Below are 71,934 nucleotides of genomic sequence, written 5' to 3' on the forward strand. Positions count from 1 at the left end.
TTGCGTCATTTTTTTTCTATTTTTAGAAATTGCGTCATGTTTTTCTATTTTTAGAAATTGCGTCATTTATCTATTTTTAGAAATTGCGTCATTTTTTCTATTTTTAGAAATTGCTTCATTTTTTTTCTATTTTTAGAAATTGCGTCATGTTTTTCTATTTTAGAAATTGCGTCATTTTTTTCTATTTTTAGAAATTGCGTCATTGTTGCTATTTTTAGATTTTTTTGTCATTTTTTTCTATTTTTAGAAATTGCGTCATTGTTGCTATTTTTAGAAATTGCGTCATTTTTATCTATTTTTAGAAATTGCGTCATTTTTTCTATTTTTAGAAATTGCGTCATTGTTGCTATTTTTAGTAATTGCGTCATTTTTTTTCTATTTTTAGCAATTGCGTCATTGTTTCTATTTCTTGAAATTGCGTCATTTTTTTTTTTTTTTTTTTAGAAATTGCGTCATTTTTTCTATTTTTAGAAATTGCATCATTTTTTTCTATTTTTAGAAATTGCGTCATTTTTTCTATTTTTAGAAATTGCGTCATTGTTGCTATTTTTAGAAATTGCGTCATTGTTGCTATTTTTAGAAATTGCGTACTGTTGCTATTTTTAGAAATATGCTTAATGTTTCTATTCATATATATACAAAATATATAAACAAAACTAATGTGACAAGACAGACCAACTAAATTTATAAAAAGGAAACATCAATATATGTTCAAACCTTTCTATGTTTGCGTTTAGAAAAAGTAAAAAGTCGAGCGTTGCCCCCGCCCGGCGGTGGCTCTTGTTAAATGAAATGGTCCCCAAATTATGATACAATTATCAATAATTATTTTTATTAATGTAACTTGTGTCTTAAACATACAAATTAAGATATTTCAATTAACTGATTTATGAAACAGACAGGTTTTTTTAAAATGTCAACTCGCTTATGTTAAATGATTTAGTAAACTATCAAACTCTGGATTACATGTTTGTAGATACTCTTTAAAAACGCTGTTGTGACATGATATGCTTTTTAATTTACCATAACTGTTAAGAAATATGTAAGACTTGTTGTGAATTTCTCATCACTCATCCTTTCATATGGCAAATGTATCTTTAACCGGATTCTGGTTGATAATATGTACAAATTGGTTATTTTTGTTTTTCTTTAAGTCGTTCTAAGATGTTTTCAGCATCAGCGACACTGCAGCTACAGCAAAATATATGCTCATGATAGCATTGAACGTTGTCCCACTTGAGCAACTTTCGTGGTTGAGTTCTTCAAGAAAATAGAAAGGGATAGCTTACGTTACGTTCATTCTTCGAAATTTATAATCTTTATTCAATACTTTATTACTAAAACGAATATATATTTAATTAAACCATAAACTTCTTGCTTTACCTTTACTATGCCGGAACCGGAAGCAATAAGGATAAAAAATATTCTATGATATAGGGAATCCCGAAAAGGCATTGAAAACAGATAGAAATAAGTAACAATCGTCGATTAGACTTGAAGGGTTTTTTTTTTTAGAAATGTACACATCTTCAAAAACCCCTATCACAGGACTTTGCATTGTTCAATCGTCAGAACTAAAAATATTGGAACTAAATATTTCATAAGATATTAAACAAGAACAAAGACTTATCTGTGTGACAAGAGCATTGCGGCATGTACTGTATGGCATAAATAAATAGATACCCTTGCTTTCCAAAACCATACGAACAGTAGTCTCAGTCTTTGTAGAACCATACTGTTTACTTGGATCAACATCTACTTCTTGTGCCTAAACAGTAAACATATATGATACAAGTTACCTATGCTACATTGATTGTAGTACACGAGATAGTTAATTTTATACAACATGTGACAATAATAACAATCGGGAGAAAGAGTGACGCCACCTAGCACCGGCTTCAGCTGTATTCAATTTTCAACACAATCAATGATCCCGAAGGACCAGAAAAAAGTTAACAACGCTTAATTATATAACGAAGGTAAAAGTGCATGTATTGCAAACAATAAAGTTTATATTATATTAGAAACGGATCAGTAACGGGCAGTCAACTTTCGAAACGTACAGAAACACATAGGTATATACACTGACTAAGTGGGCTTAAAATATTTCTTTACTAAATATTCCCATTACAAGCATCAAATTGTCTCAAAAAGTATCTCTCGTTATTTTTGTACTAACTACATGTATTTGTGTGTTATTGATCACGAGATAGCAATATACCTTACAGAATGATAAAGATTATAAGTGTTAAGTTTTTTTATATATTTAAAGGTACTCCACTGAGGTTTTTTGACATGAAGGAACAGAAAATATTTTTTCAAGAATTTTTTATAACTAGATGTATGTCTAGACCAATAACTTCTGTACAAAATTTCAGATCATTCGCTCACTCCGTGTACCAGAACAATTAATCAATTTTATTGTGCCAATTGGCCAAAAACAATGAAAAGCGTTGAAACACTTTTCACTCAAATCGGTCAAATTCGCATAAAAATTGATTTTCAATTTAATACCGTTTATATTTATATATCATCTATTGCTTGGTTTTCAAATTTAAATGTATCAGTGGATTTAGGAAAGAATTTCAAAATTTATTTAGGCTATTTGACCTCAGTGGAGTTTCTTTAGATATACTATCTACCACGAAATTATATACTTTAGACCTACTGAAGATCAGTAAAACCTGAACAGTGACAGGAATATATTTGTTTCTTATCTTTTGAAACATTCATAATTGATTGTAGTATCAAATAGTTGACAAATGTGTACAATATCTTTCTTCCAATTGAAGAATGCTCTTACCGAAACAGTAAGTACACAAGACGGTTCAAACGCCTGAGTATTGTCGCCAATTGGTTTTGTCGTGCGAATATCCCCTTGTTTGTCTATGCTAAACAGTTCCGAGCATGGGCCTAAAAGATCAGCAACTTATTGTGATTGAGACAAAAAGAGCATCAGGTGTTTTTGACGTTAAAGAATTACAAAGTTATATTTTACATGTTCTTCTCAAAGTGTCATGCGTTGTACAAAGTATTTTTTAGGCGTATGCTATAGTTTTACATAGACATAGAGGCATAATAAATACTTTAATAATAGAATTTATTTAAACTTTGCACGATTTTAGAATAATTATGATAACATAAACATCTTATGCAAAAGAAAATAAGACAGGGTGGCAGAAATACTGTTCAAATTATCTGCCCTTGAATTTGATAATTTTGCTTATTCAAAGACAAGAACCTTCCAAAACCTAGCGTAAAATTAAATCGCAACCTTGTAAAATTGAATAATCCACATCATTTAAAGGGCTGTAACCGGTATCGCCATCCAAAGCATTGACTGTTATTACCAAAGAATTCTGCAACACAAATCATATAAGATACAAAACTTTAATCATTAAGTTTATACCAATTTATTTTTAGTTTGATTGTGTTTGAAGCTTTATGCTTATTGAAACACTTTCGTTCATGGAACCTACTAGTACTAAGCAATGAATTTTAAGTTTCTTGTTCAAGGAAACAACGGCTTCTCCCTAACAGGGTTTGAGCAATGCTCAGGTTACTAGTACGACGCGGTTTAACCACTTGGCCACGCCACCTCGTCGCCTTTAACCATTTAGCAAACTAAACTTAGATTCTACCTTGCAGTCATGATGCAAACAAATGTACATACATATTAATAAACCCTAGCCACAGATATGTAAAAAAACGAATTACACTTATGTCTAGAAAAGTTCATAATAATCTCAGAAAAATATACACTCATATGTATTTTGAACCTGAATTAACCATGATCAGGCTAAGTATATGTATTTGACAAAGTAATAGAATAAGTACTTAAATGTTGTGCTGTTTAAACTTTTCGAACACACACAAAAATGTATCATAGAAACAATTTCAAAAGCATACATTTTGTTATAAAATGCGATATGATTATAATAAGGTAGATAATTCATTATTAACATGACAAGATAATGTAAAATAGCTTAATCTCCCTCTAACAGTTACTTCCCGCTATCTTAAGATGCTTTGAGAAAAAATAACAATATTTTGGTCAGAAAGATTCGACCTGATGTAAAGCAAATTCAGATCTTCCTCAAATAATATTCGAGCTACTATCTAAATAGAAAGGGTAGACGAAACCGTATTAATTTTAGTTGAATTTTCAATAGTTACGATGTTTTATTTGCAAAATTTGCAATATGTTTAGTGAAGTCTACATCAATAAAATTCACATATTTTTCAGATGTAGTACAAAATTGAAATCAAAATGCTCACCACTTCAAAATTGTTGTGTAATACAGCCGTGTAGGAACCACTAGTAAAGATTGGAGGGGTGTCCTGGACGTCTAGTACTCTAATGGTAAGTACAGCATATTCACTTGTTTTCCCATTGCCGTTTTCATCCTTATAAATCATTGAAAAAATAGCAAATGATTATATTAATATATATCAGTTATTCTTATATTATACTCTTTAACACAAAACAGTTTGCATTCTTATGTCATTATTTCATGTAAAAGGTGTTATTTATTGCTATTGTTGTTTGTTGTTTTGCTTTTTCTTTCTATTTTTGGAGGGGGGGTGTTTATTTATTTATTTATTTATTATATTTAAGTGTATTTATTTATTTTGCTTGCTTGCTTCTAGTTGGCTTCCAATTACATTCCCTGTAAGATTTGTTTACTCGACTTACACGTTTGGTTCACAATTGTAGGTGTTTTGTAAGATATATATCAATATTAATTTACTATTTACCGTAGCTGTTATGTTAAAGTGGTAGATGTTATGCTTCTCGTAATCCAAGTTACGTTCCAGTTTGACCACACCTGTAACTGTGTCCATGGTAAAAGTTGCTCTATACTCCGTCGCCATGGATTCCGACTGATTTGATCAAATAAGAACAGAGTGTTATTATCATACATGTACATATCGTTGAATATTATGACTGAAGTTCATTAATTCTCTATCATTTCTTACTTTTATCGCTATTATATATTAATAATTATATATTTAAAGCTGATGACATTAACAAAAAGTAATATAAACAGTACTTTTAAATAGGAAAGGTAGCAATACATTTGTATATATAGAATAGAGGCAAGTCCCCCTTTGACTAAAGCTACCCTCAATGAAAATGCAAAGCAAAATGAAATTATCGGTTCTATATCAATTGCTGAATCTTACTTTGTGTTACAATGTATTATATATTTCACCAGTTTTGGGTATACTGATTATCAGTATTATACAAAATTGAAAAAGGAATCGCTTTTGTGGCTTATATTTCATTCCGAATTCGTCTGTGAAAAAATGGGAAGGATGCTCTTGTATGTCCGAGTTGCATAACCTTATCAGTCAGTAAAACTCCTCCGAAAGATATGATCATTTATTTTAGCAGCAACACCTTAATTTTCTCCATTATGTTCTCATTGGCATCCCGTGCATCAAAACAGTAGCATCACAAAAGCTTGCACACATATTATGTATCATTCAGTGAATAAACTGAATTTAAAATTTATTGGTCACCTTTTGGTAGATTATAACAGTTTAAGGACATGAAAACAAAGTGGCTTGTTTAGGGACCGTACTCACAGTGCCTGAAAAGGCAGATGGACCCTCATTAAGTCATAAAAACAATCATACATTCAATAATTTTGTAAATCTTTTCTGGCCTAAACTACAGATGCTAATTTTATTCATACTTTGAAAAAAAACATCGTTGAATTTATATAAGATATACTTACCTTTGTAATCGGCTAGAATGTAACCAAAATAAATTTCAAAATTATTACAGTTTAAACAACAACAATGCAATAAGAAGATAATACAACGCAAATTGATCGAAGTTTCAGTATTCGTCTTTTTTGTTTTACATAAGTTTTTCGTTTTGCAGTCAGTTATTTTCTTGATAGAATTTGGAAAACAATTAAGTTACCATTACAAATATATAAATTGTTGGTTATTTTGTTCTAATTTATTAAGACACAGAAGAAATGTAAGTTTAGACATATCCTTTAAAGCATATTACCTCCATTCTGTATCTTAACATCCCATTTATTCCGGCATCGAAATCGTTCGCAGAAACTTTGTCATATGATTCGTTACCAAAATGAAAATGCTAAAAATAACCACGTAACAGACTATATCCGTATTTCATCTTCAGTTGATAAAATAATACTTTTACAACGCATTAGATCATAACCGTTATTGATTCGTTTACATTTCTTAGATATATTTATAGTTTATTTGAAAAATGAATTACACATTTCTTACATGCAATACTTGATTTTGATTGTTTCTCATATTTATCATTTAAAGTTGTTCCATATTCAATTGTATCTAATACTTGAAGAGAAACTTTCCGTAAAAATAATATTACCTCACTGATACTCCAATGGTATGGTAGATTCTGTAGTTACGGAGCATTGTCATTCACGTCAGTTAAGTATAGGACAGTCCAAATGGATATCTACAAAGTGCACAAAAATAATGGTAGCAGTTGTCTTGAGTTTTGAGATTCGTATCCGAATTGATTCACATAGAGATAAATGATACATTAGAGATACATTACATAATTATGCAATAAACTCTGAGAAAACATTTGTAAGTTACTTATTAATCATAAACCTATTTACTGGATTCATCCAACAGAGACAACATCTTAATATAATATCCTCCGTTAGGTAAAGGAAATATTTGTGATAGGATGAAGCCGTTGTAAAGTCACATGAGAACACTTATCATTAAATCGGCTGATAAATCGATGCAATCTGTTATCAACAGTAATGGAGTCAACGGTTCAAATCTTGAAAGTAACCAACAACATCAGAATGTTTCTTCTACAATCAGGGATTCTTGTGAAAATATAAATTGCTTTGAACGTAAAGGCCTTCATTTTATTCATTTTAATATGTGCTCTCTTTTACCAAAAATGTCGGAACTAAGGCAAATAGCAACAAAGTTTAAATTTTCTGCAATAGCTATAACAGAGTCATGGCTTGATAACAGTGTAACAGACAACGAAGTGTTAATACAAGGCTACAATGTGATAAGGAAGGATAGGAATCGTTCTGGAGGAGGAGAGTGTCTCTACATACATGAAGATTTGGCATTCACCGAGAGACAAGACCTCGAAACTGAACACTTAGAAATTGTATGGGCTGACTTATTACTTCCTAAAACTAAACCAATTTTAATAAATTCATGTTATAGACCTCCAAAACAATCTTATGTTGACTTTTTAGATATGTTTGAAACAGTTTTGTCTAAAATAAGATCGGACACTGAATGTTTTTTCTTGGGTGATCTAAATATTGATTGGTTGGACAAAACATCTTCTGTATTTATGAAATATGAATGTGTTCTTAAAATCTTTAATTTAACACAGATTATAAAAGAACCTACTAGAATTACATTAAATACAAAAACGTTAATAGATCATATATATATTAAGTAGTCATTCTGATAAGGTTTTTCAGTCAGGTACTTTACCTTAGCGACCACCTGCCTCTATATTGTACAAGAAAATTACAAAAAGGCACTTTTAATAAACACAAAAATATTATTATTAGATCAATGAAAAACTACTCTGCTGAAATTTTTATACATAATCTTAAACTTTGTGACTGGTCGAGTATGTATACGGCCGAATCTGTCGATGAGTCTTGGCCAGTTTTTAAAGATATGTTTTTATCAGTTTTAAATGTAGTGGCTCCTGTAAAAGAAGTAAGTCTTAAACAAAGGAGTGAACCTTGGTTAGACTCTAACATATTAGAATTAATTAATAAGAGAGATTATTTTTTACAAGAATTTAGAAAACATAATCAGAAAGATATGTATAATAAATACTGTCTTTATAGAAATTTAATACAGAGACATATAAAAAAGCTAAGTCTGGATACATCTCACATCAATTACAAGAAAATAAATATAATCCAAAGAAATTGTGGTCTCAATTAAACGACCTTGGTTACAGTAAAAAAACCAAATCTTCACCAAATATTGTACTTAACATAGATGATGAAAATTGTTTTGAACCAACAAAAATTGCTTGTCATTTTTAATCAGTTTTTTACTACTGTTGCTTCTGTTTTGGTGGATAAATTGCCAAATCCATTTAACCTTTTTTCTGTAGAATCAGACATCTTTAAAGAATTCTATAAGAACAGAAATCCAGATAGAAATAAATTTCAATTACATACTGTTAGTGAAGAATATATATATAAAGAGCTTTGTAAATTAAATTGTTCTAAAAGCACAGGATTAGATGAAATTCCAGCAAAATTTCTTAAAGATGCTGCACCATTTTTAAAGATACATATTACCTTTTTAGTGAATAATTCTATTACATCTAAATCAGTTCCAAATGAACTGAAATGTGCTAAAGTCAAACCATTATTCAAAAAGAATAACAGATCTGATGTTTCCAACTATAGACCTGTCAGTATTTTATCTATTGTTTCAAAAATCTTAGAAAGAACTGTATATAATCAGTTAGAAATTTTTTTAGTTAAGCAGGGACTATTATATGAATTACAAAGTGGTTTTAGATGTAATTATTCTACTGACTCCTGCCTAATCCATCTCACTGACCATGTAAAAAGTCAAACTTCCAAAGGACTGCTCACCGGTATGATTATGTTAGATTTGCAAAAGGCGTTTGACACTGTGGACCATGGCATCTTGTGTAGAAAGTTACAAAAAATGGGTGTGGAGTCAGTAGAATGGTTTCAATCTTATTTAACTGGTCGTAGTCAAATTGTAAATGTAAATAATACTATGTCTGAAGCTATGAATATTACATGTGGTGTTCCTCAGGGAAGTATATTGGGTCCTCTATTGTTTCTATGTTATGTCAATGATATGAGTATTAGTATTAGCAAAAAATGTAAGCTTATTCTTTATGCAGATGATAGTGCAATTTTATATTCACATAAAGATCCAAATGTTATTTGTAATGTTTTGGGTAAGGAACTAGAAAATTGTAGTAAATGGCTTGTTGATAATAAGCTATCATTACATCTTGGTAAAACAGAATGTATTGTTTTTAGTTCTAAGAGGAAATTGTCAAAACTTAAGCAGTTTAAAATACACTGTAATAATCACACCATACAATCTCAGCCATCAGTAAAGTATCTCGGTTCTATCTTGGATAATGATCTCTCAGCCACTTCTATTGTTGATAATATAGTACAAAAAGTAAACTCTCGATTAATATTTTTATATAGACAAGGCAACAGTTTGAATATGGAGCTAAAAAAACTATTATGTAACTCTTTAATACAGTGTCACTTCGATTATGTCAGCTCATCTTGGTATAGTGGCCTTACTAAACAACTTAAACATAAACTTCAAGTAGTACAAAACAAAGTTGTTCGTTATATTCATGGTTATTCCTCTAGAAAATCATTGAAAGTTATTGATTTTAGCAGTATTGGGTGGCTTAATATAGAAAATAGAGTCATACAGTTAAGACTCAATCATGTACACAAAATATTTAATAAAAAGTGTCCATCTTATATGTATGATAACTTTTCTTTAAAGTCTGATGTTCATTGTTATAATAGTAGAAACAGTGTAGGGAACTTTCATATACCCCATGTTAATAGTTTTACAAAAAGTACATTTTTTTACCAGGGTATTAGGGATTGGAACATGCTCCCACTTGATATTAAAAAGGAAAGTAACTTTTTTAACTTTAAAAAGAAAGTAAAAGCTGAACTAAACAAAAATATGAAACAATTTGAACAAGCTGATTTTATTTTTTATTAGTTTTAGAGATAATTGTTTTAATCAATATAGTATGTTTTATATAAATGTATCTTGTGTTTGGTTTTGTGATATATATAAATAGATATCTTTCATTGGTGGATAACTAGTCATATTCATAGTATTATTCCTGCAAATATGTGATATATGTAATTAACATAATGTGCAATAGAAATTAATATTATTTGAACTTATAAATTTAACATCAGTCCAGGATATCATCTCTAAGTATGGACCTGAATGCCAGTTCTCAATGAAATATATTTTTAACCATCAAAGGACCCCATTGGAAATAAGTTCTCTATTTTATATTGAACTTTCATGGGTTATCCTGTGTTGTATATATTGTCTTGAAGTCAACAAGATCTTTGATTTAATTATGAATGTAAAGTTATTATTTTTCAATTAATTACTGTGTTAAAAACAATGTGATAGATATATCTGTGATAAATTGTCTTAATTTGTTTTGTAATATGACATAAATATCTACACAAATAAATCAATCAATAATCAATCAATCAATCAATCTGGTTCTGATAGAAATTTCGGGAAAATTGAAGCCAAATATAAAGCGTGATTTGTTGGGTGTATGATAGACGGTTGGTTAATTCATTGAGGGTACAATGTATGCATTCAAGCTGAAACAGTCGTTACTCGGTGGTTTGATGGGGGTTTGGAATGAAATTCGGTGTATTCCGGTTAAAATAACGTGTACTTCTCCTGATAAATCGGCTGCAACCTTGTGATTACTTCAGACAATGGCGGCTTTATAATTATTAAAGACATAAATAATGACTGAATACTTTCCTTAAAACCAATGTGTTATTCCTAAGATATATTTCATTATTAAGTTCAAAGTACAGATTTTTTCTTTGTACAATTTCTACAGCGATAGTGCTAATAAACATTAGTACAAGAAATTAAACTTAATATATGCAACTTATATCGTCATAGACATTTTACCCATTAGAATAATCTAAGTTCCATGTATGAAAAAGGATAAAGAAGAATAACATACTGTTAATTACCATATTTGCCCTCAAGTCCACAGCTTGAAATTCAAGCTCAACTCGGCTTTTTCCAGGCTGAAACAGATTTAAGAAAGTTATTATTTTTCTACTCAACATATATTCTTAGGGCATGGTGTATTTAATTATTATGTTGTCAATGAACGCTCTTATAAAAATGAAGCACTGATTGCTGAGATGTACTTATGCTATGAAATAGAACTTCATTAAAGTACATGCATTTGTTTAAATCAATCTTATACTTTGATATTGAAGACATATATCTATAAACTAACAATTCCGTAACCATCTCTGTCGAGTTCAGTCTTGGTAATTACTTGCACAAATATATCATTTCCTCGAGTTTGGTTAACAAACACTATGTTAGCTGTATCTGGCCCATAAGTATGAATTACAATTTCTTCATCAAGAACTGCTACAGTTGCATTAAAAGTAAACAATATGCTGCCTGGAAAAAAATTAAAAACATATTCAGTGAACCACTTACTAAAAATGTTTTATTTATTGGTTAACAATAAATAAAACTTTACTTTTCAGATGGTCTGACTGGATAGTTAAAGACATTGAAGTTTAATACAATATGCATTTCTATAAATGTGTTACTAAAAGAGAAGGGACTTTCTTTCGCTTACTTTCGCAGTCGTCGATTATGTATCAATTGTTTACAGGTGGCTAGGGTTCATACGTGGGCATGAAAGTTTGACTGAGTTAACTGTAAGCAGTTGGACATGTGGCAACGTGCATCCGACAAGGTCGTTAAACTGACAAATTAACAAACCACATACATTTTACCTAATTCTTCTAGACCTGAAACTAATTTGGTGAACTAGTTATAGCGTAAATGTTTGCTTTGTTCATTCTGATATGAAAAAATATTATTAAGTACTAAAACGTATATCTATAAAGAAATATTTTGTTCCATCCTTTTACCAATAGAGATATTTTCCGACGCTGTAACGTAACTAGGTAATCCAATTATACTAGGAACTTCACAATCACATTCACCTTAAAAAAAAAGAAACAACAACATTAAGTCGCTTGATGTCAGAAGATAAACAAAGTTAGCAAATGAAAGTCAGAAAAATCTTTTTTCTTCTGCTTTAATCATTTTTTTCGTTGTTGCGTCATTGGCGTCCGCGCTGAAGCGCGGCGCCCCTTTATGGAATGAAATCAGATTTTGTGAAAGGGCGACAGCAACTTCTCGAGCCTTTAAGTCGGTCATAATAAAAGCCGATCATTCCGAACGGTATGAAGGTGCTTGATTATTAATTAATCCGTGGTACAATGAATAGCGAACTTGCAAAAATTTTCAAATGAAATAACCTTTTCCGTCAATAAATCGCGCTCTTCGGTTTTTTTTATTTACACAGTGGGTTATTATGGAATGTTATTGTTGAACATTTATCCGAAAGCTGTAAATACAATGATGAGTTGATGACCTAAATATTCCGAAAATCTATTTATAGAGGGATGTGCTCCTATCGGTAATTCCCGGTCTCTCCCGGTCTATTTTGACCGGGATTTACTAGTGACCGTTTATTGTCCGGTCTCTCCCGGTTTTGGAGTAGATGTTTGATATAGTTACAGAACAAAACAAATATTTTACAGATAAATAAGCTTTTTTCCAAAATGAATGTTTGTCAGTTAATTTGGTTACAATAATTCATGAACACAGATCAACTCTCAAATTTATTGATTTTTTTATACATAAACATACAATTCGAAAAAAACAACAAGAACAACAACAATACATGTTTCATTTTATCTATATGAGATAAAAACAATAAATATGTACAATAATTGAGAAAAGGGTACATTTTTATGGTAATAATACGACACTATCAACTTTGAAACATTTTATTTAATTTGTTATTCGTGGTTAGTAAAGATGCCGAGGAATTATTCAAAGTTACAAATTAGATTTTATGAATTATTCAATTGGTTGATAATTAAAATATGATAAAGAAAAAAACAAATGTACATGGTTTAAGAATATAAGAATAAACAATATTATATATTGAAAGATTAACCATTATTTACTGACTTTTTCCAGTTAATTTTTGACTTATAATCGTCGGTCAATATGACAATTGAATTCTTAAAATTTATTTTACAATTTAAATTAAAAAAGTAAGTAAACATAAAAAAGCGCATAAAACACAAAAAAGAAAAGAAAACAATATTCATAAAATCTGTAATTTTTTATCAAAATTAATATATATTACATTTATTGTATAATAAACAATTATGCTTAACATGATCAACATGGTAATATAACCAGTGTCATATTTTTACTAAGTGTGAATAGATACTTTAAGTGGGGGTCTTCGCTAATAGCGATAACATAATAAGGGACAATTACACAAGTGTGGTGTTGATCATGCGTTACACATATGGATTGTAAATGATTGTTTACATGTATATCCGTTGCTCGCCCATATGGTCTCTTTCCAGTGGCGAGGGTAAACAAACGCAAACACACAAAATCCGTTGCTATTAATAACCACGGTCATATTCACAAGAAATAACAAGTAATATTCTAATCTCTAGCATGCCAATCAAAGTTCATAATGAACAATGTCTTTCGTCCGCTCATTCATAAGTGATATACAATTCTGGTAAAAACCATTGAAAAGATTATAAGAATATCTTGTCATCATATGTCTACTAGTTCATCTTCACTTGCTGCATTTCTTGCTTGGACGCCCTTTGATGCTTTGCATCAATGCTTTTCTTGTTTCTATTGATGAGAGGTCAAACATAGTTTGATCGTTAACCTAATTGAAAGTATAGAGTATACCTAATTCTTTAAAGTATAACATGTCACATGTATTCTATTAATTTTAAGATTTAGTTCCTTAAAATAATTAAAGTAACCTTTAAATAAATCAACTTACCAAGTACCTGTACAAATAGTATAAAACCGAATATGATCTTCACATTCGTTTTTTCCATTTTCTGAAAGCAGAATTGAAAGAATTGAACGTTTAATTTTTGTAGCATGTTAAATAAATGCTTTCGTTAGCGAGTGATTAGGGAAATGTGCATTAAAATGAGCCGCATCACGACAAAACCAACGTAATGCGTTTGCGACCAGCATGGATCCAGACCAGCCTGCGCATCCGCGCAGTCTGATCAGGATCCATATTGTTCGCTTACAAACCTTATTACAAGTAGAGAAACTGATAGCGAACAACATGGATCCTGATCAGACTGCGCGGATGCTCAGACTGGTCTTGATCCATGCTGGTCGCAAACGCATTACGTTGGTTTTGTCGTGACGCAGCTCAAATAGTTTGACCTCGCTGTTGTGGGTTCAAGTCTCTCGACAAACGTCTGATTAATTTACTAGCTAGTTTCACCAAACACTTGCTTGTTCCAAATCCTGAAAGCGTCAGGATGTTTTCAAATGCACTAACAAACATGCAAGCGCTGCCAAATTTAAGATATATAACAAAGTATTTTCAGTTATACAGGAAGTCGTATAGCTTCAAAGGTGGCAGAATAGTCCCTTTATTGAAATACTCATGTTTTTATAAAAGAAGGACGCACTTATCTGAAAGGCATATAATATGACAACAGATGTATGATTAAATAAAACTGTTACATTTCTTAACATTGATATCAGTGTACAGCATTTTGAAGCAGTGAAAATATACATGTATTTCATTTTGTACCGGGTTATTCCATAAAACTTTCATTCAACAATAGACAACTTAAACTTGGAATAGTCATTGGCTGTTACGTATAGTAGTTAACCATGTGTATGAAAAGATAGAATATTACCTCACTGGCGATATAAAACTTAATTTGTTTTAGTCATATATATGTAATTTTAAATTTGAAAATTATTGTCAATGATGAAATCAATTTTAATTTTATTTATACCTGTATGTTCTTGAATGAAATTAAGTCAATTGAAATAATACATAAATTGATTTTTCCATATCCCCCACTGTGTATTTCTCGATTTGTAACAATGAAAATTAACACTGACGATTTATTCATATATATATTCCTTAGTCAAACTAATTTCTTCGGTTTCGTTCACATTTTCTTTACACATTTTGCAAGATGTATAAAATTAAAGGCGATTTCGAAAATGTGCTATTCTTGCAGATTAGGATTATCGTAGCTTTGCGACATCATTTGTTTAAAATAAAAGTTTGTACGACACAGATCTTTGCACGACACAACCCATCAGAACTATGTTCCCTATTATGTTCTCAAGTTCAGTGCTCAACTAAATTAATCATTTTTTACCAGTAGGAATCAATTAAAAGATGTAAATTACAAAAAAGCGATATAATATTATTGAGAAAATTTATGCTTGTAAAATATTAGGTCAGTAAAACTTTAAGCTCCATCAGGCAGTATGAATACATGTACGTTTGATGCAATTCTAACTTTATTTCAAAGGTTCACCGCCTGTTACTGATCCGTTTCTAAATTAATATAAACTTTATAATTTGCAGTACATGTAATTTTACCTTCTATGTATCTCTCTTGTTATATTATCATTGTTACATGTTCTATAAAGTTATCTGTGTCGTGTGCTTCAATCTATGCACTTTAAAGTATTAACTTGTATCATATATGTTTACTGTTTAGGCACAAGAAGTCGATGTTGATCCAAGTAAACAGTATGGTTCTACAAAGACTGAGACTACTGTTCGTATGGTTTTGGAAAGCAAGGGTAGCTATTTAGTTATGCCAGAAAAATATAGTTTACATACCTGCCAAATGCTTTTGTCACATAGATAAAATTATGTTGTTGTTCTTGTTTGATATCTAGTACTGTGGTATTTAACTGTAGTTGAAAACTTATTCTAAGATAAATCCAAAGCGTTAAACGTACAAACCTTTGTTTGATGATCGTATATAAATATGACATATTTATTTCAAACACTTAATAGTTTAACACAATTTATTTCTAACATAAAACAGGTGTATATCATGGATACATATAAACCTATATAGACAATAAAAACGATTCTTTGGTACCTATAAATATTTTAAGTACCGCTGTTTATTCAAAACACACATTATAAGTGGTGTGTTATCTAATATTCTAGTACTACTTGTGATTTTGTCACTAAATACTCAAATAAATAAACCGATGTTAAACTGCCATTACGGACTACATGTATATGTGACTGTTTTTTTCTCCCTCGATAAAATAGTTTACAAAGCCTTTGTAAAGCAACAATAATAACGCATTTTATTGATATTTTCTATTCTTATAATGTTTTCTTTTTTTATGCTAAAATAACATCTAAGGTAGACTGACGCCAAAGATTTGATCCACATTAGTCGATATATCTTTTATAAATCGGCGCCAATTCATAAGCAACGTACTGACGTCATCCTAAGTATATAACTCATTCATAAAGGCGCCATAATTACGTAATTTTAAACTGACATGGGCGGAGTTTGAAGAATGATTAATCGAGAAAAATATAAACAAAATACATAGAGGATATTTGTTTGTTTGTGTGTCAGATGAAATTTTATTTCAACGAGTAGGCTTTAAAAACAGTATTCTTACGAGTGGCGTAGCCACGGGTGAGATTACTGTTCTTAAAGTTCACGAGATGAAATAAAATTACATCTTACACAACAAACAAACAAATTTTCTTTTTATTTTTATGCAAGTTAAAACGAAATTTCCTTAATATTAACGTTAATATTAAAATCTGTTTTCCCAATTTCGAGCGCTTGTTTTAATATGAAAAAGGCAAAGCCTCGAAGCGAGCTCGATTTTCTTTTACCGTAAGAAAGGTTAAAATAATCGTTCATTTTTATTTTAAATTTTCCGTTTTAAAATTGTCATTCGGTATTTTATACACTGCTTCCGTTTATTCTGGTTCTCCCTTTCTATTATGGTTCCTATATAAGTGCGCAGGACACCAGTCTACGCTTCCGTTTTCAATCAGAGTACATCAGCTTTTATCGTTATCTTGTAATTCGAAAAGTTGCGATGTGTCCAATTCGGTACTTTAAACCATCACTTAGCAGGTACTCGCGTTACCGTAAAGCTCGCTTTGCGAGCAGGCTCTTCGGGCCAGCTCGTCGAGCTCACTAATAATAAAAACAAACAATTCTAGTAGGAGAAAAAGTCCAACCATCCATCCATATTTCTGTTACTTACTGCGAATTTATATTAGACCTGACTTTGTTAAATGTAAGCGGCCGCCATTTTTAAAAGTTGTGTATTTCACGGGAAGAAAATATTTGTGTTTGATTCAGAGGGATATCATTTGGATTTATTAGCCATACACCTTTTTAAAAGAAAGAAAACGTATTTGAGGATTGTAACAGACAATAAATAAGTGTTGACAGAAGTGTAAACATTCAAAAAGCGGCTAGGAAATTGGAAAACTTGGAAAGTTGAAAGGCTGTCTAACGAACGCTGGGTTGTTTACTTATTCTTCGGGCTGATGGCTGTCATTGCTTTTCAAGTTTTCATAAAACATACTGCAGTTATTGACCGTAGGATACTTAAATATGCCCATATGTCATCAAAAGCAGTGGAAGGAATGTCTTTTTCAGACTGTAAAAATGTTTTCTTCTTTTCATTACCTTTGACATTAAAGATATTCATCAATTTCAGCTTTGCTTATATCTGAACAGCCTGACATTATCAGAATTGTCAGCAAAAATAAAATTGAGGTACCACACGGGAAAAATCTTAAGAAAGTCGTAAACTGTAAAATTATCAAATATAATTTTCATGGATAAATCAGTAATCCACTAAAAAGCATAAAATAAAATTCAGTATCATAATTCATGAGTTTAAATTGTTGAAAACTTGCTAAAATAATACTGGATTAATAGGTGAAATATTTCTTCTTATTTTATTTCTTTTGTTTAATATTTTTTACACTACAGCGACAGTACTGAAGGGTGCGAAACAAAACAACGTTATATACGAAAATTAACAGTGGCAGTAATTTCCCTTATTTTGTCTTGTCAAAATAATATAGATTTCAATATTTAACACCGGTTAGATGTTGTTTTGATGCGAAAAAATTAACCACTCAGGCCTCTTTGTGTGTTTTTTATATATATGCAAGTTGATGTATGTGATACTATTGTATGTGTTTATGTATATTCCCTGAATAAATCGATTCGATGGTCTTCGTGGTCAATTCCTTCGCATCAAAACTCCAAACGGGGTTTTAACAGTCGATAAAGACCGTTAATATCAATACTGTTTCTTAATAAAGATACCCCATATATTATTAATCTGTAACTTTCCATTTTATATCTTCGCAAAAGTTTACCACCACCGACTAACAAGGTAAACAGATCATTAAAGAATTGAATAATATTGCAGTAAGCTTGCAAATTAATGGTCTGGATGATGAACTTGTACAATATGAAAACGCTTAATTAACATCGTAGTAGAGGACATGTACCACCTCGTCATTACATAAGCATCCTAATTTAGCAGTAACTTGAGCATATTTGTGGTTAATAACAATATAGTAAATTATAAAATAATGTAAAAAATAAACAAAAATACTACTAATATGCTTACCAGACTAGATTGAAAACATGAGTACATTTTTGGGAGAAAGAAGAATGCTATGCAACAAAACGAACATTTAATTCATTTATTTTTTATTGATTTATTTATCATTCTGTCACAACACTTCCAGAAGTGTATTAAGCTTATCTGAACAAAGGTACAATATGGGTGAATAAATGAACATTACAGCAAATTGTGAAATCAGTTATTTCAAGAAACAACTGAAGTTTCCAGATAGTTAATCAATCACAAAACGTGACAAAGGGTTTCATGACAAAATTTAAATTTTCAGATAGTTCATGAATCATAAAAAATTGGCAAAGGGTTTCATACCTGGAATACAGATATTATTACATTATGGATGAAATGCAAAAGATCATAGAAAGTCTATCAAGTCACTATTGGTAAACGTAATACATACTACAATATCATTTTGCATTGGACATAATCTTAGCTTTGAATCGCTGGTTTAAAAGCACTTCTGGTTACAGCAATTTCTTATAGTGAAACATTGTCTCCTGACTGAGATTCATACTTACTGGCCACAACCTTGCGCAAGGCGGTCAACTTTTCTGTTTACACGCCATTCTATTGAAGTAGCCATTGAGGGCATCTATCAAACCATTTTTTTGTTTACCTGCCCTCAGTATCTACTATTTAATATTGCAATGGTATACATGTCATTCAATATGTCCCTGTCAGTATCAACTCCAATGGTGCTTTTTGGACTTTTACGACTAACATCTACCATTGTGTTTACCGGCTTTATTGATATCTGACTACTTTGTACCATGTGGTCAGCCTGTGCCTGTTGACTACCCTTTGTTTCTCATAGTATGTTGTGTTATTTTATTTTCAGTATTATCAATATCTGTCACAAGCTGCTAAAGCCCTTTGTTTCTCATAGTATGTTGTGTTATTTCATTACATGTATTATTAATATCTGTCACTAGCTGCTGAAGCCCTATCTTTTTCAGATGCGTGTTGTGTTATTCCATTTTCAGTACATATATTATCAATATCTGTCACAAGCTGCTGAAGCCCTATCTTTTTCAGATGTGTGTTGTGTTATTTCATTTTCAGTATTATCAATATATGTCACAAGCTACTGAAGCCTTTTGTTTCTCATAGTATGTTGTGTTATTTCATTTTCAGTACATATATTATCAATATCTGTTACAAGCTGCTGAAGCCCTTTGTTTCTCATAGTATGTTGTGTTATTTCATTTTCAGTACATATATTATCAATATCTGTTACAAGCTGCTGAAGCCCTTTGTTTCTCATAGTATGATTTGTTATTTCATTTTCAGTATTATCAATATATGTCACAAGCTGTTGAAGCCTTTTGTTTCTCATAGTGTGTTGTGTTATTTCATTTTCAGTACATATATAATCAATATCTGTTACAAGCTGCTGAAGCCATATCGTTCTCATAGTATGTTGTGTTATTTCATTTTCAGTATTATCAATATCTGTCACAAGCTGCTGAAGCCTTTTGTTTCTCATAGTATGTTGTGTTATTTCATTTTCAGTACATATATTATCAATATCTGTTACAAGCTTCTTAAGCCCTATCGTTCTAATAGTACTAGTATGTTGTGTTATTTCATTTTCAGTATTATCAATATCTGATACAAGCTGCTGAAGCCTTTTGTTTCTCATAGTATGTTGTGTTATTTCATTTTCAGTATTATCAATATATGTCAAAAGCTGCTGAAGCCTTTTGTTTCTCATAGTATGTTGTGTTATTTCATTTTCAGTACATATATTATCAATATCTGTTACAAGCCGCTGAAGCCTTTTGTTTCTCATAGTATGTTGTGTTATTTAATTTTCAGTACATATATTATCAATATCTGTCACAAGCTGCTTAAGCCCTTTGTTTCTCATAGTATGTTTTGTTATTTCATTTTCAGTATTATCAATATCTGTCACAAGCTACTGAGGCCTTTTGTTTCTCATAGTATGTTGTGTTATTTCATTTTCAGTATTATCAATATCTGTCACAAGCTGCTGAAGCCCTTTGTTTCTCATAGTATGTTGTGTTATTTCATTTTCAGTACATATATTATCAATATCTGTTACAAGCTGCTGAAGCCTTTTGTTTCTCATATTTCATTTTCAGTACATATATTATCAATATCTGTCACAAGCTGCTTAAGCCCTATCGTTCTCATAGTATGTTGTGTTATTTCATTTTCAGTATTATCAATATCTGTCACAAGCTGCTGAAGCCTTTTGTTTCTCATAGTATGTTGTGTTATTTCATTTTCAGTATTATCAATATCTGTTACAAGCTGCTGAAGCCTTTTGTTTCTCATAGTATGTTGTGTTATTTCATTTTCAGTATTATCAATTTCTGTCACAAGCTGCTGTTCAAAGCCCTTTGTTTCTCATAGTATGTTGTGTTATTTCATTTTCAGTATTATCAATATCTGTCACAAGCTGTTGAAGCCTTTTGTTTCTCATAGTATGTTGTGTTATTTCATTTTCAGTACATATATTATCAATATCTGTTACAAGCTGCTTAAGCCCTATTGTTCTCATAGTATGTTGTGTTATTTCATTTTCAGTATTATCAATATCTGTCACAAGCTACTGAAGCCTTTTGTTTCTCATAGTATGTTGTGTTATTTCATTTTCAGTACATATATTATCAATATCTGTTACAAGCTGCTGGAGCCCTTTGTTTCTCATAGTATGTTTTGTTATTTCATTTTCAGTATTATCAATATCTGTCACAATCTGGGTAATACTATTAAGCAATATAGCCGCTCTTTCCTAGTAATTTTTCTTTAGGCTTTTATAAGAAATACATATAAGTTAGTTTGTCATTCTAATTATACAGTGTTTCCGGTTTTCATAATGGGTAATTTCTACACTCTTCTATCAATTTGAATGTGTTGTTATTTAATTAAACTACTAGAAATATGCCTAAAAGTACTTCAAACAGAATATCATATTTTGAACATTTTCAGGTTCATTATTATAGTTATGTTATTGGATCATATCAGATTCGAACGATTGTTATTTAATATGTTTCTATATTAATGCATATGTTTAATTGTTTACATATGGAATGTCATAGAAATAAAAGCAATACTACATATGTGTTTGTGTTTTATTTTCTTAGTTTTGTAGACAAAAGGATAAATTAATGATTTATTTCGATTTGAGCAAAACGAATAAGGAAATAAATGCGGTTCTTTCAAGCAAGCAAATATATATGAACTTGATAATAAAATAAAAAGGGGGAATAATTAATATTATTTATCATTAACACCATATACATATTTAACCCGCATTTACTCCGAGCCAATAATTCAAAAGTATGAAAGTCAAAACAAATAGATTATACTGAAGTAAGTTTTGGTAAATGTTATAATTTTAAGTATATAACCTAAAACGTGTGTATAAATATCCAAATATTACTCGATATAAGTTATATTTGATTGTACCCCCACTTTAACCACATAAAGTCATGCTTGAAAGCAAACGTAAAACATATCTTTTTATCAAGGAAGTTGTAAAATGCAAATAATCTTTTAACTTTCAGGTCATAAAATGAACAAACAGATACGGCATGCGTAAAATGATTAAAGGCAAAACGAAATTAAAATATTTTTTTTATCAAAACTCGTGTTATTTTTGTTCTAAAATGTGTTCCTCATTAATGGCTAGGTCACGAATAAAACGGGCACCGCCCTGTTAAACGATTTTTAAAGCATCGGCGATCTCGCGAACGCCGGGCGATTACCTTGCGTGGTCATGAGGGCGTTTTTTGCCGAATTGATTTTACAGCTAGAAAGCATTCATAGGATCGGGCGATTGCCGCCCGATGTTCGAAAGGCGCCTGTGCAATTATTAAATGCATCGAGCGCTCGCTGCGCGGGCACCAGGCGGCAAAAGCTTGACATCTTATGATATTCTTTTCCGCGGCCATGGCGTCATCAACACGACCACCTCTGCGGTGACTATTGTCATATAATGTTGCTGCAACAATTTTATTTTTCCTTTGCCTTTAGACGGATTTGCACGACGAATGAGTTTATGTTAAATCCAAAGGAATTCACGAATGCATTTTCGATTCAAGCCGCAATTACAACAAACTCAAGCCTCCCCGTTCCCTTGACGGCATAACGATGACCGCCCGGTGCCTGCTCATGAATCGTCCGGGTACCTGGCCTACGTGTGTCTATTCTGGCGCCGGGCGGGACTGGGTGCCTTTAAAATCGGACGGTGTTTTTTGTATCAAAACAATCGCCCAGCCCGAGCACCGCCTTTGACCGGGCGGTATCTGCCCGATGATTTTTTAACTCGCTGACCACAAAAATTATTGTCCAGACGCTGTTACCTTTTAAGTTTTACTTTTAACTCGACGGCACCTGCCCAATGAGCAAAATGTTCAGCTGCTGCCATCCGGTTGTCACTGCCGCCGGACGAAGCCAGGGCGATATTGCGATTTTTTTTTTTTATTTCTTTTTTTTTTTTTTTTTGTTAGGGATAAGTTAGGATGCCTGTTTTTCAACGATTAGGACTTTATCTAACACAATCATACTTAATCAGGAATTTACAATTAATAACATAAATCCCTGACTCAATACACTTCCATTATCATATTAAATGGTACTGGATATTTTTAAATAAGAATGGATTCAAACTTATGCACGGAAACATTTGACTTGACAACTGAATTTCAAGCAGTCTAAATAAATGTCGATCTCTACAACTTAGTCAGCTGTCCTGTTCATCTAGTTCACAGTCAACGAATTTCCTTGCACACTTACGAAAGCATGAAGTTCATTATTCAAACAAACTCTTTTTTTCGACAATTTATATTGTAGAATGACTGCATTCTCCGTGTATCTATTAATAATCATCTACTGTAAAATTAAAGGCCCAGTATACCATGCAAAGGCGTTTATCTTATTTTTCAAACACTTTTTTGGTGTACTTTCATAGTCTACAAAACATTATTTATTGGCCCATTACTTGATCCAGATTTTTTCTGTTGCTTTTTTGGAAATAAGTTAATTTAGTAATTTAGTAAAATACTACTTTGTCAACATTTTACTACTTCTATGACAAACTATTTCACATACATTTAGTGCTACTTTTTTAAGTAACAAGCATCTTAAATGCTCTGACTTATTATTCAAACATTATAGAATTCATGTTTTCCCTTTCTAAACAAGTGAAAATTTATTCGTTTCTTAGGCATAATGTGCCTTTAATATAAAACATAAGAATAGAAAGACTTTATAATCATTGGATATCCAAACTATTTTCATCCGTTCAATATTAAATTGTAAATATTAGGTAAAATATGATAAAATACTTTTATTTCACAGCTAAATGTTGTTGCATGCATGAAATGATGTGAACACTTACACGAGATGTTTTGCCAGCTTCCTTTCATAAAGTGCACTGTTTATGTAGTATAATTTACTTTACTTACTCGCAGTATCTATCATATGTATCAAAAACCATAAATAAAAATGGGAGTATTCACATTAAAATATCAACTTCCTTCTTAATGCTGATGCTATTTATGATAAATAATCAAATCATATCTGGCTTACTTTACAAGTATAGCAAAGTTTCTTATGGCTTTTAATATATATTTTTAGAAGTATTACAAGTTTGTTCTTGTTAGCAATAACAATCATCGTGTGCGGAAATACTTATAAAAATGGAATACTTTAATCTACACGATATTAATATTGGTCTTAAAGATAAAGATGACGAAAGTCATCCGTATGCAAATAAACTAGATATCGATTGTTATGAAACTTTAAAAGGAAAGAATATCGTTGAGACAAGTTTAGACGAACATATTTACGATGACGCTGAGAAACAAGATACTGTGTATGAAAATACAGGAAACGTTACATCAGATCCTACAATGAGATTGAATACAATGACTAGGCAAAGTGTGGAAAATGAATATACATCATTTGAACCTAGATCTGAGTCTACATATGATACAATTGATAGGCAAGTAAAGGAGAGAGAATCGGAAATATATAGTACTATTCCTAGAGAAGATGAAATTCTACGTCCTGAAAGCACTATTGGTATCTATAGAAACCTGAAATATGTTCGGACTAAGAGGACATCGTGTCTCAGAAGGCGGTGGAAATTGCTGTTACTGTTAGCTATTGTGTTGCTAGTCGCTATAACAGGAGTAATAATAGCCGTGGTTCTTGTTACCAACGAAGAAGAAACAGGTGTGTTGCTTTTGAAACTTTTTAAGCTCCGCTTTGAAAATTTAGAGCTTTTGTTATGCCTTGGCGTTGTCGTCGGTTAATATCTTTAGTTAAGTTTTCGTTTGTGGTTCAAATCATAAATATCACCCAAACTTTCAATCTATATGTAAATTTTGGAGATGAACATTGATGCGTTTACCTGCCACACCTATTTTCAGGTCAAAGGTCAAGGTCAATGTGTCAATGTCAATAATGAAAACTAAAAACTGTCCTTTGGCCTATTATCTTTAAATTTTGTGTTTAGACGCATCGTGATAATTAACTCTTCGTTTTAATTTTGGGTCCAAAGGACACGATACGAAATAACGTTTGTTAACTTTTTTATTAAGTCATCAGCATCAATTGTGACATTATTTGCAGATGCATGTAGAAGAGTTTTGCCTGTCATATCCATGTTTTAGTAAAAAGGTCAAATGTCAATGTTGCCATTTATCTAAGTTTTCTCTTTTATCTGGAAACTGCAATTTACTATCCGGCATTGAGATCAAAAGAGCGCGCTGCCTTCCAGGCAGTTGAAGAATATAAACACCGATTTGTTTCTATTTTTTTCTGTGCTGAAAAATACATAAGTATAACGGCAGATATTTAAATAGGTTGCTAAGTTTGGTCACAGAATAATGATGCTATTGAATTAAACAAGTTTTCAACAATAAAATCATGGTCAGATTATATGAAACCGACAATTCTTAGTATTGTGTTTTTCAAAGTGTTATATGTATATCTATTTGAAACACGTGTACTTTAATTATTATTTTAAATCATTAAAAATATCTTTCTGTTTTTCATTACAGTTGAATTTACTGAAAATTTCGATTCTCCAATGGACACAATAGATGGTTCAGGATCGGGAGAAGGGCCGGGTAAATTCACTTAAACCACGCACAAAATTTGCCATCGTCGGATACCCTAGGTTGATTAACATGTAATCAGATAAATGTTAACGGTTCGGTCGTGGGTATCCGACGATGAAAATTTGCAAAACATAATGCATTTGATTCATCCAAATATTAAGAAAAAAACATTGTTTTTCAGAAGTGTATCTTTCCGCAAGGTATATACCTAGTTTCATCTTGTCCTACGATATGCACGGGACTTTTGTGTCAGCTTTCTAGCCAGTGCTTTCATTATTAAATGATTCCGATATACGAGTTTACATCTTATACCTATACCTCGCAAGTAATTGCTTTCTAAAAAATGGTACGTATCTCTAGCAGAGACATTTTTAAACTAAACTTAAGAATTTAGCTGGAATACGATTTGAAGTGTTCTTGAAAGGAGTTCTTGATTTGTTTCTTTCCATATACATCATTTAATAAAACATGTTTTGGCAAATTTTTCAAAACAAAAATATCGGCGGGGAGGTAAAAAATATTTTAGCACGTGTCAATGTTTACAAGACGTGCAATAAATTGCAAATAATGTATGCCTTGCTGCAAGTTTATGGATACTTATATATTTTTCTTTATATTTACAGATGGTACAGATGCTGTATTGACACCATTTGATGATTAATCACAACATATCAGAAGTCAGTGCCGACAACATGTTAAACGACTGAGGTGAAAAAGCCTTAAAACTTAAAAATTTGAATTGATCAAGTGAATTACTTAAAATGGAAAAAATTGCAAAGGATAATTATGAATATACTCAGTTTATAGTTGATGCGAATTTTAGCCCAATTTGAATGAAAAGCGTTGACACCATTTTCATTTTTTGGCCATTTTGCACATTAATGCTTATTTTGGAAAAACGGTGTGCGGGACTGATCTGGAAATTTGTACACAAATTCAGACCTACATCAAATAGTACACAAATCTCAGAAGTATACATTATTGACCGCTGCGGAAAGGGAGTTAGCTGTCCTTCAAACTGCCTTGTTCAATTTTAAAAAATGTCAACCAGTACTCCTGAAATGTTCGAAGCACCTTTTTCAAAATTTAAAGGAGAACATGAAGATTTTATCGAAAGTTACACTGGACCAGTTCTTTCACTCGTTGTAGTCCCTTTAATATACATAAATATGCAACTATATGCGACTGTGATATAACAAGAATGACTATAATAAAAGTATATTAATCCAAGTAAAAATGTAAAATGTATCAAATATATGACTTGCTGCAAATACGATATACAATTGCGTCAGACACAAAAAGTACGAATTTAGTTACACATACAACACTATTTTATGAACCCCACGAAGCAATATACTTGCTAACAAAGTTTTTTTTCTTTTTAAAATGTGTTTTTGGGATTACTCTTATGAACATTTAGCAACAAATTTGGAGCATGCATTCCAAAATCATGCCAGCATCACATCTTAATTGCTACATATTATTCTTGATAACGGTTGATGGTCACTAGCTTGTTTAAGACGTATTCTTAATGAACATTAAACCACACTTGAGCACTTCCCAAAGAACATAAAATCACGCATTGTACATTCAATGAAAGAATATTATGACAGAACTAATGTTCTTCGTTCATACTATGTGTTTCCAAGAAGAAAATAAACAAAGCCTATCAATACTTTTTTGAGGCACCTTGCATGTTGACAGCAAGTAACTTTGCAACAACTTTGATAACAAATAATATTTCAATCAGAAATAGTATTTAAGTTTTCAATTAACATCTGCATCCTTGTTTTAGACGGAATCCCAATAAAACAAAACTAGCTGAAGATTTCAAAATCCCTACATTACTTCAACTAAAGTGATATGGGATAATTTATACTGTAACATAAATAACCATTAATCTGCTCAATTTGTTTAATGGTTTTGTCCTGCACTGAATTTGGAACAGTTTTATCAAAGTTTAAATGTTTTCAATCTCAAATTACAAAATTAAAGCTATCAAGAGTATAGAGCCTGGTCAGAATGTATGGATGTATACGCTGGCCTGGCTGTATACTGATGGAAAAGGATATTCACACGGTTTCAGCAAGATCAAGGTTAATTACTTTTAGAGTATTCTATAAATATAGTACAGGCTTCTTAAATACAAACAAACATGTAGTGATGATAATCAATCCGAACTTTTGTAAAAAAATCCAAAACAGAGTTTGCTGAAAATATTTATATCTTTTTATTCAATTTTCATAAATACATAATTACAAAACAATATATTTGTAAATATTTCATTACAAAACAACAAGTGTATTCAAATATCTGATACTTATAAACAACAAAGAGCACTGAGTTATATCAATGCCACATTTTGACTTCTTATAATCTCAGAATAAGACTATATATAATAGTTTAACATAATATATACATGTACATGATAATCAATTCACAATTGCACTGGTCCCTCAATCATAGCACTATATCATAATCAATTTTGCAATCTTTTCTATAATGTTTCAAAAAAGCCATTAAACTGAATGTATCAAAACACAATAAAACTTGGTATATACAAATAAAAGCACAGTAAGAGTGGGACAAGATAGACAGAAAGCTAGAAATAAATCTTTCAAAGGGGGAGAACTATTATTTAAATTTAACAATAATACTATATGGCCATGTGACCACAGATTTTTTAGAGACTTACTAAGTATAAAAAGAATCTAAATTTATTTTCCTAAATAATTATAGCATATATAAATTATCTGACTTTTGGCTGAGCCAGTTTTGACCCAAGACTTACATAATTATTAACCTTTGTAGAGGACATGGACATGCTACAAGCAGAAGAGTAATTTGCACTTGGAACTGCAGTAATCACAAGATTTTTATGACATCTGATCTATTTAAGGCTATATAAACTTAAGGAAGCCCCCAACAACACCCGTCCCCATTTTTGCCTTCCAATTCCCAGGGTACTTTTACAAAAAAAAAGACTTATTTAAAAAAAAAATTGTTTTCTGATAGTCTATTTAAGCATAATGACCCCATCAGCAAGACTCTTTTTTGTATAAATCAAAGAGAGAAGAAGTTTAATTTATTTAACTATGATAATAATGAATAGGAATTGATGTTTTATACTTAGAATATAATCAATATTTATTTTCAAATGTTATTTATCTGAAGTTGAAAAGTTTAAGCATCACAATGTCTAAAATTAGAAATTTCTTTTGGCTTTACACAATATCTCACAACATTAATCAAATGAAAATTACACTATGAAAATACTGCCCATCTATTCCTCCAAACACATTTTGAACACAAGTTCAAGCCTTATACAAATTATGCACAGTTCTTCAAGTAGAATAAAAAAAACAAGAGCTGTCGTTAGGACAGCATGCTGGACTATTCTCAGTGTTTGAGAGTTGAACAAAAGCCTAGAAAGATAATGTAGAATATTCTAAGTTCAAAAAGGCCATAATTCTGTCAAAATATATGTTAAGAGTTATGGCTCTTAGAAAGTAACATCCTATCAATCTCTCAAATAAGTCTGTTAAGTTTCAATCCATTTCTGTCAGTAGTTTTGAAAATACCAACTTACATGCAAAAACTTAGCCAAAGTGTGACTCTGACACCTAAGTGAGTACAATAGCTCACCCTATTCTTCGAATAGTCGAGCTTATAAAATAATTTCATATAATGAAACACTTTTAAAACTGGCACATTTCTCAATATACATTGTACATGTATTAAGAATTTACGAGTTAAAAAGTTGCACCATAACCATTGCTTGAGTGATTACACTCTAAAACATTAATAAACTAGAACTATCACTAAATGTGATTAATACCCCCACAAGTCTGCTTCGGAAATGAGGATGTTACTAGTAACAGAATACCTTGTAAAAGAATTGAAACATAGAGTTATGGTTGTGGGCAATTAAAAATAATTGTGGTTCATGTATGTTGCATTTCCTTTCAATGTGGTTGGCCATTGATGAAGTTTAATTGAATTACTCTGTAATAAGTCCAGAAAGACAAAGACAAAGAACAAAGGGCAAACACTCTATAAATACTGAAGATAGAGTTATAGTTCTTGTGCACTGCACTTCCTCTTATTGTGCTTGACCATTGTATGAAGTTGTTTTGAATTCCAACCAGTACGTTTTAAGTTATGCTCCTGACAAGGAAAAGTATCAAAGGGAAGTAACTCTGTATTTTGTCAAAATGGAGTTATGGCTCTTGTGCACTGCACTTCCTTTGAATGTCCTTGACAACTGTATGAAGTTGTACTGAATTCCAAACAGTAGTTTTCAAGTTATGCTCTGGACAAGGAAAAGTAACAAAGGGCAGTAACTCTGTAATTAGTCAAGATGGAGTTATGGTTCTTATGCACTGCACTTCCTCTCAATGTGCTTGACCATTGTATGAAGTTATAATGAATTCCAACAATAAGTCTTCAAGTTATGGTCCGGACAAAAGAAAGCAATGGAAAAGTAACAAAGGGCAATAACTCTGTAATTAGTCAAGATGGAGTTATGGTTCTTGTGCACTGCACTTCCCCTTATTGTGCTTGACCATTGTATGAAGTTGTTTTGAATTCCAACCAGTAGTTTTAAAGTCATGCTCTGGACAAGGAAAATAAACAAAGGGCAGTAACTCTGTAATAAGTCAAAATGGAGTTATGGTTCTTGTGCACTGCACTTCCTCTCAATGTGCTGGACCATTGTATGAAGTTATAATGAATTCCAACAATTAGTCTTCAAGTTTAATGATGGTCCGGACAATAGAAAGCAATGGAAAAGTAATAAAGGGCAAAAACTCTGTAATTACTTTAGATAGAGTTATGGTTCTTATGCACTGCACTTCCTCTCAATGTGCTTGACCATTGTATGTAGTTATATTGAATTCCAACCATTAGTCTTCAAGTTATGCTCCGGACAAAAAAAAGAAGGCAATTGAAAAGCAACAAAGGGCAATAACTCTGTAATTACTTTAGATAGAGTTATGGTTCTTGTGCACTGCACTTCCCCTTTTTGTGTTTGACAACTGTATGAAGTTGTTTTGAATTCCAACCAGTAGTTTTCAAGTTATGCCACGGACAAGGAAAAGTAACAAAGGGCAATAACTCTGTAATTAGTCAAGATAGAGTTATGTTTCTTACGCACTGCACTTCCTCTCAATGTGCTTGACCATTGTATGTAGTTATATTGAATTCCAACCATTAGTCTTCAAGTTATGCTCCGGACAAGGAAAATGCAACGGACAAAAAAAAAAGCAATGGAAAAGCAACAAAGGGCAATAACTCTGTAATTACTTTAGATAGAGTTATGGTTCTTGTGCACTGCACTTCCCCTTATTGTGTTTGACAATTGTATGAAGTTGTTTTGAATTCCAACCAGTAGTTTTCAAGTTATGCCCCGGACAAGGAAAATTAACAAAGGGCAATAACTCTGTAATTAGTCAAGATAGAGTTATGGTTATTGTGCACTGCACTTCCTCTCAATGTGCTTGACCATTGTATGTAATTATATTGAATTCCAACCATTAGTTTTCAAGTTATGCTCCGGACAAGGAAAATGCAACGGACGTCTGGACCGACCGACCGACCGACCGACCGACCAACCGACCGACCACCAGGTGACTCCTATATACCCCCCCAAACTTTGTTTTTGGGGGTATAATTACTTTCAAACTAAAAGAACAATGTTGTTTTTCATGTGTTATTGACAGTTTCTTTATAATTAACAAACATATTACACAGAATTTCTGTAATTAAGGTTATAAACCAGAGTATTGTTCAGGTATGGGAGCTGCTTGCCTTGGACTAGAAGACAAAGGTGTCCTTTGACCATCTGACTTCTTTTTCTTCTTGTCCTTTTCTGCTATTTTGTCACTGAAAAGAACATGCTTCTGATAAATATATAAAAAAATCAGAGCTGGATGATATGATATAAGCAAAGAAAGGAAGATAACTCTGTAAAAATGCATGGCAGAATTGCATGCCTTTAATAATGAACAAGTAGTTTAACTTAAAAGTCCATATCTGAGACACTTCATGAGAAAATTAAGAAAGTATTCTAATATTCTAAATCTAATAAGACAAATAATTAGGTGAAAATGACCTTAAGAATTATCTTCCCTTTCTAATTTTGATAGTGAACAAGTATTCCAAGTTTAGTTTAAAAATATAACATTATGTTGATAGTGAACAAGTATTCCAAGTTTAGTTTAAAAATATAACATTATGTTGATAGTGAACAAGTATTCCAAGTTTAGTTTAAAAATATAACATTATGTTGATAGTGAACAAGTATTCCAAGTTTTGTTTAAAAATATAACATTATGTTGATAGTGAACAAGTATTCAAAGTTTAGTTTAAAAATAAAACATTATGTTGAGATACGAACCTGAACAAAAAGGTTAACCAAAACATTCTAAAAGAAAATTGGGCTAACCAAACCTTACAATAAATAATATGTTAACATAATGGATTTTTTATGCTGTGTTTGGGTCGATTTGAGTGAACTGAGTTGCACCACTTTTCAATTTGGGGTCAATTTGTGCATTATAATTGATTTTTGACTGTAAGAAGCGGAGTGCGTGGATGATCTGAAATTTTGTACACAAGATATTGGTACAGACCTTCATCAAGTTGTTCAGACATTTAAAAAAAAATATTTTCAGTTCCTACATGTCAAAAAACCTCAGTGGAGTCCCTTTAAATCATTACATCAAGATATAAGACAACCAATCTGTCCATTTTTGCATGTTCATTTTCAATCCAAGGGAGATAAATACTGCAAGGAGGATACTATTGAGTGAACATACAGTATATTGACCTTTTCAATTGGATATAAAAATTTAAGGGGAGATAAATATGCAAAACTTGCAAGGTTTTCTTAAAATAATTACTCATTTTGCATAGTTTGTTTATAATTGTGAGATTATACAATGGTAAATATTTATTTTCAACTTGATAAAAACTTACCTGAAGAAATCTAGAACATCTAACAAAGTTTGTTTACAGGGATTGGTGGACAACCTTGAATCTTTTTCTAGAATATGATTGATTAAACATCTAAGGTATGTCTGAAATTGAACTCGTCTTCCCTCAACTACTTTACTGTCCTGAAATATATAGACATTCATAATATCTTCATAAAGTAAGCATATAATTAATTTTTACAGAGAATAAATGAACAATAGACTTACAAAAGGAATGGAGAACACTATAACGGCTGCCTAAAAGTAGAGATACCCCTTTTTTTAAAGTATTATTCCTTTTGGCTTACAAATTAAAAACCTTTAAATTAACAGGCCATCAGGTACAAATCAAACAGTCTATTTGAGTCAAACTATAGAGTTTTTTTACCTTTTACCTGCTATGAAAAAAGTTTTAAAATCTTAATATATTACTTGAATTATTTCATATTATTCCCTAAAACAGACTTTTCAATCAACAAGAACTTTTGAAGCATATAAAAACACTTTGCAATTCTATATATCTGATATTAGATAATACCGGTGTCTACAAAGGTGTATGAAGTTTATTTTTGTTAACAAAGAAACAATATAAAACTCTTTGTTACCTTTTTACCAAATGTTTTCTTTTGCGGAAATTCAAATTTTCCAGTAAGCGGATGTTTCTTTTTCATTGCAGCATGTAACTCATTAAACTGCTTGTAGCGTTTATAAACATTCCATTCTTCATCTTTTATTCTTACATATACCTACAGTACAAGACATATAGTAATTAAAGGCCCATTATGTTCCAGAAATGATTTTATTTTAGTTACTCAAAAAAATAAATAAAATATTTTTGGTGTCTTGATAAAGTTTCAAAAAGGGTTACACATTAGCCAATTATCTGAAACATCTTTCTTTTCTGTTGTGTTCTGGCAATTAATACAGTTACTGTGATTTAGTAGTTTGTATGGAAGTCAAAATACTACTTTGTTTACATTTTGCTACTTTAGTGACCAATATTTTCATATTCAGCTCTTATTTATTAAGATAATAAGTATCTAACATGCTCTTAAACCATTATTTAAATGTTATAAAACTAATGTTTGCCCTTTTTCAAGAAGGAAACTTTTATTTGTTTCTGAAGCATATTGGGCCTTTAAAGTAAATTTTCAGAGTCTTTCTTTGATGAAAATGTCAAGCTTTATTTCCTGCTATGCAGTTTTCCTAGTGTTAAAATTTCCTCTGGTATAAACTTATAAATGAATGGCAGGAAATACAACTTGAATGTTAAAAGATATAATGAATAAGGATGTCAAAAGAGCTTAATTATTTGACAGACAACCTGTTCTAAGAAATTAAAATTATTATCACACTACATTCAAAGAAAATATAATTGACTTGATTTTCATGTGTTTAAATTGCATCATTTTTTATTTATATAATAATAATATCATTTTTGATTTCCTAACCAAGAACTTAAATATTGTACAAAATATATCCCAATTTGTTACTTTGTTCTAGTAAGACAAACAAATGTTTTATGTTACAATAAAATATTGAATTATCTGAATATACCTGATAAACATGATAGGTGTCAGCACCAGATCCTCTGAGAAAAGCTGATGGTATCCATACATTAATCAGACTGGTTTGCTGTATACTCAAACTGTAAGGTAATAAAAAATACATATATTACAATAAAAATTTCTTGAAATTCAAGCCTTGATAGAATAGCCTTAATAAAACAGCTTAAATAAAGATACTGATCAAATGAAGGAATGTTCTTTGTAGACATGAAATCTTAAAGGCAGATATACATTGTATGTTTCACTCAAATACAAAAGAGTTTTTTAATATTTGGTCTTCATTCTCAAGTGTCCTTTAGCATTGGATTTAACTTCATATATAGTCATATAGATTTTGAAGTAAATGATGCAGATTGAACCTACAAAAATACATGTTTTAAACTAGCCTGAACTTTCTATAGATTTATCATATACCTAGAAGTGGTAATGAAATGTACATGTTAATACTACGTCTAGATATTGTTACATCTCTAAGATTTTATTTCCAGATGACGCATAATGGCAATAAAATGCTTACATTATATAGCGTGACTTATTAACAAAGTAAAATTTACCTTTCTGCACCCATGGCCAATAAATCATCTGTAAAGTTAATGTCATGTGGTAACTGAAAAAGTAATATATGAAACAACATATAAAACAATAAGAAACTTTTTTTTTAATCAATAAAATTAGACAAAATCTTCTTTTAACAAACTTTTCACAAATTGAACTCACTTAGTTTCTATCTATCAGGAAAAAAGTAAGGAAAACTCCTATTAGACATTATATTCTGCCTTTTAAGATATCAAGTATGAAAACAGGACTTACTGGTCCTCTAAGGTCAACAAGTTCATTCTGTAGTCGTTTGAGCATATTTTCTCTGAGGTTCAGCTGACGATGTAACAACTCGTTGAATTCCATTAGTTCTCCGTGCATTTCAGCAACCTATGTAAGAAATTTGAAAATGAAAAGAAATGTGTTATCAATAATTGATTCTACTTTTAATCATAACTTATGATCAAAGACTAAAACAGGCTGTAAATATCTGAAGTGTAACAATGATCTTTAATATTGGCTGGTTTATTTTTCCATTTGATACTAAACTCCCTTAAATCAATTCAATTCAACACTTTTATTATACAAAAGGCCTCCTGCCCATACACAGTGCATAAAATATACAATATAAAATCTTATTGCTGGAGATATACATTGTAGTAATGGTCAAATTTTTAACAATTATACAGTACAATCTGAATATACATTATTCAAAACATTTAAGGACATTATCTCTTTTCTTTCATTGCATAATAAATATACATAGCAACACTACGTATCAATAACTCGTTTTCAGTTACCATCAAAGAGTAGAACTTTTCAACAGTCGGATATTGATTGTAATACAATGGTATATATAATGAACGTAAAATTACATGTAAAGAACAAATGATAAGAAAGTGATACTCGTCCTCTAACACTGATTCACAATACATACAATCAAGATGTTCTCTATCAATATTAAAATCAACAATTTATAATTCTAATTTTGATTTGAAGAAGAGTAAGTTCAATACACAAATTAATCAGTGAAAGATTAAATAAATACAATGCAATGCATTTGATGCCTTTAATCCTATTTACATACAAAGCATGAATTTAAAAGGCTAGCTTGAAATGCATTTATATTATATGGAAAATGATGTCAAGAGAAGCAGAACAATCATCAAAATACTCACCTGTATAAGTTTTTTCTCGTATTCCTCCGCCTCATGACTATAATCTGTCTTTGGTTTCTCAGGTGGAATAGTGGGTTGTGGTTCTTCTACGTGAATCCCCAAACTCACTATAATTATAGTATTATATTATGTAAGTAACATTTAATGAAAGGTTAATAGCAGATGTATAAAAAGGTATGTTCATAAAAATTATATATTTGTATATAATATTTAATTTGAAATTATTCTTATTGAAAACATAATGCTTTTTGCGGCAGCTTAACATATCAATGTCTCAGAATTTCAGTATTACCCTGCAGACCATGGTCATATATGGACCATGTTCAATTCCATACTGTCACAAATGTCACTTAAATTTATTGCCATTGACAAATTTTATCACTTACATCTAAAAACGTATAATATGAAATGCTCCAAAGTTTATAAATGATTGATTCTATTTGTAATTATGATAAGCATAATGAAGAAAGCAAAATGCTTATTTCAAAATGATAGAAAGTTTAAAATCAAAACAATATATATTTACCATCAACAGTAGTTCCCTCAGTTCGTAACATCTGTACAGCATTCACATATTTCCTTAGCTGATGTTTTAACAACTCATTTTCTCTAAAATATACAAATATATAGAGGATATTGAATGAGTGTAAGTTTAATACTAACACCAATTTAAAATTCTATTTATCACATACCAAAAATAAAGACCATTTAGAAGTAAAAAAGAAACATATTTCATTGACACACCTAATAGTAAAAAGCTAACATTCAGAGTGTCTCAATGCTATGTTTATATAAGCAAATGAGATCATGTCAAAATATATGCATGGCCTTACTATTCCTTTTAAACGGAGTCACAAATGCAGCATGGGTATGTGATAATATGTAGTTTAACTGTTAATCTGCTGGCTGCCATCTGTTGCATTAATGCTGTGACCAGTGCACCCATTTATGCATTTAGGCTATGTAGGTGTAGTAAGTAAAGTATATCAGATTTATAAATGACATCAATTATCTCTACAAAAGTATCTCAGTCATGTACTTCAAAGACTTAATTAGAGCATGCTCTTGAATACTACATCATGTCTTTTCTGTCTTTTATAAGTAACTTCTAACTTCTCATCAAATCTTTATCAGTACAAATAATTAGAATATCTTTGTCACGAAATACTGTTGTCACTAAATATTTTCTCAATAAGTAATTTTGCATGTACATGATATTACATCTATAATTTGCATTTCTTAATACTGGATGTTAGTATAAGACTTTAAGTCATATATATGATCATATTTGATTTCACATACTTCTGTAATGCCTGTAGTTTAGCCTGTTCCTTCTCATGTCTGGTAGTTTCTGTATGCTTCATATCCTCAATCTCCGCCCTCAGTATAGACGACGCCTCCATTTCCTGTTCCAACATCTGCTTCAATGATCTGTGTACAAGTATACAAAACTTAGTTCACTGTTGACTATGTTCAAATGAATAGAATTTAGTTTGTTCAAGACGTATGGCAATTTTATATTGCTAATATAGTAAAAAACTTATTTTGTGAGAAGAAAGCAATGAACCCGTGTACAAGTATTTAAAACTTAATTCAGTGTTAAAGTAGTCTTATTGTAATACTTTCCCGCCCCAAAAAATCTAACATCGGTCAATATCGTAGCAAATTTGTTATTTCCAGAATGTTATTTTTTCAAAATCTTGGGCATTAGATTATTTACAATCACTCATCCTTATCGCTTTGTACTAAATCCCGGTTATAAACGTTAAAAATTATCGAATAAGAAACGTTCTGGAAATGACTGATTCATTATGATATTGGCCTATGTTAGAAATGTTTTGACAGGCAAGCATTGCAGTAAGACTACCTTAAATAACTACTGTTGAACATTAATCAAAAGGACAATTTTCTGCAGCTATTTTTTTTTAAGTGATTTAGTAAGAAATATCCACATAAAAGTATTGAAATTATAAGACTCACTTATTTTGTTCTTCTACTTCATCTTTTCTTAACATCATTGACACAACAGCTTTCTTCAGCTCATCTATAACAATTGTAAATTATAATATAACATATCATTTTTATAAAAGATGAAATCATACTTAAAAGCACACATGGAACATTAGTTGACTAAAAACATTTAAATAATAGTGTACATTGTTGACCATTCTCACTAAATACATTATCACTTTAGTCTATGCCCTTCTTTTTCATTCAATGAGGGGGCCTACATTTTGAAATTCAACAGTCTATTTGGCATAAACTGTTGACAGCAGCATTTATTTAACCATTCATTTACAGTCAAACCTGTGTTAAAGTCCATCTCTGAATAATGATAACCCTTCAATTAAAGGTCAGTTTTTGATAACTCTTCATTGATAAATTGGAATGAAGTACCCTCCAAATAAAGAACACTTGTCTATAAAGACAATTTCTTATCTTTCCCATGGACAGCCTTTGATCACAGGTTTGACTGTATTGGGTCTATCTTGATATACAAAACCACTTGCATCTCCTTTATGCAAGTCCTACAGCCTTCCTTTTCAGCTGCTTAAATCATTTATTACACTCAGTACAAAAAGAAACGCAAACTGTATATATACCTGGTCATCTCCCATAGTGAATGTGGTGCAGAAAAAACTTCAATACCTTTTCAATATTTCATCCATGCTTTATTCAATAACACAACAATTTCATTGATACCTGCAAAATTACGAAAGTTCCAGCAGTTTAAACACAGCGCTATTGATCACGAAATTTTCAGTTTCAATACCTTGTGTGTCCACCCCTAGCATTGATAAGCGCCTGGCAGCGGCGACGCATAGAGGTCACTAACATAGCAATGGATGCCTGGGGAATGTTATTCCACTCCTGCACTGCGACACGACGAAGTTCCTGCACCGTCTGGGGCTGTGGCTGATGCTGATAAATGCGACGTTTTAGCTCGTCCCATAAGTGTTCAATAGGCGCCATATCTGGTGACATTGCAGGCCAGTCTAGCACATTGATGTGGTTCCGAGCAAGAAAGTTTTGAGTCAAACGTGCTGTGTGCGGGCGAGCGTTATCCTGTTGAAGTGTCCCATGTCCCTGAAAATGACGGTTCATGTACGGTACGACAACAGGTGCTAGAACATCATTGACATAGGTCTGAGCATTGACATTACGGTCGAACACTACAAGATCTGTTCTTCCAAACTGTGACATCCCTGCCCATATGTGAATGGAGCCACCACCCGAACGATTAAAAGTCTGAATACAGGCTTCGGCATAACGCTCGTTCCTGCGCCTCCAAACACGTGCACGACCATCGGCTCTGCTCAGCACTATTTTAGTTTCGTCAGAGAAAAGTACCCTGCTCCAGAATCTACGGATCATTCTTATGTGCACTCTAGTCCACCGTAGTCGATCCCGTTTGTGACGTGCAGTGAGGCGTGATGCCTTGAGGGGTCTCCTACACCTCAAACCAACTTCCTTAAGCCGATTTCGAACTGTGTTTGCATGTATACTGCGCCTGAAAAGTAACGCAACGTCTCAAAAAGGGTAAACCTCATCAAAACGTGAACAGCTCAAAATTTGATAAGAGGAAGAATTTCGGAAAGATAGCAATATTTTCACCTACCCCTGAGTACCTATTGTTCGTCTAGCTGTAGAGGACGCCGCTTCGAATCGATTACGTAGGTGCCCCACTCGAATATTCACATCCTGTCTCCTAGTGGTTATTCGTGGTCGACCGGATTTTGGTAAGTCTTTGACACTGCCAGAGGCATTGTACCTATTCTGTAGACGAGTGATAGTGCTAACATGACAATTAAATCGCCGTGCAACGTCAATCTTCAAAACACCAGCTTCAAGTAAACCAATTGCTTGATTCCGCAAATGTTCAGCAAGGTGCGGCATGGTTATAAAGTACTGACAGTTCAAATAAACTTGTTTTTCATGTGTACCGATTCATCACTACACGGCTACATGTATAGAAACTATCGGTAAACTATAGAGCACGGTGTGCACGTGGAAATGTGGTTTGTACAGTTTGCCGTTAAACTGCATTGAGGGAGTTTAAAAATAATGCCGTTTTGAACTCAAGTTAACAATAAAATGTCATTGAGAATATTAAAGGGAAAATTGTTTGTCCAAATTTAGTATAAACCTAAAAAAATGAAAAATGAAAAAGTTGCGTTTCTTTTTGTACTGAGTGTATTTTCTTATTAATGTCTTTTACGTAATCAAATCAATATCTTGACTGATCTTGTATGACTTGTTTTAAGTATATTCTGGTACAAAACAAAGCAGTCACTACCATAATTTATTTATAATTCATTAACTAACATGACATGCTGTATTTTTTATTAAGAGAAACACACACTTTTTCATCTCATTCCATGCTATTTGAAGACAATTGAAATATACAACTTGTGTGTGAAAAAGATTCAGTCTCACTAATACAACCTCATAATTCATTTATTATATAACAAACTAGTGCATTGTTTTCACATGCAAATGTATATATTTGTGATCATAAATTAACCTCATTAGACTTACCTGTAGACATCCTGTCACTATGTATGTCTTCAGACACGTTACCTCCATCTCCTTGTGTCCTATGACTGTAACACAAATAATAGCATATTGATTTAGTTTATACAAATTTATTTATTTTCGATTGTGTTGGAAGCTATAAGCTTATTGAAACAGTCTCAAGTCCGTTCCTGTGACCAACCAGTACTAAGCAATGAATGTAAAGTTTCTAGCTCAGTGAAAGCACAGCTTGCCCCTGACAGGGTTTTAACCCACGTGGTCAGCAATCCTTAGATTACTAGTCTGACATATTAACCACTCAGCCATGCCACCACTAGCATATTTATTTATTTGTCTTTCTCAGAATTAAGCAATTTTTTTGTTGTTGATAAATTCATTAAGTCTTGTATTCATTTTAATAAACGCCCATATTAATAGACAATTCTGTAAAATGCAATGAACTACAAATATACATCATCACTTATATATCTTGAATGATGTTACTTCATGATTCTCAATTAGAACAATACACATGCCCCGGTTTAAATTTAGAACAGCTCTTTCTTCTGTTAGAGTTTCGATATTAAAAAGTTAAAACTGAGCACCCAAAATATGAAGTCTGAGTAATTTGTTAATATGTGTACTAAGGCCTGGCTCTATACCAGTGACAGTCACTCAAATCAGATACTGAAATATTAATTTCATTACTTAAACTTACAACTATTACATAAACCTCAACATGTTTGTTTTTAATATCAAAAATACAATCCAAAATTCAGGAAAAGTAAACTATATTAAAGTATACCTTTCATTATAACTGATCTGAGCTTGTTGTAGAGCAAATGTTGCAGATTGTATATCTTCACCATTGTATGCTGATAGTGTGTTGGAATCATCTAAAAATTACACAAATGAGAATTAACTTCTTTCTTAAACCCTTAATCTGCTCAATTTCTAAACTGCACTTGTCCAGCTTCCAATTTGGAACTGTACATTGTCAATTTAGGGTGATATCAAGATGAAAATGTTATGTTAGTCAGCCAACAGTATATTCCCTTTACTCCTAATCCTGCTGAATTTGTTATATAGACTTGTCCAGCTCTCAATTTTTTAACCGTCCAAATTCAATTTTAGGTATATCGAGATAAAAATATCGCATTAGATTGCAAGCAGTATAGAGCCTGATCAGACTGCATGGATGTGTAGGCTGGCCTGGCTCTACACTGATGGCTAAGGCTGGTTGATCACTCAGTTCCAACAAGTCAAGTGTTAAATCCATAAGACATAATGTCATCTTAAAATATGATGTGTTCAGAGAAAGATGCAGCATATACTTATGGAATATTTGAATACATGCTGGTTCTAGAACTTTCTTGTCCTTATGTCATTGAGGCTTAAGAAAGTATATTTGCACTTAACGGTTGGTTAAAATAAACGATTAACATTACCAACTTTCCAAGATCTTTAACAGTTTTTTTTTTAAAGAATTTGATTTTCAGCACTAATTAAAAAGCTACTTTAATTGATAGTTCTCCCCTATAAGCAAAATAATGAAAGTTAACATTTTCTTGATGTTTAGATTTTCAACACAAGAGAGTTAGTGCTATACTCAAAAAAGAATTTTTAAAAAGTCATTCAGAGTGTAATAAGATGGGTTTTTACAGTAATCTAAGTTAACAGTTAATCTATAAGTTATGAGTTACTATCTTTTCATACTTACTGCATGGTATATACAATATTATTGTCAACCAATCAAATTGTTGCAGTGAATATTGAATGGTATAAATAAGCTGACTTTGGCAATGTTAGCTAGGTTAGGTACTGTACCTACTCTGGTCAGTACTACAAGGCTAAGCCTTGAAACATTAAACTGGACTTAGTCCTTAATACAAATATTTACGTTTATTGTAATCGACCACATATAAAATGAGCCTAGTCACGACAAAACCAACATAGTGGGTTTGCGACCAGGATGGATGCTGACCAGCCTGCGCATCCGCCAATCTGATCAGGATCCATGCTATTCGCTATCAGTTTCTCTACTTGTAATAGGGTTTGTAAGCCAACAGCATGGATCCTGATCAGACTGCGCGAATGCGCAGGCTGGTCTGGATCCATGCTGGTCATAAATGCATTATGTTGGTTTTGTCATGGCGCGGCTCAAATATATCATAATCATCATCTTAATTAAAATAATAATTAGAGTTATTCTTAATATAAAACTAAATATAATTTGATAAGTAAACTAATCAAATTTGTTAGGGCTTTTCATATAATAAAAAGCATTGATTGAAATTGTATTTCTTAGTTGTTGTTGTTTAATCCATCATCATAATATAGTGACACTTATTTATAAATCTACTGAGCCCTGAGAATTTACTCCAGTTATAATTTGTGATCGTTCGGTCTCGGTGTAAAGCATTGATTCTCATTAGAACCTGACCACTATTACGATAGTAATCTCCCCTACTTTAATTTTGACAGGTGGTCACAATTTTTTTGAAAAGTAATAAGCCATTTTTAAAACTTTGGAGAGTCTTAAAAAAGCATGAATATAGTTAAAATAAACACCACAAATCAATCCCCCCCCCCTCCTATAAAGTACATGTATTACAATACTAACAAGATCGTCCTAGTCCAGTATCATCATCATCTATGGCATTGCGACCTCCAGGGGTCACAGGGGTCATTACAGTTCCACTCATCTCCATACTGAAAGGTATAAAACTTTGTATTATATTATATTAAGATACCTGGATTCAGTGTGTCTTGTAAAATCCATTAACATAAGTTATAAGACACTTTAAGGCATGCTATAATTAAAATCTGATGAATGTTCATAAATCCAAACAATGGTTCTTCAAAAGAAAATAAGTACAGGATTTGAAATAGTCTACATTAAAATACCAGGTACCTTACAAAGTACAGATGCTTTTTTGTAATTAAAGAGCCTAGGAATATCCATACTTATATTTTCCAAATATCTTTAAAAGTAGTCACTCTAACCATTTCACATTTCAATAAACTACTTTTCATACATACCACTAGATGTATAAGGAAATAAAACTTAATGTTGAACATAATTATTAACTAAGCATGACTACCTTAATTCAAAGTCTGCTGAACTGAATGACCCCTGACTCCTCCTGTTATCTGATCGTCCTGAAGCTATACTGGGATCTCTACTCGCAGATCTGAGAATACTTTCAGAAGACAAAGTGGCACCATTTTGAAACACATCATCTGATTGGCTAAACATTGCACCGGATTGGCTATTCTGTGAAGAATTATTTAATTGACTATCTTTTGTCATAGCACCTGCACTGTGGTCTATAGTTTTAAATCCAGAACTTACAACATTAACACTAATTTTTGAGCTTGATGTCACAGATTCCTGTGGAATTGTCTGAAATTGTTGCGCTGATTTATCGAAGGTATCAGAAGGTGAACCGTAGGTAAAACTTCCAGTCTTTCCAGTCACATTTACTCTGGAGAATGTTCCTACCCCAGTGTCATCCTCATCAAAACTCACTATATGACTTACTTTTTTCTTCTTCTTTTTCTCTTTCTTCTTCTCTCGCTCTGATAAATATATATTCAAATATATATCAAAAGGCAGTTGTAAATATCTTTATGATGAATATCAATTAGTTCATCAGTTATGCTGAGAAGCATTAGAAGTAGCTAAGAAAAACCAAAACTTCAAGTAAACAAGGCCCGTGTTACTTGGACAGATAAAGCATTTACATTGTTATCACATGATACAGAAAGTCCTAACTTCTTTAAAATATTATTTCCTTTTTACTAATATTACATCCTCATGTATGTTTCAGACTCTCACTATAATAATAAAAATCTATTTTTGTTATCTATACACACAAAAAAAATCTACAATTTTATTTTAAAGTAGAGCTTAAAAGTGGAAGTAAAATTGAAATTTTCTACACCAGGTAGATAAAATTAAATATTCAGTTGACCTGGCAGTTTGGTTAATTCATTTATCAAAAGTTACATACATTATCAAGTTTTGTCAGCTATCTATTCACAATCAACTGTATAAATATCACACTATCAGTCTGGCCTAATTTTATACATCTGATATCATATATAAATGCATGCATTTATTTGTAGCTATATCCCTTATAAATATATCCTAAATATATCCTACTTTATCATTATCTTCAAGGTAATTTTCTATCAGCCAAGTTATTAGAAACAGACACACATCATTCTAACTTGAGCCGGGTCACGACAAAACCAACAGTGCTTTTGCGACCAGCATGGATCCAGACCAGCCTGCGCATCCGCGCAGTCTGATCAGGATCCATGCTGTTCGCTTACAAACCCTATAACAAGTAGAGAAGCTAATAGCGAACAGCATGGATCCTGATCAGACTGCGCGGATGCGCAGGCTGGTCTGGATCCATGCTGGTCGCAAACACACTATGTTGGTTTTGTCGTGACGCGGCTCATTTGTTTTGTGATATAAAAAATATAGAAGTGCCAGTTACATGAAATTGTTTTAAAAGAAATTGCAGAACTAGCACATGAATAGAAGAAAATACAACAATACATCAACAGTAACTTAGAATTTTCATCATATAAAGTAAAAACTATATCTTTTTTTCAAGATTCTAAGAACTAACAAAGAAATGAAGCTATTACATAGTACCACAATGTTGTGGTGACTTTTTTTAAATGAAACTCTTCCAAATGATATAATGAATCTTCATGTAAGTAAAAAAGCAAGAAGTAAATCAAATATATACATGTATATTACTAGTATTTAAAAGAGGACAAGTATTTATTGACATATGTTAATGCTTGTCAACTTGTTATACTTTCGTTGTTTTCTTTTTTTCATCTCTCATGATAATTATTAGTTTTTGCTTTTATAAATACCTAAAATAATATTGTATGTAGAAATATTTAACCATGTCATGTGTTTATTTACAAAGATATACCACTGGCGTTTATGTATATACTCATGTGTTGCTTATGTAACTTGAGTTAATACAGATATGGTCTGTTCTGTTCAGTCAAATTGGTATACTAAAATAATTTTAGCTTAATGCTTAAATTTCAATTTCACTACTGAACACTAGTATTTGTCTCAGCAAAAAAAAATCTTTTCTTTTCTTTTCTTTATAATTTATCTTACAGAGGATCACATCTGTATGAAGAGAATTAATAACAATGCTTAGTGTAAATCTTAAAGTAGCCAGTAAAGGTACAAGAGTTACTAGCAGTACCCTCTTCAGTAGGTTTTCACAGTGGTGTTGAATATTATAATCTTTGAGCAGAGAGCACTCCTGAGTGATTTTAATGAATATCATTCATCATAATTTGGAAAAAATAGCAAGAAGTAATTTCTGCAATGGCCAAAGATTTTGCTGGCATCAAGGGCTTATGGACAGCACTGTCCAGATATCTTCAAAGGCTCCAAAAGCAACATGATGAAGACTTCTTGTTGGCATGTATTCACAATTAAACACATACTCATAAAAGTAGGAAGGGGAGCAGTTGCCTAGTGGTTAAGGTGTCTGCCTCTCAACCCAGGGATCATGGGTTTGAGCCCTAATCGAGTCACGACCATGTTTCTTCATATGACAACAGTACTGGTTGGTTCCAGGAAGCTGACTCTAAAGTGATTAATATAAGTTGCAAAAACTTGTTTCGCAATCGAGCTTAAAAATAAATATGTTTAAACCAAACTTAGGAACACTTATCTAATGTGCATTCTATTATATTTTTGTAAGAATCAGTCACTTTATACACTAGTAAAAATATTTGCCTTACCATGAGGTCCTTCACCAGCTATTACAGGTCGAAGTTCCTCTTCCGGTTTCAGGACAGGTGCTGTGATGTTACCGACATTCACCACCACCTGTTTAGGTGTTTGCATAACAGCATTTAACTCAGCATTATCAACAGTGATGGCAAACAAAATGGAGTCCAGTCCTACAATTCCAAAATATAAAAATATTTAATTGTACTAAAACTATTATTATCATTATTAAAGATACACGCCTTCAGATAAGACAAACTATTTTAGGAAAAATCAAGCTTGAGAACAACGGTCTAAGATTATAAGAAAAGAAAAAAAGATTAACGATTCAAGAATGTCCATGTTATGTGCAATTAATGACTGATTTTGAACTATTTAAAACCATATTTCTACTGCGTAAATAACGCACTAAGGGCTATAACAGAATTTTTGCGTACTTCTGACAAATAGAAAATATGGAGATTTTTTTACCTCTAGCCATCATTGGGAGCATGCTGTTTTTCTCTTGGTCTTTCAGAAATGCCCAGCTGTGGTAAAATTGACTGAAATCATAATAAATCTTATTTGGAAACATTTCTGAATAATAAGACATTGAACCACACATGTGAAATATGTATCATCATTGAACAACCTACCGATCAGCACTACACTTTTCTGCTTGTGCCCAATTTTGGCTATTTACAAGCAAGATAACATACAAAAATTTGAATCTTAATAGAATTTAAAGACTTGCTGCAAAAACTTTCATATAAAAAAAGACACAACTTTCAAACAATCCTTAAGCAAATACTTACCGGTATTATTTTTAGTGTGTGGTTTTTTTTACATACAAAATACTAACAGTATTTTGGACATATTTTGGGCACACAATCAACAGGGGTTCTGAAATCTTATGCTAAACTAGTCAGACTCCAGGCTTTAAGCTGGGGGACAAGTAGATCTTCATGTAAAACTTGTGTGAGGACAAGTGAATTTGTGAGGTAGAAAAAAATACCAAAATACTGTCAATGTACCAGTAAATCAATTGTGAGGGAAAAAAAAAAAGATGTCCATGGTTATGAACACTCCATTTACCTTAATAATGAATCACTTTCCACTAACATGTGCATGTATCTTTCTAGTGAATGTTCATTAAATGATGCCCTCAACCAGGATCTTCCTCTACCAGAGTCTGTATTAATATTTTTCAGGTTCATGAATCTATCTGCCTCATGTCTTGTCAACACTTCCTTTACATAGTTCCAGAACACTGAATACAAAATGAACAACTTGATTTTATTAAGGGGATATGTTATTACTAAAAAATTACAACTTGCATAAAAATATTTTATAGAATAAAAACAGAAAATTGAATAAATCATTTAAAATGCTACCAAGTGTAGAGGGGTTAAAGAAATACAATAATGGTAGTTTTAATAAGGCAGAAGAAAACCATAATACAGTAACCTCCAATTGTAACGATATACCACTTATTTCAATGCTACTACCAAGGTCACAGTCCAGACTTGTTTACAAATTGGTTGCTGCTCGAATATAGCATTATCTAGATGTTACAATATATAAAATCAGTGGTCCCCTGAATATCGGTGTATACTGTTATGTGTATAGTAATAGGTTTATAAAGCGTTTAAATCTTATATCCGATTCATTAAATGTACTGACCTAGATCTTTTTCAATGGGTTTGTCTGCAAACATTTCTGCAACCTTTGTGAGACCAGTCATTTCGGAAACTTGTCTGATGCAAAATAAAAATAAGATTTATTATATCTTTTGATACCCATACAAGACAAGAAAGCGTGTGATAATATTAACTCTTAACAAAATATCCTGATTCCTCTTGTAATTGTTGTTGACATTGTTGTTGCTGTTAGTTTTTTGGGGTTTTTTTGTTGTTGTTTTTTTTTGGGGGGGGGGGGTGTAAATAAGAAACAAACAAAAAATGTATGTATATAGAGCATTTGCTATGACAAAAAGTACATTTATGTTTTTTTTAGTAACATCAAAATGTTATTGAATAAAACTTTTAGGAAAATGCTAAAATAATGGATAATTGTTTACTTAACAAATAGATCATGAAACTTTTATGAGTTTTATCCTAAAAATATAATAATGTCTCTGAAAGATACACATGCAGTTATGTTATCCATTGTCTCATTCATAACATATCTTTTGTCTGTTCTTAAAGAAATATATTTTACAATTAAACAGAGACTGTATAGTAATTATCAGAATTTTCAAAGATCAAGTTTGGGCATAATATATCTTTAACAAAAGAGGTTAGAAGACCAGCAGTCTATATTTTTTCACAATTTTCACATGAACTCTTTACCTAACATCTCAAGTTCTCAGCATAAATTCTTATCCCTTAACATCACATAATCTACATGTCTATTATCATATGAATATTTGTACTCACTTGAGAGCTGCAATAGCTTTTGTTTCACCTTTCATACCATGTTGCAGTACACTCTCCCAGGCTGCACACAGACATGATACTCTGTAATTAACAAATATGATGATGCTGTTATTAAAGTGGTACCCCTCAATATAAGTAAAATATCTTTTCGAGAAAAAAAAATCAAACTAAAGAAATGTACATTTGTATATTGATATTTTAACCCTTACCCAGCTAAGTTGCTTTCTTGAATGGTATTTTCCGGTATTTTCCTTCTTACAAGCTGGACATAACCATCCATCATTTTTAAGGGAAAAATATCAAATTCAACATGACAGAATATCAAATAGTGGAGACCATGAACAGACAGGATTGTATGATATTCATTCAATACATATTTTGCATGGATGTGCCCACTCATCATGGTTGACACTGGTCACCTGTCTTTTAAGCAGGAAAAAGGTTTAAATGGTTATAGTACATTTGAGAGAATGATTGAAAAGTAATAAATAAAATAACACCTGGCATCACTGTCTGTAGCAAGCTCTGTTCTCCCACCAAATCGTACCTGGCACTGTAAATCAACAAATTACATCATAAAATGTTAGGCAGTTAACTAAACTTGCACTGCATAGTTTTGTTTAATTATAAATATAATAATGTTAAATTAATTGGCTAGGTTCAATAATCACAAATTTCTTCAAGGATTTTTTTTTGCCTTATTTCATAGCCAATATTTGGTCATATTCCCAATTTAAAAATAGTATATTATTTTCCCAATCCACAGGAAAAAATTCCCAATTAAAAGTTACAAAATAAAAGTATTGAATTACAAATTCTAAAATCTCTGGAGAAAAAAGGGCTTCTTCTTCACTGTTATGGTGCTAAAATGTTTGCAGGCTCAATTCTAGACAGTGATTCTTTGCATTCATTTAATCATTGCAAACTTTAAGTCATGCAATTTTTCTCAATTTTTAACAAAACATCGCTGAAATTCCCAATTCTATGGGCATGGGTCATGTTCACAAAATCCTGGGGGAAAACACCTGTTCTTTTATTAGTAAACAACCTGTTCTGTTAAATCTATGTGAAACTTACTAAAACTCTTCCATTCATGAAACTACTAAAATTTAACCCATCTAAAAAAATGCTGACTTTACAGTACAGTTGCACATTCAGAACATCTTGAACCTATTATCTTCATTTACTGCTATTTATAGGAACTTTGTTAATATTGTTAGTAGGCACATATCCTCCAGTTAGATACCTGCTTCACAGCATCCAGTAATCTGGTTTGTAAGCTCTGTTTCTCCTGGGCATGTGGATCATCCCCTAAAATCATAATATAAATTTTAAAATAAGACAATCTTTATTTATAGTTGGTTACAATAAACATTATGACACTAGCTATAAAAGCTATGTTATGAAATAACAGATTAAATCTGCTTGATAGATGTACATTGTACTTGATTTTAACAGTGTATTTTTAAAGGTTTCAATGTCTCACAGTAAAGTTGACCAAAGTGTTTCTGTAACTAATTTATCATTATCAGTATTGGGCTTCCATTGTTCAATTACTACTCTCTTCTTTTACTATGGTTTAACCATCTGTACCAAGGTGGACAGTGGATTTGAAACAAGGTGGACCATAATTTTAAAGAAAACTAATTCAGGAATAGGTAGTCCTTCATTAAAAGACTTTGCATTTTCTTTTCTTTTCTTGATATTTTACAGTTTTACATTTATTGTAAAATGTGAATTACGGCAAATTTGAAATTGACCAATGTAAAAAATACATCTAATTATTTTGGACTAAGGAATGTGGAGAAGAAGACTACAGACAATATGATAATATAATATAATATATATAATAATTTCTATGCCTATGTAGTTTTTACTTAACAAGATTTTGTAACATTGAGTTACCAACGTCATTCGCATAAGGGGAAGTTTGAATTATATATAGAGTAGAGCATAAATTAATCAAGCATTTAATTATTATCATCATAAAATAATATGAAATGCTAATTTTATGGCCGGAATTTCAACAAATGCAGCTTTATCCGAAATTTACAATATCCGAAATGTGGAAAGTCATTCAAAACTGCTTGGTAGAAAAATATGCTCTATAAAAGATCAAATACATGCCATTCATTTTGATGTTTCATAGCACAGACTGCAAATGAACAGACTTGTTGTTAATGACAAATTAATGAGAATAAACTGCAAAAAATTGATGTTTTTGTTGGTACTTCCCACAGGTCACGTGATTTAAAGTACGAAATGGTATAATTTGGCGAAATTTCCAACCTGCCTCGCATTCTTCCTCTGACCATTCAACTTTATTTAAACTTGCATTATTCTGCAAAATTATTATTTCAAAATTTAAATAACTCATACTCCTGTAAGTCATGATTTTCTCAACTTTATGAATTTACAAATTTACTTGCCATAGAAACAATTTTTAAATAAATTTGTATAAGACAATTGTTGTCAAGAGAAAGTTTAGGTCAAATGATATGGTTTAGTCAAATTGATTTTTCCCTTATTATATATAATTTTATGTATATATGTTTTGTTTAATTCACTTTTTGTATAACTGTTCATTATATTGTTGATATATCATAACCTTATGCATATTATATGCCTTGGTTTTGAATAAAATCTTGAAATCTTGAAGTTTGGGAAAAAGTTAAATACACAAGTACTAGAATGAATGAATGAATGAATGAATGAATGAATGAATGAATGAATGAATGAATGAATGAATGAATGAATGAATGAATGAATGAATGAATGAATGAATGAATGAATGAATGAATGAATGAATGAATGAATGAATGGATGGATTGGATGGATGGATGGATGGATGGATGGCTGGATGGATGGATGGATGGATGGATGGGATGGATGGATGGGATGGATGGATGGATGAATGAATGAATGAATGAATGAAATTGTGCGCGTCAGGTGTGTTAGTAAAAGGTGTGAGAGAAAGTAAAAACCTGAAAATGAACAGATCAGGACAGTGAGAGACTTTGAAAGCTCTAGTCATTGGTTAAAAATGTTTTTAATTAGTAAGGGTGAAAGAAAGATTTAAAAGTAAAACACAACAAGTCAAAACTAATACTGTATCTTAACCCGTGCCATGTTTGTATTGATCTAGATCAGGCAGGGTGACAATGTTCCTGGGGAGCTGATTCCAAAGTGTGATACAGTGGGGGAAGAAGGAGTAACGCTTATTGGTAATCTGATGTAACCTGTTTTTCCTCAGAGAGAGGGGATGCATATGTCTAGTAAGCCTCCGATGGAGTTTTTAAATGTAGGTGGGAAGGCTAATGGCTACTAGATTATGGTAGATTTTAAAAACATAATAAGTCTAAAGTCTAGTCTGCGATGCTCGAGAGAAACGCCAGCCAAGATCTTTCTGCATGGCTGTAACTGATGACAAAGGGAGTAATCCTGCTTTTTATCCCAGCGTATCGCTCGTCCTTTGGACCATCTCTATTTTTTGGATGTTTGATTGTGTGTAGGGGCTCCAAACAGTTGATGCGTATCTCCTAACTGGGGTCTTACTAGGGATTTATAAGCTAGTTGTTTTACTTTTTCATTTTTTGTATTTGTATTGATATTTCGTTTTATGAATCCTAGGTTTTTTTGATTGTAATTCTTGAGATATGTGTGTTATAGTTTAGGTCTTGGACAAGTCAAGGCCAAGGTATTTTGAGCTAGGAACTGATGTTAAAGCTTGGCCATGAACGGGAAGTACTTGTTGTTGATGACTTTTTTTGTTTTTAGTGATGTGAAGGACTTGACATTTTGAGGGGTTGAATTCCATGTCCCACTCCCTTTCCCAGATTTGCATCTTATTAAGATCCTCCTGAAGGGATTGTGAGTCTGAGGACGAGTTTATAGAAATGTAAACCACAGTGTCATCAGCAAAGAGGCGAATTTGAGACTTGGAGACAGAAGATGGAAGTTCATTAATGTAGATCAGAAAGCAGAGTGGGCTGAGGACTGAGCCTTGGGGACACCAGAGTTTACAGGGACTTCTTACAGGGACTATCCTCGAACGATACTACCCCCTACTAAATACCACAATGGTCCAGTCTTTTTTTGTGTGAACATATTAAAGTTTTTTTTTTACTGAATATCGTAAATTAACGTCTCTGATTTATATCCTTGTTTGTAGATATGTGCTTACTAATTACTCAGCCAACAAGCCCCTTTGATTTGGTGATGCTAATGGATTATCGATTATAAGTAAAATTAGATCTCTTTTTTTAAATTCAAATAATATCTCTAGGTAAAATAGATAACCAAAATGTCAAAATTTAATTTTAAAAATATCTATTACATGATGGAAATTAACTGTATCCCACTGTTACCTTGTGTAACCCTTGTATCCCTGTATCCCTTGTCATGTTGGGGTAAAAATAATTGTGATTCTGTGCCATATATACTTGTTTGACCACAACTCAAATATGCATTCAGTCTGGTTCCCCGTGTAGTCAAACCTATAGTGATCAGATAGAATATGACTAAAGAAATCTGACCCTTGGTCAGATCCGACTTTGGACGCACATCAAGCTTTACTCAGATGTCACAATCATTTAAATTGAACCTATTAGATCTTCGTCGTTTTGTTATTGTAGGCTCGCCATGAAACATTAGTGATTGGCCGGCCATCCCTACATGTATACAGAAAATATGGATAGACGGATAATCGCATAATTAAATCAAGGTGGCTGGAAAACTGTTCAATGGTAGATTTGGCTACACGGACTACTCTGAGGTAGCTTGAAGAATAATTGCTTTGGGTAAAATAATCAGTCCTGGAAAACAAAAGAACTTATTATTGTCTTAAGTTGTTGTTACTGTTCGTGGGAGAAGGGATGGGGTGGCTGAAGGGGGAGTATCAAGTGGTTTTTTGGGGGGGATAGCAACAAAGCCCAAGGGAAAATCTTCCCCAAAAAGGGGAAAAACAAAAGCATATTTTACGTATGGGGGGCCCTAAATTTGTGCCATTTGTTTTTTTCTTTCCCTGTACCCCCCCCAACCCAAAAAGCCCAAAAATTTAAAAAATTTTAAAATTTGAGGGGGCCCGGGGAAACCCAAAAACCCACGCTAATTGGGCCCGGGCTTAGGGGGAAATTTTTATATAAAAAAATTTCTGCTGCCCCCATGCTAATAAGCGTGTATTCGCTCCACGCCCCCGCCATTTTATTTCTTAAATCTCACCCTGCGCCCCCGCTAATTAGCGTGTTTTCGCTATGCGCCCAGCCATTTTAACTTGTTAATTTTCGACTTTTTGCTTGCTTGGGGTTGTGGGCGAAAACACGAATGACACAAATCAGCCACCATATATACGTTTTAGTCTGAAGAAATTTAAGGAGTGGGGCATGTCTGTAACGTAAGAAATCTGATCATAATCTAGTTTGATTAATCGTGCTGCTTTTCTTTGGACATTTTCAAACTGATCGAGCCTACAACATTTTTGAGAATAGTATATTCCCATTTTTAGTTTTGTACTGTACTGTAGAGTTTTTTTTCTCTTATTCCAAATTTTATATTCTTTATGTAGATCTTTATATCTCAGTCAAAAACTTTATGAATTAAAAAAATTGGCCTTAAATATTATTGAGCTGAAACGACTATTAGAGGAAAAAGTAGTTGTTCGGTAAAAATGTCATTTCGCACAACAATATTTAACAATTTCCGGTTTCTACCGGAAGTCGATCTTTTCATTTTAGGTAAGGTAGAAAATGCCCGTAAATAAACAGGGCGAATGAAAATCTACTGACATCTGAGCCATTGTAGTTGTTTTCATAAATATTTTCAACTGAAACTTATGTTTATCATTTCATGTTTTGTATCCATTTCATTCAATTATATTTCACTGTTTATTTTCAGATATAACCATGGGGCGCCGACCAGCTCGGTGGTGAGTAGTTCTATTTAGTGTTCTGATTTATGATTTGATAACAGTTGATGCTTACAAGCCTGGTCATATTTAAGTACATATTTGCTTGGTTAATAATTCCATACAACTGTTAAAGCAGAAAATTAATACTAAATGTGGTCTGTCAATCTCATTCTCCACTCATAGAAATAGAATAATTTTACAAGACACATAAAATTTTCATTATTTGTTATAGACTCTAACGTGGATTAGATCCAAGGGTCAAATGTGGTAGGAAGTATAAATAGATGTGTTATAAATTATTTGCCCTTGTCAGTCATCCTTATATTAATAAAACATTTCAGTGAAACATCTCATTCTAAAGCTGCGGAGTTTGAACTTTTAGCTTGAAGCTGTAAATAGCTTGATCAGGAATACTGTTGTACAATGTTGATGACATCTAGATTAACATCTACTTGTCTTCTTTCTTTTAGTTACAGATACTGTAAAAACAAACCTTACCCAAAGTCAAGGTTCTGTCGTGGTGTGCCAGGTAAGCTGCAGTATTCATTTATTTGTTTCACATCAATGATTTTTTTAATCATTTGGGAATGTTTCATTGTGGATGGTAGATTTGGGAAAATTTAGTAATATTCAGAGAAAACAGTCTGTCTTAATTGAAATTGTGGAAAATTGTTAATTATCATTCCAATTTACTAAGAAATGTCAGATATATCCTGGAATAAACCAGGGGTCTTTTCCCCATGTTTTACTCACTATGTACTACTTAATTGCCATCTGTTTCTATTTCATTATAGACCCGAAGATCCGTATTTATGATTTGGGACGTAAAAAGGCATCTGTAGAGGATTTCCCTCTGTGTGTACATCTTGTGTCTGATGAATATGAACAGTTGTCATCGGAGGCATTAGAGGCTGCCAGAATCTGCGCCAACAAGTACCTTGTCAAATACTGCGGCAAAGAATCCTTCCATCTTAGAATGAGAGTGCATCCTTTCCACGTCATCAGAATCAACAAGATGTTGTCATGTGCTGGAGCTGATAGGTAATTATTCCAATTTAGTTTACTTTTGGGGGTAAATGAATATCATTAATAACATAAGATCATGGGGACAGAAATATATTTAATATTATAAAATATTTGTGAAACTTTTGGGTGAAATGTCAGCTTGTGTATATACTAAAGCAAGCTTAAATGCTAAGTTCATAATGTTTGAGTTTCTTTAATTCAGTACAGAGTTGTGTAAACTTTTATGAAGTTCAGTGAAATGGCCTTTACTGGGTGATTTAAATTTCAAAAAATGAAATTTTTTAGTTTAAACATATGAAAGGGGTCAGAGTTTGTATAATTTTAGAAGAAATTCTTTTAAATAGTAAAAGATATGTATATACTATGCTCATTGTTAAAAACATAGTGTCAATGTTTTAGTACTGTGCAATTATTTACTTCAGACTCCAGACTGGGATGCGTGGTGCTTGGGGAAAGCCACAAGGCACAGTAGCTCGTGTACATATTGGTCAACCTATCATGTCTGTACGTGGTAGAGACCCAAATCTTGCAAATATTATTGAAGCACTTCGTCGTGCAAAGTTCAAGTTCCCAGGAAGACAGAAGGTATTTAAAAAATTGTACTGATGTAAAGGCTTGATCTCTTTGGGGTAAACCCCGGGGGGATTGGGCCCCAAATTTAAAAAAAAGCCTTTTAAAAAATATTTTGGGGCAAAAATTAACAAAATAGGGTTTTAAATTTTTATTTATTTTTAATATAGAAAAGGGAAATTTGGTCCAAATTCCACATTCCCGTTTTTGAATGTGTATTTGGGTTTTAGAGAGAAAAAGAGCCATCCTTACCCTTTAAATTTATTTTTAAAATTTTAAGTTGTGCTGTTAAACATTTTTTCATCTTTAGTTTAGAATATTTAAAAAAAGATATAATAACTGATTTTCTCGTCTTTATTTTTTGCTTTTTCCCCATTGTCAGAGAAAAAGCTGTGAAAAAGAAACTTGTTACTTTAGATTTAAACATTTTTAAGCATTTTTTTTTTCCCCAAAACTGTTTAAGGAAATGGGTTTTGTTAAGCCTAGATTTGAAATATAATTGTATTGCTCCAGTAGTTACATATTAAACAACTGAAATTCTTAACAATAACTTGTGTCAAAAGTTAGGGTTTTTGTGGTAAATGGTGTAGGGCATTATATTAACTTTATAGAATGTTACATGAGGTTGAAAGCCAAAACCACTTTGGTTGTTTTTGTGTGTGTGAATATATATATATACAAACTGACATCTGAATATGGGAAGAAAGGTCTTTTGAGTACAAAATCTTGTAGAATGATTGCCATTTTTGCAATTCTAAAGTGATATTTAAATTATTAGTGTGTATGTGTGTTATTTCTGTGAAGAGAATTACCCAATCATATGATGTATTTATTACCTACATTGTCAGAGAAATTATGACGTAGACATCTTTTGACCTGATGATTGGGAGTCTAATATAATTGATTAGAACAAACTAAAGTTTTAAAGCAGCATGCCTCTAGATTCATGCTAATTTTCATGAAAATTTTGAAAATGTATTTGAATGTGTAATATTGTGAAGAAACCAAAAGGAGGCAATTTACACATTATCAATGGCACTACCAAACAATGTAAATTATCAAAAAGTGGTCAAAACATGTATAAATAGATTTTACTGCGTTAGTAACGCAGTAGAAATATAGTTGTAAATACTGAAAAATCAGTCATTAATCGCACATAATTATGTAAAATATTACTTGAAATTTGAAACTTCACTTTTTGTTACATCTTAGTACATTTTTCTCAAGTTTGATTTTATTGAAATATTTCGACTCGTCTAGCGGCATGTATCTTTAAGGAAAGGAACTGAATTTAAATTTTAATGAATCTGTAAATGACTTTATTTTAACGCTGCTCGTCATATTTAATCAGAGTAATGATGCCATTTTCTGCAAATTTTTAAGTATACTGTCTTTTCCCCTATCAGTTATAATAAAGGTTCAGCTTGATATTGATATAGAAGAGATCTTGAAATTTATCAGATAATTATATGGCACAAAAAAGATTTAAGTGAAGTTTAAATTTTTTTGTGGGACTAAGTAATTGAAATTAATAATTGAAAATTTTGCTAATCAAAGAAAAAGTCTAAATTCAGTTATATTTTAACATAATGTCGAGCCAGTCTAATGATGCCACTATTTACCTACATTGTCAGAGAGTTGTCAGTGAAGACAAATCAACATATACTGAAGATTGGTTGTAAAAATTAATACTACAGATAGCCATCATATTCAGGGCTTCCCTAAATGGAAGTTTGGGAGTCGTGAAGAATTTACGCCTTGGTTTTGGCTTGTGACTTCCAAAATTCAATGCTTTTCCTTCTTGACCTATGTAATGTAACTGCCATTGTCAAAGATTTTGCAGTCTCTGAGGTCGTAATTTCAAAACTTAATGGAAGCCTTGATGTTTCAGAAATTAAGATTTGTTACAATGCTTATGAAATGATATGTAAAGAAAAAGTAATATTATAACTCCCAACATTAATTGCATTTTCAGATCTTTGTTTCCAAAAAATGGGGATTCACAAAGTGGCCAAGAGAGAAGTACGGCGAGATGAGACTGGAACATAAACTAATCCCAGATGGTGTTACTGTACAGTATAAACCAGACAAGGGTCCTCTTCAAGCCTGGAAAAACCGCATGGAAAAAATCTATGGTTAATTTATTGTTAACAGACTTCAAAATAAATGTGGTTATGAAGAGAAAAATTGAAATGTGTTGGTTTATTGCTTTATAATACTAAAAATGTGCAAATGTTTTAAAGGTAATGATTCCGTGTAAATAATACAACCTAATTTTATTTACTGGAGCCTAATTTTATTTACTGAATACATGTATAAGTAAAATAAAAGTGAAATTAAGTTTTTCTTAACGTCAAGCCAGTCTAGTGATGCCACTATTTAGTATTTACCTACATTGTCAGAGAGTTGTCAGTGAAGATAAAACAACAGATACTGAAGATTGGCTGTGAAAATAAATACTACAGATAAACATCATACTTTAGATATATGCTCAAGATACAGACCAAATTTTACACCAACCCTAAAAAAAAACGCGTGACCAATTTTATTAGACCAATTAAAAAAAAAGAAAGCTCACAGTTAATCAAATTGAAAATACATTGTGTAATTATACCTGAAAAAGACTAATAAAAACATATAATTATAAGTGCAGTATCAGAGTACAATTCTAAATAATTGTGCCGGGCATTTAGATTTACCATTGTCCGTCCGTCCATTCTCTTGTGTCACACATAACTCAAAAAGTATTTGACCTAGAGTCGTGAAACTTTACAGGAATGTTGATCAGCATGTGTAGTTGTGAACCTGGGTATTATAGTTATTGCCCTTGACTTAGTAAAATTTGCAATTTTCAACTTGTGTCGCACGTAACTCAAAAAGGATTTGACATAGAGTCCTGAAACTTCACAGGAATATTGATCAGCATGTGTACTTGTTCACCTGGGTATTTTCGTCTGGATATTTTTAGAGTTATTGCCCTTGACTTAGAAAATTTTTGCAATTTTCAACTTGTGTCGAATGTAACTCAAAAAGGATTTGACAGAGTCATTAAACCTTACGGGAATGTTGCTCAGCATATTTAGTTTTGCACCTGGGGTTTCGATTGTGGATTTATCCAGTATTTGTAGAGTTATTTCCCTTGACTTAGTAAAAACTGTTTCATTATGTTGTTATTTGTTTCTTGAGTGCTTGAGTTAGAATCAACCAACTTTACAGGAATAATGACCAACATCACTAAATTACAGGAATAATGATTCACATCACTGTGAAGCTATGCACCTGGGACTTTGCATGTGGATTTTTTTCAGTTTTGTTAGAGTTATTGCCCTTGACTTACAGTAGTATAAATTTGCAATTTTCAACTTGTTTATGCATAGCTCAAAAAGTATTTCACTTGTTGGCCTGAAAGTTTACAAGAATGTTGGTCAGCATGTGTACTTCTGCACCTTGGGGTTTGCTTGTTGATTTATTCAGTATTTGTAAAGTTCTTGCACTTTACTTAGTAAAAGATTTTTAGTTTTCAAAAAATATTTGACCTAGAGTCATAAGATTGACAGAACAGTGGCGCGGTGGGGGCACCCGTGTCCTATGGACACATTTCTAGTTTCAATTGACTCATTCAAAAGCTTGTTCAGGGTGTAACTAGACAAATGAAAAGATTTAGAAGGAAATGTATACAGGAATAGAAACCGAAGAGGAATTGCTGTGTTCAAGAACTGTAATGCTATCTTGCTAGTCTTCATAATACTAAAATAATGCTTTATAGAGCCTTTATTTATAGGCTGATGACATATTTCGCACCAAGGGTTGTTGCAAAACTCATGAGTATAGGGTAGCTTGGTTTAAGGCCATTTGTTCTAAAAATAGATTTTCATACTTGTGTATGAACCGATTGCTGTCTTTCATGTTTGGTAGCTGTACCAAGAAGATGCCTTTGGTTTCCCTTGTAATGGGTCACTTGCTAAAAAATATGTGCTAGTAAGGGGTCACTTGCTAAAAAATATGTGCAGGTTTCGCTGTTTGGGAAGCATCCATACATGCCTTTAAAATGAATATTAAGCTAATGAATTGCTGAACAAAAGACTGCAAGCCCAGCTTATATTCTGAAGCTCATTAAAAAGCATTGTGCAACATTTAATTCATCATTGTTATCAGCAAAATTGGTGAGGTGCAAATCATTAAATGTATAAAACTACCGTTTTCCTGAATGTTAGGAAATATGAGAATTTTTAGAACTATCACTGTTATATGAGAATTTTTAGAACTATCACTGTTAGAAGGGAACATGTAGCATGATGTATATTCCATTTCTATTAGAGAAGCAGCAATTGACACCGATGAATTAGGCATGTAACATGTCTGCAATAAAATATTATATACCATTTGGTATGACTACATCGGCATATAGGTACTATAGCCAACTGCAGCTGGGCAAGATGGAGAATTTACATATGTATTGTAAATACTGCTAGGTATAATATATTGACTGACCTAACCAATGTTATCAGTTTTACTGCAAATAAGCTATCCAAATGCTTTTTGGGGATAATAGTAACTGATTTATGCAAAGAACATCTGGCTTTGTGAGTAGTTGAACTAACAATGAATAGAAAAGGTGAGGTTAAAAACTGAAACGGTCCATTATAACAGATTAATATTTCACTTCAGCCTTGGTACCTATTATGTTAAAATCTCTACCTAGCATATTCTCAAAACATTAATACAGATGTACCAGACCTTTTGGCAATTGGTTGTCTCTGTCAGCAAAACTAGTATGACATAAAATCATACATCACCGGTTATTTTATTAGGGGTCCAGACCTGATTTAACTATTTTGTCTCCTGCTTTACAGCATACAGGCTAACATACAAGGAGTCATTCTCATGTTGCTTAATGTTGTCTTGTAAATAAAGAGAGCTGATATACTTGTCCAAGAAAGAAAAAGGTTCCATGGGTTTTCGCATCTACTGAATACTAGAGAAAGGTAAGTTGCTGATCCATTATTCATGCATGGCTAACATACCAGCAAGTCTGAATAGTAACATATTACATCTATAAGAAGTTCTAAACATGGCTGTCATTTCAGTTAATATAAACATATGTAGTAAGACTTTCATATCTTTATTTTTTAAAGCAGTAAAAATAGTAACTTTTCTCCTCGAATATAAATTATTCAATAACAATTACATCAAACTCTTGCAATCTTAGCATACTCGTATATTCATATTCTGTGCTGAAATTCTTTCCTCCATCAATATGTCAATATTTTCTCTTACTTCTGCATTCACAACTTGCCTGGTGACAATTTTTTTATCAACAACTTTGATCCAGATAAAGTAATCAAACTTGTAAATAAAAGATTGAAACATAACTGACTAAAACATTAACTTTTAACAAATTTGAGTTTAGATTCACAGAAACATTCAGCTTGGTTTCATGTTTACTACTCCACTCTCGTCCATTGAAAACTTGGAGGGATCAAATGGTTGGCCTTTAAATGGAGAACCTTCAGCATCCCATGCATTCTTTAACATGTCCTGCATCTTCTGTAAAGATAAATACATATACTTACATAACTGTTCAGCCAATATACGTGCATATACAGTAAAATGTGCAAATGCAATTAGGAACTTTAATAAAATAGACACTAACAAAGGTAAAAACATTCCTTTCCTATTATTTCTAGATGGAAAATCCATGAATAAGGAGCCAGGCACTAGTAATATATAAATGTATCTTCTATTTGACAGATGATTACCACATTTTCAAGTTTTTTTAGGTCCAAAAGCAATCCCAACTGAGGTCTTCATGTAAGTTTGCTATATACCAAATTGGATTACAATATTTCATTCCTTACTCTTTGTCATTGTCTGGAAACCATTGTTCTTTTTTAGTAACAGTGACCTTGACCCATATAAGGTTGCTATATACAAAGTTTGATAACAACAACTCATTCCAAACTGTATGTATTGTACGGAAAACATGAACTCCACCAACCGACAGACAGACCTACCAACAACTTTAGCGGACTCCTATATAATATACCCCTATAAACTTCATTTGTGCAGGTTAAAAAAATTAATTAGATTACTTTAAATCTTAATTTGCAATTAGAAAAAGATTATAGAGCATACAGTTAACCGAGGTCTGTCTTAATAGCATGTAATATGTCAAAAATAAATAGTATCACATAACAATATCTGGTAGAAAAGTGATCCCTCGGAAGCATTAAAAACAGCAAAATTACATGAAAATTGCAGACTCCGTTTTATTGAGTCTGTACTCAATTCTCAACACTTAAAAGTGCTGGACTAAATGATTCCAAAGGACCAGAAAATATAACAACACTGAAGTGTAGTACCTGTTCATTTGCTGTAGGTAAAAAAAGGGGTTTTTTGTCATATTATACATCACCTCATTGCCGGGCTTTTTATCAAGTCTGTAAAGGTTTGGCATTATCTTAGAATAACTTGGCCCGTTTTAACCCGCCCCCACCATCCTCCCCCCCAAAATTATCTAAAAACCATTTTTTCCTTGAAAACTGTTAAAAAAAAAAAATTAAATCTACAAGAAATCAAGGTATAGAAAATTTGTTGTTTAGATGGTTTTAAGATTCAGATGTAAATCATCAGAATTTCAACTCCAACACTACTGAATTTGATGTCGAACTACTTAAAGTACCTTTAGTACAAGTTTGTTCAGTAATTTGATGTTCCATCAAGTCAATTACCTCGGAAATACTTACATGAACATTTTCTCCAGGATTAAGTGTCCACATGCTTTCATCCTTTTGTACTTCCCATGTAAGATCTCCATCAATTACAACTTTGAACTGACCATTCTCATCTTTGTGGGCCACTTTCACATGTTTCTTACTGATATCTACCTTTACATCTCGACCTTTACGAATATATGATGGTACCTTAAATAAAACAAAGAAATGTGTGAATCTTCAATAAAATTAAAGGGGGGGGGGGAAATTTTGAAAACTCCTTATTTTGAAAAAAACCTTTGTCCATTTTTTTTTTATGTTTTCATTGCAATTTAAAAGAGTCAGTTTTTGTCTTTTAAAAATTTTATAATCATGGGTTTAATTTAATTCCCCGGCGGGCCAATTGGTCCAAAACTTTAAAATTTAAAAACTAGTCCCTGCGTTTTTAAAATTAGCAAATTCAAAAATTTTTGTTTCTGAAAAAAGAAATGACTGATTTTCATATGGAACATTAATTTATCAGTTTATTTAGTTATTCAGGGAACAGAATTACAAATAATGCACAGGTCATTATCCACTTTCAAAGTTTTAACATTATTAGGCTTATGAAAGACCTTATGAGGCTATTAGATATTGCTGACCAATAGCCAAAATGGCTTGTGGTTTTCTTGGCATAACATGAACTTCAACAGAATAAAAGTTATATCAAACACTGTCAGTATGTTTCAAGCTTACTGTAACTCTGAGATCAAGATCTGTTATGGATTGTGCCCATCTGTAATTGTCTCTCACTGCCCCATTATAACTTTCTGGATTGTTCTGAAACATCTGTTGTTGTCTATAGAATAAAAATATTAACACCTACAAGTTTTCTCCCCCCAAAAAAAACACTGGCACTGTATCATATACCCATGCAAAATAAGCAGTTTATCAATAAAGCTTTATATGGATTAGTTACCAGTTATCATATTGGTTAAAGATATAAATTTAAAACCATAACATTATACATATGATAAAAATGTAACTTCACATTTATAAAAATCTTTCAAATATCATGGTTATTCAATACAAGTACAACAAGAAATTGAAAACTGTTTGATGATGTTTCCAACAGCAAACTTTTGGACTTAAAATAGATATTGGCACTGTCTTTTTTATCATTAAGAAGTTAGAAATTAAATATTCATCAGAACAAGAGCTTTCAGTAAGACAGCGTGCTCAACTATTTTTGGTGCTTGAAAGTAAAATAAGAGCCTGGATAATGTGGAATTTTCAAACTTCAATATGGGCTATAATTCTATCAAACTCCATGTTAGAGTTATGGACCATGAACAGTGACCTTCTATTATGCTCTCAAATAAGCGGGAAGTTTCAACCTATTCCCTTTAGAATTTTAGATACCATCTTGCCTGAAAAAACTTAACCAAAGTGGGACACCGATTCGAATGCGAGGGTGAGTACAATAGCCTTTCTAACTTTTTAAATAGTCAGGCTAACATGTTATGTAAACATATGTAATGCAAATTGATAAAAGCAGCAAGTAAATTTACCTTGTTAATTCAGGATCATCGTCTTCCTCAGATTTTGATTTAGACTGGTTAGGATCTGATTTTAAATTGTCTATTTTATTTGCTTCCCTTTTTTGTTCATTGTTTATAGAATCACTATTTGCACCATTGCTGTTATTCTGTTTAGCAACACTTTCAGCCTGTTGTGTGGCAGAATCTCCCTGTGACTGATCAGTAGGTGGTTGTGTTGTCAATCTTTCTGTATTAGACGCTTGTTGATTGCCAGTGTTTGCTCTCTGTTGCTCTACTGTAAAAACAGGCAAAAAACTTAATACATTATTTATTACAATTCAGATTGAATAGTAATGGGATACATGAAAGCTTTCTTTACAGATCATAAATACTAAAGGAAAAAGGTACCATAATCAAACATATACAACATACAAAGGAAATATTCAAGAAAAGAGATAAACTTAGTCTATGAATAAAAGAGAATTGGAAGTGGTACAAACAATCAACACAAGCTTAGTTATGGTTTGTTCACAGAATATACAATACAACTTAGGTTCAACTCTCATAAATCTTCTTTACTTGTTAAACTGCTGAATTTAACGCCAAATAAATTTGTAATACTGTATCTCCTAATTGTTAAATAAGTCATTTTGAACACCAGTAATACAGCATTTCGGTGTGATTAAAAAATCAAATGTACATTTACATATATATTGATGATATTTTCGTTGGCTACAATACCTAGAGGTTTAATCTGTGAAGGGATATTTCTTTTCTGTTCCACTTTCTTAGCATCCCGTACCTCATCATCACGCCTGGTTGCTGCATCATACTGTTCAAATATCTGCAACCCAAAATGTTTTTCAGTATTGAAGTTACACATTTATTTAAATATATAATATATCAGACCAATTCTTATTCCTTATTCACATAAGGACACCTTGTCTTGTAACAAAATATGCCTAAAAAAATGTTATATAAACATTGCAACACCATTCTATGATGAATAAAAATTTCTATAAATTTATAAATGGTCATGATACATCATACAAATCTTAGAATTACCCATTATCAGAACAGTAGAGATATAACAAAATGTTTCATATTATATATAAGTAACATTTCATGATTCAACTTTTACCAACTCAACATTGTTCTATATGGCTGTATAAACAAAACAAGAGCTGTCCGTAAGACAGCGCGCTCGACTTTTTTATTGCTTGCCAATAAAAAAAGTTTTTGCAGTAAAAAGCAATACAAGAATCTCTGTATTTTTAAAGTGAACTAGTTGTTTGATACCCTTGAATATTACAGCAATGTTTATATGACATAATTTATGGTAAAGTGAACAAGTGGATAGGAATGAATTTTTTTAGATTTTTTAAGTTTTTTAGTGCTTGCCTATAATACAAAACATTGACAGTTAAGGGCCATAATTCAAATAAAATCTTTGACAGAATTACCTTCTCCTGGACATGTTTGGGAATCATGATTGTAAACAAGTATTCCAACTTTCAAATTAATGTCTCAAACAGTTCAGTCAAAAAGTGGACTGGTACTAAAAACTTAACCAAGATTCTAAGTCGATAAAAGGCCTTAATTTTTAAAACAAATCCTTGACAGAGTTACCTTCTCTTGCGTACAGATGGGGGTAATGATGTGAAATAGCATTAAAAGTTTCAAAGCAATATCTCAAAGGGTTAAGGCAATAAGTGGATTTTTACCCATATTCAATGTATTTTCTAAGTCAAAAAGGGGGGCATAATTCTGTCTAAAAACCTTGTTGACAGAGTTATGTCCTCTTGTCTGTTGATAAGGTCGTGATGGTAAACAAGTATGGTCAGTTTCAAAGCAATACCTCAATGGTTTTGAAATAAAGTTGAGGTGGTACAAAAAAATAACCAGCTCCAATACACTTTCTAAGTCAAAAAAAGGGCCATAAATTCTGTTCAAAAACCTTGACAGAATGTACTCTTGTCTGTAGATGGAGGTTATGATGGTGAACAAGTATGGTAAGTTTCAAAGCCATACTTGTAATACTTCTGAAATAAAGTGGGGTGGTACGAAAAACTTAACCAAGGTGTGACGCCGACGCCGGGGCGAGTAGGATAGCTCCCCTTTTCATAGAAAAGTCGAGCTAAAAAGTCATCACATAGAATGTAAATGAAATACTTACACTTGTTAGCATTTTCAAGGCAATGCCAGGGGGGAAGCCTAGTCTGTCCTCTTTACTTTTCATTAATCTATAGAAGTCAGTTCTGCAGGAAGAAAGTGTATTTAATTTAAGTCACTCAATGACATGTACATTATTAAAATACACATATCATACATAGAGTAACTCAATGATTTAAATTAGAAACATCTTTGGTCAGTCAGCCATGTTTTGAATGGGAGCTTAACAGAGCGGTATGTCTAAATACCGGATATGAATTCATATTCGTGAATATGAATGGGAGTACCGAATATGAATATTATTTTCATAAAATCAGCTCTTATGGGATTTATTTTGTCAACAGAGACTATTATTTATTTGTATCAAATGTATTTTAATGAAAGAAAATGAATTTCTGATCTTTTTGTTGTAAACTAATTACTATGACCAGAAAATACCTGAATATGAAGTTATGAACGAGAATGACACACATGAACCGTCATTATTGTTTATACAGTATAAAAAAATAGCTCACAAAAGTATAGAAATAGATATTTCAAACTATAATTTACATTCATGATGGTAAATATTTGCTGGGTAAAATTTAACATTAGATGTTTTGTATATAATTTAGCCATCATGGCCAGAATACTGTATAAGAATACAAAACTTTTTTTCTTTTATTTATAATTTTTTATAATGATTTAAAAAAAAATACCCCTATTATTAATATTTAGGTCACTAATAAAAGCCTGTCAAAGAAACCTAGATGACAGTTTAAATTTGCTAAGTAATTAAGTTACTGTGACTTGCTATATACTGTAAAGATTTAATTCATATTCGTGAATAAGAACGAGGATACCGATTATAAATATTAAATAGATATGTAAATAAACTTTGTCTGAAATAGTTTCGTAAACAAAGACTATAATTATTTTCTTGCATCATGTCATTTAATGAAATTAATTTAAATGAATTTAATGCCTTGATTGAAAATTATTGTGACCAGAAAGATACCAGAATGACAAGAATACCAAATATGAACATTATTTTTATACTGTATACATGTATATAAAAACAATGCTTATAAAATACTATTTATACTTTATTTTTTCAAGTAACAATTATTTACCAAGGTATATGTTAATTATAGTGTAAATATTTGACCCTATGCCAAAATTTTATGAAAATAACATTCATATTCGGTTTTCTCTTCATATTTGCGAATATGAATTCATATTCAGTATTTAGTCATACCATAAACGGAGAGCACTATAGTCCCGTGGTTAGTCCTATAAATATGACGTCGCTTTGAGATAATTTTGCTTCTGGGTCAGGCTTGACTGACAAAAACTATAACAAGCCTGTAAAGTCTAATATATTGGACTAGGGCAAGGGCGTGGTACATGTACCTGCAGGGAGAACTATACAATATCATCTACCATGTACAATAAATCATAATGTATAGTGATGTAGTGGAGAAACTTTGTCAGAAAATTGGGGCTAAGCCATTCCACCAGAGCACAGCATCATCCTACAGTTATCATTCTACAGGTAAAGGCGTATAGTTCTAAATGAAGCAAATACTACATTATCCGAATTTAATTATATCCGAATATACCCGCAGTTTGTGAGGCTGACATAAGTTATGCTTTTTGCTGTATTAAATAATTTTGTTTAATTATGTTTTCTATACCAACCTCCGATAAAGAAAGCCTAAAATCACATTAAGAAACTTTTCCACTTTTCCTTCATTCTGTAGAATGCCAAGAAGCGCTGTGTCGTATTTCTCTTCCATTTTCCAACGACAAAATCCGTTCTTTCCGATTGAAATCTACGTCAAATAAGCGACTGCAGCGGCTCTTTGAAAGCGTTTGCAGGAAAGATGGCAGGAAGGAAAGCTCTTGCATTTTCAGTGATTGTTGTGTTTCTTCTTGTTGTCGGTATTTTAAATGTGATTTTACAGTATGAGGAAAACAAATGTGAAATGACATGGATGTTTGAACAACCTCAGTATTTGGTAAATATTTTTAGAATGACTAAATAACATAATTTGAGTCAGGTTAAAATTGGGGCCTGCATTTTCAACAGTTCATAAATTTTGCACATCTACATGTACATTGTATGCAGGAAAGATGGCAGGAAGTAAAGCTCTTGCATTTTCAGTGTTTGTTGTGTTTCTTCTTGTTGTCGGTATTTTAAATGTGATTTTACAGTATGAGAAAAACAAATGTGAAATGACATGGATGTTTGAACAACCTCAGTATTTGGTAAATATTTTTAGAATGACTAAATAACATAATTTGAGTCACGTTAAAATTTGGGCCTGCATTTTCAAAAGTTCATAAATTTTGCACATCTACATGTACATTGTATGCACATATCTTGAGACTAAGTGAGCTCTGCTCCTGTATTCTTAATGGCTGCACAGCCTACTTTAAAATTATTTGACCTGGTCACATGTTTTGAACATTAAACCTCCTTCCATGCTAAATGTTTAAAAAAAAATTGCTAAAATATAAATATAGATGTTTGATGAATTCAGTATTTTTCAGCAAAGATTGAGTTACAATGAAACATGACATGTGCGATTTGTTAATTTAATGAAACTTAACATCCTGGAAAACGTCAAAAATTATCAGAAAGTTAAAAGTTGTTTTAAAGAGGATAAAAGAATATTAAAAAAAAATGTTAAAAACATGGGGGCTGGAAAACTAGGGTGAGACCTTTCAATGCAATATACGACAGCATTGAATTGCGAGTAGGGCAACTGCTGGGGTGGTAACAATGAACAGCTATTTGAATATTAGAGGGGCAATCCTATTCCTACTCACAGGCAGCTGATGCATGGCTTGGATAGTATACATGTACATGACCATGCCCAGTTATTTTTATAAATAATTTTTATTTCACTAATAAAATATTTCTTTCACTCAAAATGTTTTTAAAATATATTATGTTCAATAAAACAACAAAGGAAAACTGTTTTTAATTTTTTTTTTTCCATATTTACTATAAATATAGTAAAGGTAGAAAGGTTCGCTCGCAGACCTACCAGCAGGCCTTATGTTACCTCTCAGATCTTTGTTAATTGTCAACCAATTTTCACCAAATAAAGTGCAAACTATGCAGAAATGATCTTTTTTCGAACATGTACAATATTAAATTTTGAGCAGTTGGTACAACAAAAGATGGAGTTTTAAACCGAAAATGCACTTTTCGTCTAGGTCGGACATTGCTTGACCGAGCCGAAAGTAGATGATTTTGAACATAAATTGATCTTTTTCTTAATAAAAAACTAATGTCAGTGCATGCAAACACTTGAAACAGAAAAGGCACCTATAATACTATCGCTTACCTGTCCAAGTTAATCCAAAACGTCTGCAGGTAAGCATTTTCGGTAATTATTATACCCCCGCACAACGAAGTTGTAAGGGGGGTATACTGGAATCAGCTTGTCCGTCTGGACGTCTCCCCGTCCGTCCGTCTGTCGGTTTTTCTTTGTCCGCCCAATTACTTGAGATTCCTTTGGCCCACAGTCTTCATATTTGGCATGGAGGTTAGTCATGATTAGTAGATGACCCCTATTGATTTTGAGGTCACTGGGTCAAAGGTCAAGGTCACAGGGTCCTTGACTTAAAAAAAAAGCTTGTCAGCCCAATAACTTGAGATTCTTTGACCCACAGTCTTCATATTTGGCATGGAGGTTAGTCATGATTAGTAGATGACCCCTATTGATTTTGGGGTCACTGGGTCAAAGGTCAAGGTCACAGGGGCCTTGACTTGCAGGTAAGCATTTCAGTAGTTATTTGCACTAACTTTTTAAATTTCCTGACATTACATGTATACAAATGCTGACCCGGATATACCTGATGCGTACCCCTTTTTGCATAGTAAAGATTGAGCGAAGCTGGATACCAGCGGGTACCGAGCATGCGTACTTTGAATATCCGGATCAGGATTTGTATACATGTACAATGTCGGGAAATTTAAAAAGTTAGTGCAAATAACTACTGAAATGCTTACCTGCAGACGTTTTGGATTAACTTTGGACCGGTAAGCGATAGTATTATAGCTGCCTTTTCTGTTTCAAGTGTTTGCATGCACTGACATTAGTTTTTTATTAAGAAAAAGATCGATTTATGTTCAAAATCATCTACTTTCGGCTCGGTCAAGCGATGTCCGACCTAGACAAAAAGTGCATTTTCGGTTTAAAACTCCATCTTTTGTTGTACCAACTGCTCAAATATTGTACATTTTCGAAAAAAGATCATTTCTGCGTAGATTGCACTTTATTTGGTGATAATTGGTTGACAATTAACAAAGATCTGAGAGGTAACATAAGGCCTGGTGGTAGGTCTGCAGGCGAACCTTTCTACCTTTACTATATTTATAGTATATATGGAAGAAATTTTTAAAAACAACTTTCCTTTGTTGATTTATTGAAAAAAAGATATTTTAAAAGCAAGTTGAGTAAAAAAAAAATTGATGAGTGAAAAAAAATTATTTATCAAAATAAGTGGGCTTGGTCATGTATACTATCCAAGCCATGCACCGACTGCCTTTGTTCCTACTTACCTGGGCATCTTCGTGACACTGTGGTTGAAGTATTGTATGCCACATCTTGTGCAATATTAAATCTCATAAACAACTAAAGATATTTGCTTGTTAATTCACTTCAAATTCATACATTTACTTTAGATCATTATACAGATGACACTATGTCGTTATCCAAGGCTCATTAGTCTAGCATAGATTTTGACAGAAGTATGGACATTTTCGAAAATTCATTGTTAATGAAGTGCATATAGTTACAAGTGATGGCAGTTGGACTACACTGCTGACTTATGTGGCCAGTGGGTGTCTTTTTTATTTGTTTTCATAATTGTGTCAGAAGAACAGGGAAAATTTTGTCTTCCATTTTTATGCTTCCCAAAGGGAGAGCATATAGTCACTGCTGTCTCTCCGTTCCCTTTTCTTGTCCGGGACAAAACTCTGAAACTACAAGATGTATCAACAAGAAACTTTGTAGGTAGATAGATCTTATTGAGTAGAATTGCAGTGCAAAAGAACTGTAACTCTGCCTTGCCTAATTTTGGAGTTATTGCCCTTTGTTCAATTTTACACTTTGATTTTTGTCCAGGATATAACTTGAAACTATAAGAAATATCAACAAGAAACATTGTAGGTAGATAGATCTCATTGGGTAGATATGCAGTGCAAAAGAAATGTAACTCTGCCTTGCCTAATTTTGAATTATTACCCTTTGCTTATTTTTACACTGTGATCTTTGTCCGGGACATAACTCTGGAACTACAAGACGTATCAAAAGAATCTTTGTACGTAAATAGATCTCATAGAGTAGAAGTGCAGGCAAAAGAACCATAACCTGCCATGCCTAATTTTGGAGTTATTGCCTTTTGTTCATTTTTACACGACATAACTCTGGAACTACAAGAGGTATCAACAGAAACTTTATATGTAATTAGATCTAATAAAGTAGAAGTGTAATGCATAAAAACCGTAACTCTGCCTGCCTTATATAAGAGTTATTGCCCTTTTTATATTTTTACACTGGGAACTTTGTCCAGGACATAAGTCTGAAACTACAAGAGATATC

The 71,934-nt window shown here is 32.1% G+C and overlaps 7 protein-coding genes across 8 annotated transcripts in view; 3 read left to right on the forward strand and 4 right to left on the reverse strand.

The window, feature by feature from the left end:
- Positions 1–786: 786 nt before the first annotated feature.
- On the reverse strand, positions 787–6,470 carry LOC132714355 (cadherin-87A-like). The gene is made up of 7 exons (XM_060697215.1): positions 6,380–6,470; positions 4,759–6,118; positions 4,279–4,407; positions 3,275–3,359; positions 2,804–2,913; positions 1,684–1,768; positions 787–1,260 (listed from the first exon to the last, which is right to left on the reverse strand). The coding sequence occupies exons 2-7, from the start codon at positions 4,873–4,875 to the stop codon at positions 1,160–1,162; spliced, it is 627 nt and encodes a 208-aa protein (XP_060553198.1). The 5' UTR covers positions 4,876–6,118; positions 6,380–6,470; the 3' UTR covers positions 787–1,159.
- A 3,422-nt stretch (positions 6,471–9,892) lies between these two features.
- Positions 9,893–13,751, reverse strand: LOC132714357 (uncharacterized). The gene is made up of 5 exons (XM_060697217.1): positions 13,694–13,751; positions 11,727–11,801; positions 11,072–11,244; positions 10,797–10,853; positions 9,893–9,898 (listed from the first exon to the last, which is right to left on the reverse strand). Exons 1-5 carry the CDS (start codon positions 13,749–13,751, stop codon positions 9,893–9,895), a joined length of 369 nt encoding a protein of 122 aa, XP_060553200.1.
- Positions 13,752–23,798: 10,047 nt separating this feature from the next.
- LOC132714351 (uncharacterized) lies at positions 23,799–27,518 on the forward strand. Its single transcript, XM_060697205.1, has 3 exons — positions 23,799–24,561; positions 25,392–25,460; positions 26,075–27,518. Exons 1-3 carry the CDS (start codon positions 24,024–24,026, stop codon positions 26,110–26,112), a joined length of 645 nt encoding a protein of 214 aa, XP_060553188.1. The 5' UTR covers positions 23,799–24,023; the 3' UTR covers positions 26,113–27,518.
- Positions 27,519–27,657: 139 nt separating this feature from the next.
- LOC132714350 (sorting nexin-29-like) lies at positions 27,658–50,709 on the reverse strand. The gene is made up of 23 exons (XM_060697204.1): positions 50,556–50,709; positions 49,675–49,739; positions 48,929–48,981; positions 48,429–48,509; positions 47,674–47,747; positions 47,086–47,260; positions 46,483–46,553; positions 46,023–46,184; positions 43,328–43,805; positions 42,847–42,935; positions 41,029–41,119; positions 40,248–40,312; positions 37,689–37,752; positions 37,011–37,139; positions 36,235–36,317; positions 35,709–35,815; positions 34,804–34,920; positions 34,548–34,600; positions 33,983–34,073; positions 33,031–33,171; positions 32,430–32,569; positions 31,121–31,334; positions 27,658–29,258 (listed from the first exon to the last, which is right to left on the reverse strand). The coding sequence occupies exons 1-22, from the start codon at positions 50,560–50,562 to the stop codon at positions 31,220–31,222; spliced, it is 2,451 nt and encodes an 816-aa protein (XP_060553187.1). The 5' UTR covers positions 50,563–50,709; the 3' UTR covers positions 27,658–29,258; positions 31,121–31,219.
- Positions 50,710–54,078: 3,369 nt separating this feature from the next.
- On the forward strand, positions 54,079–58,122 carry LOC132714352 (large ribosomal subunit protein uL16-like). Of its 2 annotated transcripts, none has more exons than XM_060697206.1 (6): positions 54,079–54,160; positions 54,321–54,351; positions 54,804–54,862; positions 55,128–55,374; positions 55,782–55,944; positions 57,905–58,122. In XM_060697206.1, exons 1-6 carry the CDS (start codon positions 54,094–54,096, stop codon positions 58,067–58,069), a joined length of 732 nt encoding a protein of 243 aa, XP_060553189.1. In that variant the 5' UTR covers positions 54,079–54,093; the 3' UTR covers positions 58,070–58,122. The 2 variants fall into 2 exon arrangements, with proteins under 2 accessions (XP_060553189.1, XP_060553190.1); XM_060697207.1 differs by lacking the exon at positions 54,079–54,160 and adding an exon at positions 54,169–54,178.
- Positions 58,123–61,032: 2,910 nt separating this feature from the next.
- Positions 61,033–68,146, reverse strand: LOC132714359 (nudC domain-containing protein 3-like). The gene is made up of 8 exons (XM_060697218.1): positions 68,015–68,146; positions 66,339–66,420; positions 64,904–65,006; positions 64,193–64,457; positions 63,378–63,480; positions 62,565–62,852; positions 62,292–62,324; positions 61,033–61,476 (listed from the first exon to the last, which is right to left on the reverse strand). Exons 1-8 carry the CDS (start codon positions 68,110–68,112, stop codon positions 61,354–61,356), a joined length of 1,095 nt encoding a protein of 364 aa, XP_060553201.1. The 5' UTR covers positions 68,113–68,146; the 3' UTR covers positions 61,033–61,353.
- Positions 68,147–68,199: 53 nt separating this feature from the next.
- Positions 68,200–71,934, forward strand: part of LOC132714360 (GPI inositol-deacylase-like) — a 48,713-nt gene continuing 44,978 nt past the window's right edge. The window contains exon 1 of the mRNA XM_060697219.1: positions 68,200–68,334. Coding sequence (XP_060553202.1) covers positions 68,200–68,334 — 135 coding nt within the window. The remainder of the gene's footprint in view (positions 68,335–71,934) is intronic.

Source organism: Ruditapes philippinarum, unplaced genomic scaffold (genome assembly GCF_026571515.1).
Source record: "Ruditapes philippinarum isolate M1 unplaced genomic scaffold, ASM2657151v2 ctg122_1_1_1_1, whole genome shotgun sequence".
In the NCBI taxonomy this organism is placed as follows: domain Eukaryota; kingdom Metazoa; phylum Mollusca; class Bivalvia; order Venerida; family Veneridae; genus Ruditapes; species Ruditapes philippinarum.

What these genes read in the sequence shown, in the direction of transcription:
- LOC132714355 (XM_060697215.1), bottom strand. Translation starts at nt 4,875, where the DNA reads ATGGCGACGGAGTATAGAGCAACTTTTACCATGGACACAGTTACAGGT. An exon ending in ACTTTAACATAACAGCTACG is followed by an intron (nt 4,408 to 4,758) that starts GTAAATAGTAAA and finishes ATGATTTATAAG; the next exon opens with GATGAAAACGGCAATGGGAA. An exon ending in GGATTATTCAATTTTACAAG is followed by an intron (nt 2,914 to 3,274) that starts GTTGCGATTTAA and finishes CTGATCTTTTAG; the next exon opens with GCCCATGCTCGGAACTGTTT.
- LOC132714357 (XM_060697217.1), bottom strand. Translation starts at nt 13,751, where the DNA reads ATGGAAAAAACGAATGTGAAGATCATATTCGGTTTTATACTATTTGTA. An exon ending in GTCGGAAAATATCTCTATTG is followed by an intron (nt 11,245 to 11,726) that starts GTAAAAGGATGG and finishes ATTTTTTTCCAG; the next exon opens with GCAGCATATTGTTTACTTTT. An exon ending in ACAGAGATGGTTACGGAATT is followed by an intron (nt 10,854 to 11,071) that starts GTTAGTTTATAG and finishes AATCTGTTTCAG; the next exon opens with CCTGGAAAAAGCCGAGTTGA.
- LOC132714351 (XM_060697205.1), top strand. Translation starts at nt 24,024, where the DNA reads ATGGAATACTTTAATCTACACGATATTAATATTGGTCTTAAAGATAAA. An exon ending in TACCAACGAAGAAGAAACAG is followed by an intron (nt 24,562 to 25,391) that starts GTGTGTTGCTTT and finishes TTTTCATTACAG; the next exon opens with TTGAATTTACTGAAAATTTC. An exon ending in AGGATCGGGAGAAGGGCCGG is followed by an intron (nt 25,461 to 26,074) that starts GTAAATTCACTT and finishes TTATATTTACAG; the next exon opens with ATGGTACAGATGCTGTATTG.
- LOC132714350 (XM_060697204.1), bottom strand. An exon ending in TCAGCAGACTTTGAATTAAG is followed by an intron (nt 42,936 to 43,327) that starts GTAGTCATGCTT and finishes TATACCTTTCAG; the next exon opens with TATGGAGATGAGTGGAACTG. An exon ending in TTGGCCATGGGTGCAGAAAG is followed by an intron (nt 34,074 to 34,547) that starts GTAAATTTTACT and finishes ATTACCTTACAG; the next exon opens with TTTGAGTATACAGCAAACCA.
- LOC132714352 (XM_060697206.1), top strand. Translation starts at nt 54,094, where the DNA reads ATGTCATTTCGCACAACAATATTTAACAATTTCCGGTTTCTACCGGAA. An exon ending in AGTCGATCTTTTCATTTTAG is followed by an intron (nt 54,161 to 54,320) that starts GTAAGGTAGAAA and finishes GTTTATTTTCAG; the next exon opens with ATATAACCATGGGGCGCCGA. An exon ending in AGTTCCCAGGAAGACAGAAG is followed by an intron (nt 55,945 to 57,904) that starts GTATTTAAAAAA and finishes TTGCATTTTCAG; the next exon opens with ATCTTTGTTTCCAAAAAATG.
- LOC132714359 (XM_060697218.1), bottom strand. Translation starts at nt 68,112, where the DNA reads ATGGAAGAGAAATACGACACAGCGCTTCTTGGCATTCTACAGAATGAA. An exon ending in GATGATCCTGAATTAACAAG is followed by an intron (nt 63,481 to 64,192) that starts GTAAATTTACTT and finishes TTTATTCTATAG; the next exon opens with ACAACAACAGATGTTTCAGA. An exon ending in TACCTACAGCAAATGAACAG is followed by an intron (nt 61,477 to 62,291) that starts GTACTACACTTC and finishes TTATCTTTACAG; the next exon opens with AAGATGCAGGACATGTTAAA.